We start from the raw sequence: 68,936 nt of genomic DNA on the forward strand, positions 1-68,936 counted from the left end.
TCATGTGGTCCAACAACAACTACAGGTGACATCATTGTGGTCCAACAACAACTACAGGTGACGTCATGTGGTCCAACAACAACTACAGGTGACATCATTGTGGTCCAACAACAACTACAGGTGACATCATTGTGGTCCAACAACAACTACAGGTGACATCATTGTGGTCATGTGGTCCAACAACAACTACAGGTGACATCATTGTGGTCATGTGGTTCAACAACAACTACAGGTGACATCATTGTGGTCATGTGGTCCAACAACAACTACAGGTGACATCATTGTGGTCATGTGGTTCAACAACAACTACAGGTGACATCATTGTGGTCATGTGGTTCAACAACAACTACAGGTGACATCATTGTGGTCATGTGGTCCAACAACAACTACAGGTGACATCATTGTGGTCATGTGGTCCAACAACAACTACAGGTGACATCATTGTGGTCATGTGGTCCAACAACAACTACAGGTGACATCATTGTGGTCATGTGGTCCAGTTTAAACTGTCACTCCAACACTAAACATGTTTAAATGGTTGAGTAGTGTACACATGTAACATAGGCTATGATCCCTTATTGATGTCACCTGTTAAATCCACTTCAATCAGTGTAGTAGATGAAGAGGAGGAGACAGGTTAAAGAAGGATTTTTAAGCCTTGAGATAAGTGACACATTGGCAAGACAAAATATTGAAGTGCCTTTGCAGGGGATATGTAGTAGGTGCCAGGTGCACCGGTTTGAGTGTGTGAAGAACTGCAACGCTGCTGGGTTATTCCACAATCAACAGTTTCCTGTGTGTAACAGGAATGGTCCCCCACCCAAAGGACATCCAGCCAACTTGACACAACTATAGGAAGCATTGGAGTCAACATGAGTCAGCATCCCTGTGGAACGTTTTCAACACCATGTAGAGTCCATGGCCTGACGAATTGAGGCTGTTCTGAGGGCAAAGGGCGCTACTCAATATTAGGAAGGTGTTCTTAATGTTTTGAACACTCAGTGTATATATTTTAACATGGTAGCTATTTACAGGAATAGACTGGCCCAAAGTGGTGTATGTGTGTGTTACTCCATGTATTTCAATCAGTGGTGGTCAGTGCCATTTAAGATTTGGGAGGACACATTTTTGTTTCATGAGCTTGGCCTTATTTCTATTACAGCATATTGGATGACTGTCATTCATATTCCATTCACCCGTTCAATGTAACAGCTATACATTTCAAGTCGGAAGTTTATATGCACTTAGGTTGGAGTCATTAAAACTCGTTTTTTCAACCACTCCACAAATTTCTTGTTAACAAACTATAGTTTTGGCAAGTCGGTCAGGACATCTACTTTGTGCGTGACACAAGTCATTTTTCCAACAATTGTTTACGGACAGATTACTTCCCTTATAATTCACTGTATCACAATTCCAGTGGGTCAGAAGTTTACATACACTAAGTTGACTGTGCCTTTAAACAGCTTGGAAAATTCCAGAAAATGATGTCATGGCTTTAGAAGCTTCTGATAGGCTAATTGACATAATTTGAGTCAATTGGAGGTGTACCTGTGGATGTATTTCAAGGCCTACCTTCAAACTCAGTGCCTCTTTGCTTAACATCATAGGAAAATCAAAAGAAATCAGCCAAGACCTCAGAAAAAAAATTGTAGACCTCCACAAGTCTGGTTCATCCTTGGGAGCAATTTGCAAAAGCCTGAAGGTACCACGTTCATCTGTACAAACAATAGTACGCAATTATAAACACCATGGGACCACGCAGCCGTCATACCCCTCAGGCAGGCGACGAGCTCTGTCTCCTAGAGATGAACGTACTTTGGTGAGAAAAGTACAAATCAATCCCAGAACAACAAGACAACTGTAAACCTAGGACCTTGTGAAGATGCTGGAGGAAACAGATACAAAAGTATCTATATCCACATAACCTCCAAAATCGCTTGCAAGCCGAAGAACACCATCCCAACCGTGAAGCACATGGGGTGGCAGCTTCATGTTGTGAGGGTGCTTTGCTGCAGGAGGGACTGGTGCACTTCACAAAATAGATGGCATCATGAGGGAGTTGAAGCAACATCTCAAGATATCAGTCAGGAAGTTAAAGCTTAGTCGCACATGGGTCTTCCAAATGGACAATGACCCCAAGCATACTTCCAAAGTTGTGGAAAAATGGCTTAAGGACAACAAAGTCAAGGTATTGGAGTAACCATCACAAAGCCCTGACCTCAATCCCATAGAAAATTTGTGGGCAGAACTGAAAAAGTGTGTGCGAGCAAGGAGGCCTACAAACCTGACTCAGTTACACCAGCTCTGTCAGGAGGAACGGGCCAAAATTCACCCAACTTATTGTGGGAAGCTTGTGGAAGGCTACCCGAAACGTATGACCTAAATTAACAATTTAAAGTCAATGCTACCAAATACTAATTGAGTGTATGTAAACTTCTGACCCACTGGGAATGTGATAAAAGAAATAACAGCTGAAATAAATCATTCTCTCAACTATTATTCTGACATTTCACATTCTCTTAAAATAAAGTGGTGATCCTAACTGACCTAAAACAAGGCATTTTTACTAGGATTATATGTCAGGAATTGTGAAAAACGGAGTTTAAATGTATTTGGCTAAGGTGTATGAAAACTTCTAACTTCAACTGTAGGTTTAGGCTAATACATGATACTCAAATTTTCCTTATAACGGGGCTGTACAAATGACCTGGACTAACCTGTACCCCCGCACATTGACTTGGTACCAGTACCCCCTGTATACAGCCTCCACATTGACTTGGTACCGGTACCCCCTGTATACAGCCTCCACATTGACTTGGTACCGGTACCCCCTGTATACAGCCTCGTTATTGTTATTCTATTGTGTTATTTTACTTTATTTGGTAAATAATTTCTTAACTCTTTCTTGAAATGCACTGTTGGTTACGGGCTTGTAAGTAAGCATTTCACGGTAAGGTCAACACATGTTGTATTCGACGCATGTGACAAATAAAGTTTGATTTGATACGCATCATGAGGTTGCTACAACGTAGCCTATGAATGAAGTTTACAATGTAGGTGCACACAGGTTGAGAGAAAAATGAGCTGACAGACAGTGACACATTCAATACTGCCTTGCACACTCTTGCCAGCATTTAGCCGATATAGGGTGTAATCATTAGTCCAACAATTGCAACAAAATAAATATATATTGGACAAATTCAGGTATGTTTATCCCCTATGTTTATCCCCGTTTTATTCCGTTTGCTTCTGTTAAAAAAATGTTTCAACAGAATCGGCGGAATGAATACACCCATGATCACGCGTAAACACAGTTCACTTTCACAGCAGCCATGTTGTATTCCTTCTCGCATCTATGTGCTCCCCTCCTCTCACCTTTTCCCTTTGCTTGTGGACTTCAATGTACAACACATCAGCTGTATGTGACCAGGCAAAAAAAACTTTCCAAGCCAAACCATATCATAAACGCTACACACAGCCGACATCGTTGTCACCATATTAGCTAAAGTAACATCATTGTCAACATAGCGAATAGAACTAACGAGTTAGTAAACCTGCTACAATCATGAAGTAACATTACATTGGACAGTCAGTAAGAGGTTACGCCGGAGGGACCCGATGGCAAAACATTTGTGAAACCAAAAGCTTACCTTGGAAGAGTTCCAGTGCTGTGTTGGATAGTCATAGCCAGCTAGCTAACATAGCATCCCTCTGTTTTAGCAGGGTGTTGTAAGAAATTGTAATAGATATTGGTAACTTGTTTTAACAACTTCTCAACACTAGCTATACTTGACACAACATGCACCCATCCCCCACTATACCCCCACTCTTCGTACCCTTATAATAACCACAGACCCACACACACTCCCCTCCCCCATGAACAGGCCCCTGCTAAAACAACCCCACACACACACAACCCCACACACACTATATTCAAGGTTGGAACTCAAGACAAAGAACTATGTTAAGAACCAATAGAACGTCGACACCAGGCCTGAACAGGACTACCCACGACCCAGATCGACCAATCAGAAGGCCAGACTACCAGATCAACCTACTTCATTCAATGCATATATAAAGCTGTACAATACGTTTAGCGCCCCCTCTTCCGACGATTCCTTATGAGTCAGACAGAAAGGGGCCGTGCTTCACGAATTGCCAGATATCTTTACACTTGAATAAACTGACAATTATACACCTCGTCCTATGTCTCAACTTGATCTCCTGTCTCCAGTAACTGTTTTATCAACAGTGTTTGAGTAGGCTAAACTAGTGTAGCTAGCTGCATTTGCTAGCGAAGTAAGTGAAACTGAAAGTGAAAAAAAAGACAATCTCTCTAGCTTCTCCATCATTTTGGAAGAAATAACATTTGTTCAAAACTGTTTAACTATTGTCTTTCTCTTTGAGTCAACTACTCACCACATTTTATGCACTGTAGTGGTAGCTTGCTGTAGCTTATGCTTTCAGTACTAGATCAATTCTCTGATCCTTTGATTGGGTGGACAACATGTCCATGTTGCAAGAGCTCTGAAAGGTTGGAAGACGTCCTCTGGAAGTTGTCATAATTACTGTGTAAGTCTACTGAAGGCGGTGAGAACCATGAGCCTCCTAGGTTTTGTATTGAAGTCAATGTACCCAGAGGAGGACGGAAGGTAGCTGTCCTCCGGCTACACCATGGTGCCACCCTACAGAGTGCCGTTGAGGCTACTGTTGACCTTCATTGCAAAACAGTGTGTTTTAATATTTTTGGGGGTGACGTGAATATATTTAGTATAGTTTTGCCTAAAAATTATATCATTTAAATGTTTTACCATTTTTATTTGTATGAAGTTCACTGGAGGAGGATGGTCCTCCCCTTCCTCCTCTGAGGAGCCTCCATTGATTTAAATGTGATATTCTTATTAAAAATAAAACATTGAGAACTGCACTTCTTTCATCTGGTTGATTAACTTTATTAGTCTGTCACATGTACATTTCATTCAGTGGAATTGTATTTATACAGAAGCAGGATTGTTTTGTCAACAATTTGACAGACAGGAATATTTACAAACTTGAAAAAGCAATAACAGCACGATCAATGATGTCTAAATGAGAAATTTTAACAACAGTGGTGATACATTCTATTCATTACTATTTTACGTCTATCAACTTCAGTTGTGTATAATCATGAATATTTAGATATAATAATCATCTGTTAACTCATGACTAGAGAGTTCATATCAATTCTTGTTCCAGTGTCTTACTGAACATATCCAGGATTAGAGTGAAACATCATGTGTTTGACACAAGGACCACCTGACACAGGGACCACCTGACACAGAGACACTGAAGAGGAGTCATCCCAAAGCTGAAACCCTGGATAGAGGGGCTCAGTGAATGTGGTGTGGAATGTGTGCAGGTGGGTCAGTGTGTCAGAGGAGGCTCTATAGAAGGACAGAGTGCCGGCTGGCCAGTCCAGATACACTCCTACTCTGTGGGAGCTGGAGGAGGGGACGGCTATGTCAGTGTAATTATCATTGTGCCAGGCAGTGTAACGGTTGTTAAAGCAGCTCAGACTCCAGGACTTGTCATTCTGTCCAAGCACACAGTCCTCATCCCCTCCTTCTCTCCTGCTGATTCCTTTATATGTCACTCCTATATCAGCCCCTATCCCACTCCTCTCTGCCTCCCAGTAACAGAGTCCAGTCAGACCCTCTCTACACAGCACCTGTTCACAGTCCACAAATCTCTCTGGGTGATCAGGATACGGCTGAGCCTCTTCGATACGTGTCACCTTTCTGTTCTCCTCAGACAGAGAGAGCTTTATGTTTACTGTGTTTGGGTCCAGTGTGAGATCACAGGCATCTGATGGAGAAGACCAGGGATATTACAAATCATCTTCATATCACATCAGAATGTTAATGTTTCCAGGTATTAAAGGACCACATCAGAATGTTAATGTTTCCAGGTATTAAAGGACCACATCAGAATGTTAATGTTTCCAGGTATTAAAGGACCAAACAAAGAGTATTTAAGACTTGCTGAATGATATAAAACAGACACACTGCAAAATATAACCACAGAGTGAAGTCCTATTAGGGTAACCACACATGCATACATTACCTATCAATCAAGCTCTGAAAAAATATTTAGTAATTTTCTAACCCCTTACTTGAAATAATACTGAGTAATAACAAGCTAATTCTTCACATCAGTCAACACTCACATTTTCTAGGCCAAGGTTTGATTGTGTACACTCCACCAGGTTCCACACTGTAAGGGGAGCAGGAGAACAGGCAGTAAATCTCTCTGCCTCACACACACAGACGGTCAGCATATCACATTGTCCATGTGGTGGTAAGTAAAGTATGTCTGGCTCACAGTACATGTCAAGTATCATAACTAACCTGATAACTATTAATTATCATACCTAACCTGATAACTATCAATCATTATAACTAACCTGATAACTATCAATTATCATAACTAACCTGATAACTATCAATTATCATAACTAACCTGATAACTATCAATTATCATAACTAACCTGGTAACTATCAATTATCATACCTAACCTGATAACTATTAATTATCATAACCTGATAACTATCAACTTTCATAACTAACCTGATAACTATCAATTATCATAACTAACCTGGTAACTATCAATTATCATAACCTAATACCTATCAATTATCATAACCTGATAACTATCAATTATCATAACTAACCTGGTAACGATCAATTATCATAACCTGATAACTATCAATTATCCTAACTAACCTGGTAACGATCAATTATCATAACCTGATAACTATCAATTATCATAACTAACCTGATAACTATTAATTATCATAACCTGATAACTATCAATTAGCATAACTTGATAACTATCAATTATCATAACTATCCTGATAACTATCAATTATCATAACTAACCTGGTAACGATCAATTTCCATATCCTGATAACTATCAATTATCATAACTAACCTGATAACTATCAATTATCATAACTAACCTGGTAACTATCAATTATCATACCTAACCTGATAACTATTAATTATCATAACCTGATAACTATCAACTTTCATAACTAACCTGATAACTATCAATTATCATAACTAACCTGGTAACGATCAATTATCATAACTAACCTGATAACTATCAAGTATCATAACCTGATAACTATCAAGTATCATAACCTGATAACTATCAAGTATCATAACCTGATAACTATCAAGTATCATAACCTGATAACTATCAAGTATCATAACCTGATAACTATCAAGTATCATAACCTGATAACTATCAAGTATCATAACCTGATAACTATCAAGTATCATAACCTGATAACTATCAAGTATCATAACCTGATAACTATCAAGTATCATAACCTGATAACTATCAATTATCATAGCCAACCCAAACTCAGTATTGTGGTGAAGCTGTGATTACAGCTCGCAAGGAATGATTTCACCAAATCATGAAGTAATTGCTCTCTGCCTGTGCCTCCTTGCCACCTCCGCCTGGGTCTCTGAGAAGCTGTTATAAGGCAGAGAGTTCAGGCAGATGACTGAGGGGAGCTGGTGCTTTGATGAGCGTTGGGTCCCATAACCTACAAGTCTCTGTATTGCACTCACTCTAATGGGGGGAGGTTGTCATTCGCTGCTGGGTAGAGCTGCCAGGGATAAAGGCAGGTAGTGAGGGGGAATTTGGGGGACCAGATCAAATAGTTGGGTTTTAAGAGGTGCTCATCCTCTCCCCTACACCTTCGGAATAGAGCAGGCTGCTTGCTGTAGCATGTTCTTTTGTATCCGACTTAAATAATTAGCCTGAACTAGAGCAAAGCGGTTGCAGACTGTGGGTCTTAAAGTGGGCTGGGTCCTATATGACTGGATCACCATGGTGTGTACTGGGCTAATGGTCCCTGTTAGCAGTGAATTCACATGTTTGCAGAGGATCACGTTTGTGCAACGTATCACCTTCTAGTGCGTAACGATTCTCATAGCCTATCATTATACCACAGAATTTGTTAATCCACACAGCCTATCATTATACCACAGAATTTGTTAATCCACACAGCCTATCATTATACCACAGAATTTGTTAATCCACATAGTCTATCATTATACCAGAGCTTATTTATTCCTGATACATACTGATGCTCAGGTTGAATAACATAGCCTACTGATGCTCAGGTTGAATAACATAGCCTACCGATGCTCAGGTTGAATCACATAGCCTACCGATGCTCAGGTTGAATCACATAGCCTACCGATGCTCAGGTTGAATCACATAGTCTACTGATGCTCAGGTTGAATCCCATAGCCTACTGATGCTCAGGTTGAATCCCATAGCCTACTGATGCTCAGGTTGAATCCCATAGCCTACTGATGCTCAGGTTGAATCCCATAGCCTACTGATGCTCAGGTTGAATCCCATAGCCTACTGATGCTCAGGTTGAATCCCATAGCCTACTGATGCTCAGGTTGAATCCCATAGCCTACTGATGCTCAGGTTGAATCACATAGCCTACTGATGCTCAGGTTGAATCACATAGCCTACTGATGCTCAGGTTGAATCACAGACTACATACACTTTGTAGGCCACCTCACATATTATCCACGTTATCCTATGAACTTAAACTTTGTAATAAACTTTCTAATAAAGTACTGTATCTAAATGTTTTTCTCAGGTTGTGGTTTGTGTGTTGGTGTGTTCAGACCTCTGACGCCGGCCCATACTGTTTAATACAAAGATGGTGATAGTACTATGCTACTCTGATCAACAGTACCTGTCTCTCCACTCAGGTGGTCTCAAGCTCTATTACAGTATGTCAATCATCAACACAGATTAAAACAAACCCTCTACATACTTGAGTTTCTCCAGTCTGCAGTGTGGATCCTCCAGTCCAGCAGAGAGCAGTCTGACTCCTGAGTCTCCTGGGTGATTGTAGCTCAGGTCCAGCTCTCTCAGGTGTGAAGGGTTTGACCTCAGAGCTGAGACCAGAGAAGCACAGCCTTCCTCTTCGACTCCACAGAGCGACAAGCTGCAGAGAGTTAAACATGATTTCAAAATCACACTGCTATTCTTTGAAAATATAAAGTTTCAGCTAAAAAAAATAAAAAAGTATCTTCGGAAAGTATCCAGGCCCCTTGAAGTTTGCCAAAAGGAACCTAAAGGACTCAGACCATGAGAAACAAGATGAAAGCAAGATTGAACTCTTTGGCCTGAATGCCAAGCATCACGTGAAAACCTGCCCCAGAGCGCTCAGGACTTCAGACTGGGGCGACGGTTCATCTTCCAACAGAACAGCGAACCTAAGCACACAGCCAAGACAACGCATGAGCGGCTTTGGGACAAGTCTCTAAATGTCCTTGAGTGGCCCCGCCACCCGGACTTGAACCCGATCAAACATCTCTGGAGAGACCTGAAAATAGCTGTGCAGCGTTGCTCCCCATCCAACCTGAGAAGAATGGGAGAAACTCCCCATATACAGGTGTGCCAAGCTTGTAGCGTCATACCCAAGAAGACTCGAGGCTGTAATCGCTGCCAAAGGTGCTTCAACAAAGTACTGAGTAAAGGGTCTGAATACTTATGTAAATGTGATATTTCAGTTTTTTTTTTTTATACATTTGCAAAAAAAATCGAAACTTGTTTTTGCTTCGTCATTATGGGATATTGTGTGTAGATTGATGAGGGGAAAACACTATTTAATCCATTGTAGATTACGGCTGCAATCTAACAAATTGTGTAAAAAGTTAAGGGGTCTGAATACTTTCCAAATACACTGTAGCTACAGTAAAGTCTTCATCTGTATATATATATATACTGTCAGTCAAAAGTCAGATGGTGAGGTGTCAGATTTACATTGAATTGTGTATTTCAGTCCTTAAAAAACATGTGGATCTGGTGAACAGTTACCACTTGTTGACCAACTACAGGAATACTGACCTCAGAGTCTCCAGTTTACAGTGGGGATTCCCCAGTCCAGCAGAGAGCAGCTTCACTCCTGAATCCTTCAGGTCATTGTTACTCAGGTCCAGCTCTCTCAGGTGTGAGGGGTTTGAACTGAGAACTGAAGCCAACACTTCACAAGATGCTTCTATGAGTTTACAACCACCGAGTCTATGAACACAGAGTAAACATTAAAATATAAAACCATTATATGTGGATCTAATTAAAGGTTATCACTTGTTGACCAAATACAGGAATACTGACCTCAGAGTCTCTAGTTTACAGTGGGGATTCCCCAGTCCAGCAGAGAGCAGCTTCACTCCTGAATCCTTCAGGTCATTGTTACTCAGATCCAGCTCTCTCAGGTGTGAGGGGTTTGAACTGAGAGCTGGGACCAACACTTCACAGGATGTGTCTGTGAGTTCACAGTCAGTGAGTCTGTCAACACAGAGGAAATACAACCTGTCTCTCATTGTATTATAACGGTATATTTAGCTTTCATTCCTTACACATTTACCAGTGCACGACTAATGTTTACAACGTGAATACATGGCTAGATTTTGCAACTGTATTTGATCAGTTTGTATTATCATTTGTTCAAAAGTTTTCAGCTGATAGACAATCTAGTCCGCCAACGAAACTGTTTTTCTTATAAAGATCATCTCGGAACACCAGAACCAGGGTTGAATATTTCCCCTGTATTTTACAAATGTTCCATACCGAAAATATAGACATTCTCTCCCAGGTAACCCAGTCTTTCCCAACAAAACCGGAAGTGTCATTCTAAAGCATATAAAGTGTATAGATATGTCTGGATTTAAGTAGAGCTTTGATCGCCATTAAAATTCTAACCTGATGCAGCCTAAGCCTGATTAACACTAGAGCCGCCAAGACGGTTAATCTTACCATTTTAAATGTCATTTCAATCAAAACACTGAAACACCTGTCCCGGACTTTTCTTAAATATGTGTATTTTACACTCTAGCAGTACGTTCAGACAAATATCAAAGACAAAAGCATTCTGAGCATTTCATCCTCAAAGCACCCTGACAGTAAAAACAACCCTATGGGTTAATATCCGGGTCTCGAGGAGTACCAATAGCCACCAGTCTAATAAATCCATTTAACTACAAAAGCCTCATTGGACCCCCCTTCGTGCCAATGTCATTTGGTTGTGTTTATGAAGGTGTTAGGTAACATTAGAAAACCTACTTTTTCATTAGCTTATGTTACAATATATCACAGAATTGTATGTGTAAAATCTATTTTATTCATAGAGTAGCTTTGTTACAACTATGAAACACAGAAGCATGTGCAGCTAACTTTTATAACGACAAAACAAATAATAATACCCAAAGATAAAGGCATGCGGTCAGTGAAAAAAATGTCTGAAAATATCAGTAGTGTTCAATGTCACGTGTACAAGTACAGGGAGATACCTTTCTGCAAGTCCTAAACCCAACAATGCAGTCATCAATAAACACACGAGAAATTAAAATAAGAGAAGAAGAACACAAGAAAAGAAGAAGCTATGTACAGGGTCAGTTCCATATTTATGAGCAGGGAGACTGGAATGATAGATGTAGATATACACTACCGTTCAACAGTTGTGGGTCACTTAGAAATGTTCTTGTTTTTGAAAGAAAAGCACATTTCTTGTCCATTAAAATAATATTGAATTGATCAGAAATATAGTGTAGACGTTGTCAATATTGTAAATGACTATTGTAGCCAGAGAAACGGCAGATTTCTTATGGAATATCTACATAGGCGTACAGAGGCCCATTATCAGCAACCATCACTCCTGTCTTCCAATGGCACATTGTGTTAGCTAATCCAAGTTTATCATTTTAAAAGGCTAATTGATCATTAGAAAACCCTTTTGCAATTATGTTAGCACAGCTGAAAACTGTTGTGCTCATTAAAGAAGCAATACAACTGTCCTTCTTTAGACTAGTTGAGTATCTGGAGCATCAGCATTTGTGGGTTCAATTACAGGCTCAAAATGGCCAGAAACAAAGACCTTTCTTCTGAAACTCGTCAGTCTATTCTTGTTCTGAGAAATTAATGCTATTCCATTCGAGAAATTGCCAAGAAACTGAAGATTTCGTACAATGCTGTGTACTACTCCCTTCAAGGAACAGTGCAAACTGGCTCTAACCAGAATAGAAAGAGGAGTGGGAGGCCCCGGTGCACAACTGAGCAAGAGGACAAGTACATTAGAGTGTCTAGTTTGAGAAACAGATGTACCACAAGTCCTCAAATGGCAGCTTCAATAAATAGTACCCACAAAACATCAGTGGCAACGTCAACCAAAAAATTTGCTGTCTTTCAAAAACAAGTACGTTTCTAAGATGACCCCAAACTTTTGAACGGTAGTAATATATATACAAATAAACTGGGTGGTTCCAGCCCTGAATGCTGATTGGCTGACCGCTGTGGTATATCAGACTGTATACCACAGGTATTACAAAACATGTATTTTTTCTGCTCTAATTACGTTGGTAACCAGCTTATTATAGCAACGCTACACATGTTATGTTTGTGTGTGTTGGAGTGTCAGTGTGTGTGAGTGTGTCTGAGAGTGTACAAAGAGACAGTGTAAAAATAAATACAAGGGGCATCTCAGATAGTCTGTGTATCCATTTGTTAGCTATTTAGTAGTCTCATAGCTTGGGGATAGAAGCTGTTAAGGAGCTTGTTGGTGTCAGACTTGATGTACCGATAAGACTTGCCATGCGGAAAACAGAGAGAACAGTCCATGGCTTGGGTGGCTGGAGTCTTTCCAGGCCTTCCTTTCACACCGCCTGATATAGAGGTCCTGGATGGCAGAGAGCTCGGCCCCAGTGATGTACTGGGCTGTCCGTACCACCCTCTGTAGCGCCATGTGATTGAGGGCTGCCATAACAGGCAGTGATGCAGCCAGTCAAGATGCTCTCAATGGTGCAGCTGTTTAACGTTTTGAGGATTTGAAGGAACGCAGTGGATTAGGTGAAAAGCTTCAAGTTACTCAGCGTACATATCACTGACAATCTGAACTGGTCCACCCACATAGACGATGTGGTGAAGAACACATAACAGTGCCTCTTCAACCGCACTTGACTAAAATACAGTACATTTATATTAAATGGGTAAAACAGTATGTAAACATAACTAAAGTGACGAGTGTTCCATTATTAAAGTTACGAGTGTTCCATTATTAAAGTGACGAGTGTTCCATTATTAAAGTGACGAGTGTTCCATTATTAAAGTGACGAGTGTTCCATTATTAAAGTGACGAGTGTTCCATATCTATGTACATATGGCAGCACCCTCCAAGGTGCATGGATGAGTAACTGTGTACCCGGCTAGTGACTGACTAAGTTCTGGTTAGGGTACTGGGTGGATGTCAGCTAGTGATGGCTATTTAACAGTCTGATGGCCTTCAGATAGAGAAACTGAAAAACAGCTTCTGTGCTGGCTTTGATGAACCTGTACTGACCTCGCCTTCTGGATGATATCGGAGTGAACAGGCCGTGGCTGAGGTCCTTGATGATCTTCTTTGCCTTCCTGTGACACCGGGTGCTGTAGATGTCCTGGAGGGCAGGCAGTTGGCTCCTGGTGATGCTTTGGGCAGACCACATCACCCTCTGGAGAGCCCTGCCGTTATTGCAGTTGGTGTACCAGGCAGTGATACAGCCCGACAGGATGCTCTCAATGGTGCATCTGTAAAAGTTTGTGAGGGTCTAGGGGCCAAGTCAAATTTCTTCAGCCTCCTGAGGTTGAAGAGGCACTGTTGCGCGTTCTTCACCACACCGTCGATGTGGATGGGGGTGTGCTGTCTCCTGAAGTCCACGAACAGCTCCTTAATTTCTTGACGTTGAGGGAGAGGTTATTTTCCTGCCACCACTCCGCCAAGGCCCTCACCTCCTCCCTGTAGGCTGTCTCGTCATTGTTGGTAATCAGGCCTACCACTGTTGTGTCGTCTGCAAACTTGATTGAGTTGAAGGCGTGCGTGGCCATGCAGTCAAGGGTGAACAGGGAGTACACAAGGGGGCTGAGCATGCACCCTTGTGGAGCCCCTGTGTTGAGCATCAGCGTAGTGGAGGTTTTGTTGCCAACCTTCACCACCTGGGTTCGGCCCGTCAGGAAGTCCAGGACCCAGTTGCACAGAGCGGGGTTCAGACTCAGGGCCCGAGATTAATGAGGCTGGGCTATAGTCAATGAACAGCTTTCTTACATAGGTATTCTTCTTGTCCAGATGGGAAAGGGCAGTGTGCAGTGCAATGGCGATTGCATCGTCTGTGGATCTATTGGGGCGGTAAGCAAATTGAAGTGGGTCTATGGTGTCAGGTAAGGTAAAGGTGATATGATCCTTAACTAGCCTCTCAAAGAACTTCATGGTGAGAGAAGTGAGTGCTATGGGGCAATAGTCATTTAGTTCAGTTACCTTCACTTTCTTGGGTACAGGAACAAAGGTGGACATCTTGAAGCAAGTGGGGACAGTAGACTGGGATAGGGAGAGGGTAAACATGTCCGTAAACAGTCGAGCCAGCTGGTCTGTGCATGCTCTGAAGACGCGACTAGGGATGCCGTCTGGGTCGTCACCCTTGCGAGGGTTAACACGCTTAAAATGTCTTACTCCCGTTGGCCAAAGAGAACGAGAGCTCACAGTCCTTGGGAGCGGCACGTGTTAAAGCCACTGTGTTATCCTCAAAGTGGGAAAAGAAGGTGTTTAGTTTGTCTCGGAGCAAGACGTTGGTGTCCGTGACGTGGCTGGTTTTCCCTTTATAAATCAGTGACTGTCTGGAGATCCTGCCACATACGTCTTGAGTGTGAGCCGTTGAATTGCGACACCACTTTCTCTCTGTACTGATGTTTTGCCTGTTTGATTGCCTTATGGAGGGCCTAATTGGGCTGTTTGCATTCAATCATATTCCCAGTCACCTTGCAGTGGTTAAACGCAGTGGGTCGTGCTTTCAGTTTTGCGCAAATACTGCCATCTGTCCCTGGGTTTTGGTTTGGATAGGTTTTAATCGTCACAGTGGGAACAACATCCCCTATACATTTCCTGATTAACTCAGTCACCGTGTTATTCTCAGAGCCAATCCAGAAAATGTCCCAGTCCACGTGATCAAAACATTCTTGAAGCATGGATTCCGATTGATCAAACCAGCGTTGAATAGACCTTAGCACGGGTACTTCCTGTTTGAGTACCCGTTCTGACTATAGAAAATGGAGTCGTGATCTGATTTTCCCGAAGGGAGGGTTGGGGAGGGCCTTGTAGCCATCCCTGAAGGGAGAGTAACAATGGTTGAAATTTTTACAAGTGCGAGTACTGCTGGCGATGTGTTGATAAAACTTCTGAAGTGTTTTCCAAAGATTTGCTTTATTAAAGTCCCCAGCTACAATAAATGCAGTCTCAGTATCCAGCGTAGTTCCTTGATAGCCGTCGTGGTATCAGCTTGAGGGGGAATATACACGGCTGTGACGATAACCAAAGAAAATTATCTCGTGATGTAATGGGGTTGGCATTTGATTGTGAGGTATTCTAGGTCGGGTGAACAAAATTACTTGAGTTCCTGTACGTTATCACAATCAAACCATGAGTAGTTAATCATGAAACATACACCTCCTCCTTTCTTCTTTTCCCCGGAGAGTTCTTTATTTCTATCTGCACGATATACTGAGAACCCAGCTGGCTGTATGGACGGAGACAGTATATCTGGAGAGAGCCACGATTCTGTGAAACAGAGTATGTTACAGTCCCTGATGTATCTCTGGAAGGAGATTCTCACCCTGAGCTCGTCTTCTTTATTGTCCAGGGACTGAACATTACCGATTAATATACTTGGACGCCGTGGATGGCGTGCACACCTCCTGAGTCGGACTAAAAGTCTACTCCGAATACTTCTCCACCGGCGGCGTCTTGGAGCAGCCTCTGGGATAAGTTCAATAGCCTTGGAAGGTACGAACAAAGGATACATTTCAGGAAAGTCGTATTCCTGGTTGAAATGTTGGTGAGTAACCACCTCTATGATATCCAAAAGTTATTTCCGTCTGTATGTGATGATGCAAAAGAACGTTCTGGGCTAATAATACACAACAAAGTTGCTTAGGAGCCAGAAGCAAGGCAGCCATCTTTGAGACCAGGGAGTACAGGAGCGGGGCTAAGCCCTGTGGGGCCCCGTGTTGAGGGTTGGCGTGGTTGAGGTGATGTGACCTACCATCACTACCTAGGTCGGCCAGTCAGGAAGTCCAGGATCAAGTTGCAGAGGGAGGTGTGCGGTCCCAGGGTTCTTAGCTTGGTGACAGCTTGTGGCTTGGAATATAGGCGCCAAGCGTGCTTGTGAATAGTGAAAATCAACACAAAACCAATAATGGCATAATGAATATGTGTCAATATGACAGCGGTCAAAAATAGTATATTATTGTCAGTTATTGGACACATCATTTGTGGCCTCGCTCGTGCTTACAGAATTGTGTGCATCTTTAAGCAACAGTTGGATCTCATTTAGCTGTTATCCCTTGTCCTAACAGTCACCACAAATCTTTGTCACTTTCACTTGATTGCAACACTTCAAACAAGACGCTTCCAGCAGGGAAGTCTGAACTCGGGAATCTCAGAATTCCGACTTCGGTGCGTTCAAGACAACTGGTAACTCGGGGGACAAAAAAAACTCGCGCCGACAGGGGAAAAGCTATTTGAACGGTCTTTCAACTCAGAATTCCATGTCGGAAACTCCTAGAACTTTCTAGAGCTCTGACTTTCCCGACCTGAACATCACTGACGTCATGATTTGACCTTGTTTTTTTTGAGACCTCAGTTGTCTTGAAAGCACCAACACATGAGTATTTACAGAGCCTTTCTGCAGCACTCTACAACTGGGCCCAGTCTCCAACGTCCCTCCGCTGATTTGGATTTAAAGCTGATAACAGGAGCAGTCAAGGCCGGGGTAAAACATTTATCCATGGACACAATTAATTAGAGCGAGCTACACAACTTCAGGGTAGAAGTAAAATAAAGGATGAAATAATATGAGCAGAGATCTGGCACCTGCAATGTCACCAAACCATAAACTAAACAGGTATCCCAGCAACCTTTGCTGATTAAACCCAAAGCCACAGCAACTGCAATCAAAATAGAAGTCACTAAATGAAGGTCCATTATGATATTAGAAACACATGGATTTTACTGAACAGTTATCACTCACTGATCAAGTAAAGGAACACTGACCTCAGAGTCTCCAGTTTACATTGTGGATTCCCCAGTCCAGCAGAGAGCAGTTTCACTCCTGAATCCGTCAGGCCATAACATTCATTCAGATCCAGCTCTACCAGATGTGAGGAGTTTGAGCTGAGAACTGAAGCCAACACTTCACATAACGTGTCTGAGAAGTGACAGTCAGTGAGTCTGTCAACACAGAGTAAACACCATGACAGACAAGTTATTATAATGTTACGCTTAGCTTGTTACGCTTAGCTTTCCCTGCTAACCCAGTTATCCATGCACAACTAATATGTAGGCCTTGCATACATGCCTCAATTATACTTTTTCTGATCAGTTGGTGTTATAAGTTGTTGAAGAGTTTTCAGCTGATAGAAAGTTTAGTCAGCTAATTAAAATAATGTTGTTCCTACATACGGTGAAGTTTAAACTAAGAAATTGTCACAATAGTACTTACAAATTACATCAGCAAATGAAAATAGTGTTATAACTACAATTTATTATGGTATGCGATATTTCCATTAATACTTACAGAGCTTTCCTGCAGCGCCTCACCGCTGGGAGCAGTCTCCTACGACCCTCCTGTGATGTCTTGTATTCCTTCAGGTCAAACACATCCAGAACCACCTCTGATATCTGCAGCATGTAGGCCAGCGCTGAACAGTGAGCAAGTGTGAGGATTTTAGATGTGTTCTCTGACCTCCAGTATGCTTGGATTTCCTCCTGTACTGAATGGTCTTTCATCTCTATCAGACAGTGGAAGAGATTGATCCACCTCTCAGGGGAGATGTTCTTCTGCATCACCTTAAGGGATCGGATTGTTTTCTGGACGCTCTCTGGACTGCTTTCTGTCTGTGTCACCAGACCTCGTAGGAGTTTCTGATTGGACTCCAGTGACATGCCATGAAGGAAGCGGACAAAAAGGTCCAGGTGTCCATTCTTACTCTTCAAGGCTTTATCCACGGTACTCTTCAGCAGCTCATCCAAGGTTAGCTCTTCAGACGCAGCTCTAGACTTTCTCTTGAGGAAGGGCTTCAGCGCATCCATTTTCTTGGTTGTGTAACAATGGTACATGTAGACAGCTGAGAGAAACTCCTGAATGCTCAGATGAACAAAGCAGTACACCACTCTCTGAAATAACACAGACTCTTCTTTAAAGATTTGTGTGCACACTCCTGAGTACACTGAGGCTTCTTTGACATCAATGCCACACTCTTTCAGGTCTTCTTCATAGAACATGAGATTACCCTTCTCCAGATGTTCAAACGCCAGCTTCCCCAGCTTCAAAAGAATGTCCTTATCTGACTCCATGAGCTCCTCTTGATCCATTTCATCTCGTCCATGATACTTCTGGTTCTTCAGGCTGGTCTGAATGAGCAGGAAGTGTATGGACATCTCAGTCAGAGTCGTGGGCATCTCTCTGCTCTTGTCTGTCCTCAACATGTGTTCAAGGACGGTTGCAGAAATCCAACAGAACACTGGAATGTGGCACATAATGTGGAGGCTCCGTGATGTTTTTGTGTGTGAGATGATTCTGCTGGCCAGGTCCTCATCACTGAATCTCTTCCTGAAGTACTCCTCCTTCTGTGAGTCATTGAACCCTAGTACCTCTGTCACCTGGTCAACACACCCTGAAGGGATCTTATTGGCTGCTGCTTGTCGGGAGGTTATCCAAAGGAGAGCAGAGGGAAGCAGATTCCCCTTGATGAGGTTTGTAAGCAGGACATCGACAGATGATGTCTGTGTGACATCAGACACCTTTTTGTTGCGCTGGAAATCCAATGGAAGTCTGCTTTGATCCAAACCATCCAAGATGAACATAGCTTTACAGGCAGTGAGTTTCTTTGCATTGCCTATGTCTAGTTCTGTGTGGAAATAATTTAGAAGTCCAAGAAGAGTGTACTGTCGATCTTTAATCAAGTTCAGCTCCCAGAAAGGAAGAACAAACATGATATCCACATCTTGGTTTGCCTTCCCTTCAGCCCAATCTAGGATGAACTTCTGCACAGAGACAGTTTTTCCGATGCCAGCGATGCCCTTCATCAGCACGGTTCTGATGCTTCTCTCTTGGCCAGGTAAGGGTTTAAATATGTCATTGCAGTGGATTGCTGTGTCATGTGAGGTTGGTGTCCTGGATGCTGTCTCTAGCTGCCACACCTCATGTTCATTGTTAAACCCTTCACGCTTTCCCTCTGTGATGTAAAGCTCTGTGTAAATCCTGTTGAGGGGACTTTGATTCCCTGCTTTTTCAATGCCTATTACACATTCATTCCTCCTTTTCAGACTGTCTTTGTGGTTTACTATAGCTCTCTGCAGGTTGTCGTCCACTACAAAGGAAAAGTAAAAAATTATGTGAATCAGAAACATTCGTTGACAGGATGAAAAGTGGGCCTTCCACAACTACAGTAATTTATATTATCTCATATTATTGTAGTTAACTACTGTAAATCATATTGAGGTATTGACTTGTGCAAGTTGTCTTACTATTTTCAGAGCCTCTTGCATCATCGGGTTCACTCAGGTGTTGTAGGACAGAATGTGTTCTGGATCTCTTTCTACACTGAGGACAGTCATAGTCTCCTGAAGGAGCAGGTTTCTCCCAGTATCTGGTGATGCACTGTCTGCAGAACCTGTGTCCACAGGTGATAGAGACTGGATCCCTGAGCACCTGGTGACACACTGCACACCTGGACTGATCCTCTGGCAGAGAGCTGAAAGAACATTATTAAAACATAAAGACATTGTGATCCTTCACTACTATTTCTACTACAGAGACAAAGGAGAGAGAGAGACTTGTAGATGTTAATACTGATCCTCTAACAGAGTTGACCATGCACCAATGTTCCCTCTAATGTTTGGGACACTAAGCAAATTCCTGGTCTTGGGAGCAGAAACTTGAACGAGAAAATTCTGTGCAACTTCCGGTGCACATTTACAGTGAACACGGATGCTGTACCCTTACAGTTGTAGACAGTAGCCAATAGGCTGTTGTGGCTATTTGAGCATAATGTAGGCCTCTCAGAATGGCCTCCCATCCACACCAATGCAACAAATACCATTACATTTTTTACATAGAAATAGCTTTAGCCTATATGTGGTGTTCAATGCAGGCCTACATTGCATGAGACTTTAAGTTTTTACATTATGCAGGGATTGCCATTAATCCTTAAGGGTCTATTGATGTCAATATAAGTAAAAAATCCCCATCAAAATCTGTCAGTTTAAGATAGAGATATCAGGGCTGCGTCTCAATCCACCACATCTGCCTCTGTTGGCCTTCCGCATCTGCGGTGGAAGGTGGCCGAGCTACAGAGGTGTTTGTCCAAACTGGGTAAAAAAAAGAAGTGCACCCAAGGGGGGCCCCAGGACCGGGTTTGGGAAACCCTGCAATAGCCTACCACCATCGCGTGTTCGCTCTTCTGTCAAACTACCTGTGAGTTAAAAAAAATTATGTAACCCCATTTACTCCCATTGATAGTTACGACTCCTCAATGGGCTCGTAGAGGCGAAGGTTGGGTCCCGCCTGGCCGCCTACTTCTTAACACTGTTCACTTAAACCAAAAGTCAGCCACACCAATGTGTCAGAGCAAACAACGATCAACTGAAGTCACCTTGCATGCACCTGGCTGGCCCCAATGAGTCGCTAGAGCATGTTGAGCCAAAGATGAGACAAGAGAAGGCCCCGGCCAAACCCTCCCCTACCCTGGATGGCACTGGGACAATTGTACGCTGCCTCATGGGCCCCAAGCTTGGCGCATAGGCACTGGGATGCATTTCCTTACTAAAAGAAAAATCAACCCAAAACCACTCATTCCTATAATTTACAGTATTAAATAACACTAATATGTGAGAACACATGTTTTTGTTAACAAATATTTCATTTTGGCGTTATAATAAGGTTGGTAGCAACATGTGAAAATCGTGGTGGAAATCTGTTGCAGCTCAGGTCGACCACAAAACCCACAATGCAACTCACTCTCTATGGGCGGGGTGGCTGGCTAGCTAGCAAACATACAAACAAACGTAGCTACACACAATAATACCAAAAACAATATCAGTAGGTTAAGTAGCTAGTTTGCTAGTTCGCCTAAACAAGCTGCACTATCAATTTAGGAGTCTACAATCTCACTATGTTCAACCTGCAGATCGATGTGCCTCACAGTGTGGATAAAAACATTCGCAACAGCAGAAAATACTTCTGAGGAGATGGGGGAAACTCCATTAAAATCCTGTTAACGCCCATTGTGTACATTACCCATGCTACGTCAATGGGCCGCGCGGTGCATTCTGGCTCATTATGGGCTGCTCGCTCAAAAACACAACATTAGCATGAATTTCGTGAAGCATGAAGTACAACATTACGAATATTTTCCAAGATATGATATAATTGATATCTTGATATCTGTATTATTGTATAGCTTTGGAATCGTGACATTATGTACTTTCGAGGAAAATAGGCACGTTTCTCGCCTCATTCCCTGAACTTTGAGAAGGGAATGCGCGACGATTAGTTTAGCAACCGCGTGACGCTGCATGACAACGTAAACTGAATTGGGCCACAGTCTGCTGGGTGGGGCGTTGTACGTTCCCTCCATTCATTGCGATTCCTATCTGTTTTCTCCAATATCTCTGGCAACGCCAACATGCAATTAACCCTTAACTGAAGAGGCAGACAAATAGGATAAATGTGCTAGACAGATGTATTTATTCGGTTTTATTTCCTGCAGTGTCTATTAATTGTCCAAATGCACGGCCGCTTTCCCTCTATATATTGTTATAGAGTTTTCACAAACGCCTTAGTATACATAATTCCCAAACATTCTAAGAATTTATTAAAACGTGAAAATTACCATATCTAAGTGGTCGCTTGTCAGGAAATGTTTTAAACGTGTCATATTTTTCCTGCGGGTGTATAATCCAGTTATTTCAATTGACTGATTTCCTTTATATGAACGGTAACGCAGTAAACTCTTTGAAATTGTTGCATTTATATTTTTGTTCAATATATTTTGGATACAATTTGAATGGAATTGATGGAGAGAAAGACTGCGACAGAGTGTTGGCCTGTGCACTGATTCAAATCAGTGATATTTAAGTAATAGGCTGTTTTAAAGCTCTTCAGTTGCAATAAATATAACAAACGTATCTTTACAATACAACATGTGACCCCCGAAAACTAGACGTGTAAATTAGACTCGTTTTCCGTCCTTATATTACTGTAGTATAGGCTACTTGTCACAAGAAAAAAAGTTACCATGACGAGATGATAGGTCTACATGCATTGTGAACTGCGCTCCATGCTGAGATGTGCTGTCTGTCCCCACCCTGAGGGTTGATGATTGATCATGCAGATATCAGAGAGAAGGCCATAGAGAAGCCAGATTTAGACATTGCATATAATTCAACAGTTCCATTTTACATCTTGCTGTTAATATAAATAAGGTATTATAATTAACCGGGTTCTCGCAGTTATTTCTGGAAAAGGGAGTGGTTTTGGCGGTAAACCTCTGTAACCCCGAGTCCACTATTCAGCCCTAGTAACCATGCACTCCTTAAATACCTCAGTGTCAGTGAATAACTTTGTGTGTTAAGTTAAAATCAGGGCTCTAATTGAGGGGGTATTGAGGTTTTCGTTAAAGAACATGGCTGATTATATAAAGCGATCTATAACGACTTCTAGCTGCAATGCTTTACGCAAGAAACAAGCTGTAAAATGCTGGCGAAAGACGTGACCGATGTTTGTAGGATATCTTTGGTTTGTCTATGATATTCAGAGGCTGTCACCATCAACTGATGTTCGACATTTCAACAGGCTATTAAACATCATACTAACTCTAAATCACCCAGGAGCACGCCAGGTTGCTTATGGAACGAAAATGTATTATTTAGACTGTATTGTTATTATTTCAAGGCTACAGCCTGACATTTAAGAAATCAATTGTGAAGCATTTGTGACACGCTACTGGCTGGCAGGAGCGCTAAGCATTGCAACAACACATCAACAACGTGCCTATAAATTGAGCATTTAGGCTGTATAAAATGCCGTATTAGGCTGTACAGTCACTCTACAGAGCCTTTGAATTACTTATAGAAACACGAGTTTGGCCAGTCTTTGGTTTGAGGATCATGTGGTGAGTTATGCATGCCCAGTTTGTTAATTTAGCCCAGCAGAGGCTAGTCTATTATCCCATGCCCTAATCACAGTCAACACAAATCTTTTTTGTAACAACAATATCATGGAATAAAATTGAATAAATTAGACTATTCTCTTTTTTAACAATAGCCTGTATAGATATCAAAATGTATCCGGTGCTGCGGCATGCGGTCATTTGTTGTCATGTTCTGCTTTGGCATTGAAAAGATTCTGCTTGTCACCAGTAATGTAAAATGACGTAGAATTACATGAAATGCCTTAAAAGGCCATTTTTTTCTCGGAAACACAAATAAGATGATAGATTCATGCAGTGCTTTTATTATAATGGACATCTTTGTCCGTGTTGGTCTGCAAATCCACAACTTTCTGGCTACTTTGCCATGCCATGCTTACAAAACGAAGAATAGTTTCTAAAACTGCATATCCAAGGCTCTGGTCTGTCCTAGGAGTCAGGGTAAAAGCACGGTTCTATACTGTGATCGTTTTACTTGGCGGTGCGACACACATTTTTAATTGGACGCAAGGGTTCCAGTGAAAATGTTTAACCTGGTCACGTTAGTTTTTGGTTCACAATTAGCTTTAAAAATATATATATATTATCGTGATTTATTCAAATACCAAAAATGAACGTTTCGACGTTGAAATCAGGTTAATTTTCAGTTCTGAATGAACATAGAAAATACGGACGTTGTAAATGCGGATGTTGAAATCAGGGTTGGACTCAATTCAGGGTACCTCAAATTCCAATTCAATTATTAAATTACATTTGAATGCAAAGTAATATATTTGAATACAGTCAAACTAAATTCAAATGCCTCTTCTATTCCATTTTAGTTGTAGTCTATACAAATATACATCTTGTACATAAAACATCAAACATGTCGTTATATACTGTACATGCATATAACATATTGTTCAAACAAAAGATTTTCAGGACAAACTTAAAATGAATGATCAAGGAAAGCTGCATGTGAATATTTTAAGTTATAAAATGTCCTAAGTCACCCACATTTTGTTCAATATGGGGAAAATACAATATTTCCCAGACTGCATTAGTTTAATGCTGAAGTTGATCCTGAAGCCATACAAATGAAATGGTTGGTGGAAATGTAATTGGTTATTCTAAGCGCTAAGGTTAAAAGAGTATTTGAACATTGTTTCCAGAGAAAAGGGATTCTTTTTTTTTTTGTTCTTTTTTTTGGGGGGAGGGGTGGATCAGCTTAATATTGCGGAAAGAATGTTGCTTCCAATGTAATTGTCTGCATCATTTCCAATCCCCCATATTTTTTTGGGGTAAATATATATATCCATTCACGTATGCATACATATACACATATATACATACACATACCTACATAGACATACATACTTTTTTAAAGAGTATACCTTTATTATTATTCCCCGCAAACCCTACCACCGATCCCCCAATTGGAGTAAACTGATAAACATTTCTGTTTTTACCTTCAATTTATACATCTTATACACATTTTACAGACACAGTCTACTTTATAATAGTTCTCTCTTGTTTGTTCTTAGTCCTTCCTCTATTTCTGTTGTCCATCCAGTTTGATTTCCACTTGTAACTGTGCTATTTCACAATAGCTCCGCACCTATACACATTTCACAGATCCCGTATGCCCTACATTGTTTATCTTGTTATTAGTCCCACCCTTCAGCTCCACTCAACCTTTTCCATCTATCTTCCAACATCATCCATTTCGGATTTTTATTTGCCATATATTTTTCAACTGTGCTGTGATGCTTCACAAAAGATTTGAATCTTCCTATTCTCATAGCTTCCACGGATTGTAAATTAAAAATAAACATTTTTGCTAAAATAATTATTATATTATTGATTGATTGACTATGGCTTTTCAAATCCCCCAGTATTGCTATCTGTAGCGTTAGTTCTACGCAAATGTTGCAATTCTTCAACCATTCCTGGACCTGTGACCAAAAACGAGCTACATGCGGACAATACCAAAATAAATGGTCAAATGACTCTGCCTCCTCACAGCAGAATCTACAGAGCTGGGAAGATTGTATCACCCATATATATAACATTCTATTAGTTGCAAGAATTTTGTACAATAATTTAAATTGAAAAATTCGAAGTTTTGAATCCGGCGTTGTTTTGCGTATCAATTCATACACCATGTGCCATGGAATGGGTACATCGAAAGTCTCTTCCCAACTATTTTGCAATTTATATGGCACAGCTGTAAGTTTTTTGGTCCTTAAATGAAATTAGTATATGTTTTTATTTATCACACTTTTCTTTAACCATTTATGTTCTTTAATATAAGGCCGACATACAAGTTCCTTACTTTTATCCCCTTCCACCTGCCTCTTCCATTTTTGTGGTAATGCTGCAATTAATTGGTTGTAATTTTGGGTAGAGCAGACATTTCCATATGTCTGTGTTAGCTGCATGTGTGACATTATTCCACCAGTCCTATTTATGATATCATTCACAAAAATTATACCTTTTTTAAAAATTTCTTCGATAAATACAGTTTTTTTATCAATTACTATATTTGAATTTAACCACAAGATTTGTTGTACTATTTGTTCCGTCCTTTCAGGTGGATTAAACTGAAATTGCAACCAACTTTCTAAGGCTTGCTTAAAAAATAAAGATATTTTGGAGATTATTTCCTTTTCAAGCAACCGAAAGTGAGCAGGTGTAATCTGAATAAAGGGAAAAAGGCCCTTCTTGAACATAGGATGAGACATTCGTACCAATCTACTAGAGAACCAGTTTGGATTTAAGTATAACTTTTGTATGACTGATGCCTTTAGTGAGAGGTCTAATGCTTTAATATTTAATAATTTCTGCCCTCCGAATTCATATTCGTTATATAAATAGGCCCTTTTAATTTTATCTGGCTTGCCGTTCCAAATAAAATTGAATATTTTTTGTTCATATAATTTAAAAAGCAGGTCACTAGGTGTAGGCAAAACCATAAGCAAATAGGTAAACTGTGATATGATTAAAGAGTTAATCAGGGTGATTTTCCCACAAATAGACAGGTATTTTCCTTTCCATGGTAGCAAGATCTTATCTATTTTGGCTAACTTTCTATAAAAATTTATTGGAGTGAGATCATTTCTTTCTTTTGGGATTTGTATACCGAGTATGTCCACATCACCGTCAGACCATTTAATTGGTAAACTACATGGCAATGTAAAATGTGTATTTTTTAGTGATCCAATACGTAATATGGTACATTTATCATAATTTGGTTTTAATCCAGAGAGGATAGCAAATGTATCTAGATCCTCTAAGAGGCCGTGGAGAGATTCTAGTTGTGGTTTTAAAAGAAAACATGAATCATCAGCGTACAATGACACCTTAGTTTTTAGGCCCTGGATTTCTAATCCCTTAATATTAATGTTTGATCTAATTTTAACAGCTAACATTTCGATGGCAATAATAAATAGATATGCCGATAGTGGACAACCTTGTTTTACTCCTCTAGATAGTTTAAAACTTTCTGAGATGTAGCCATTATTTACTATTTTACACCTAGGGTTACTATACATAATTTTTACCCATTTTATAAGAGATTCCCCAAAATTGAAATATTCTAGGCATTTATATATAAACTCCAGTCGTACTTTATCAAAAGCCTTTTCAAAATCAGCTATGAAAACCAGGCCTGGTGTCCCCGATATTTCATAGTGTTCTATTGTTTCCAGTACTTGCCTTATATTATCTCCAATGTATCGTCCATGTAAAAAACCTGTTTGATTAGGATGAATAATATCTGACAAAACTTTTTTTATTCTATGCGCCAAGCATTTTGCTAGGATTTTTGCATCACAACACTGAAGTGTAAGAGGTCTCCAATTTTTTAAATGGACTGGATCTTTATATATACCACTTGGGTCCTGTTTCAGTAATAATGATATCACACCTTCTTGTTGCGTGTCTGATAATCTATCATTTATATAGGAGTGGTTAAAACAAGCTAATAATGGTCCTTTGAGTATATCAAAAAAATGTTTGTATACTTCCACTGGTATGCCATCCAGTCCTGGAGTTTTCCCATCCTTAAAGGCCCCAATTGCATCAAGTAGTTCCTCCTCTGTAATTAGGCCTTCACATGAGTCTTTCTGTACAGATGTTAATTTTACATTATTATTAGGGAAAAAATCCATACAATTAGTTTCAGTTAGTGGAGATGGAGGAGCCTGAAACGAAAATATATTCTTAAAGTACTTTACTTCCTCTTTCAAAATATCATTTGGTGAATCATGCGTGACTCCATCTTTTGTAACAAGTTTTAATACGTTTTTTTTGGTAGCATTTCTATATTGAAGATTGAAAAAGAATTTGGTGCATTTTTCCCCATATTCCATCCAGTTCGCTTTATTTTTGTAATATATTACACTGGATCCTTCTTGAATAAGTTCCTCCATTTCTTTTTGTTTTTCCTCTAACTTATTCTGTGCCTCTATGGTACCGTTTTTATTGTTATCTAACTGTACTGTTAGTCCTTCAATTTCCTTTGTTAATATGGACTCTTTTGATCGAAATTGCTTTTGTTTTATAGATGAGTACTGAATTGCATGGCCTCTAAAGCCACACTTAAAAGTGTCCCATACAATATGGGGATCTGCTGTACCTATGTTATGTCTAAAAAAGTCAGTTATAAATTCTTCTGTCCTAGTTCTAAACAATTTATCATCTAGTAGGCTTTGATTAAATTTCCAATATCCTCGCCCACGTGGAAATTCTGTAAGAGTAATATATATGCCAATTATGTGATGGTCCGACCGCATTCCGTCCCCTATCAAACACTTTTTAACTTTTGGTGCCAGAGAGAATGATATAAGAAAGTAGTCAAGGCGACTAGCTTGATTAAGCCTCCGCCATGTATATCTCACTAGGTCAGTGTATTTAAGTCTCCATATATCCACTAATTCCAATATATCCATGACATTCCTGATTTCCTTAAGTGCCTGAGGGTGATAGTTTGTAGTGTGATTTCCTTTCCGGTCCATATAGGTATTTAAGACCGTATTAAAATCTCCCACTATAATAATAGAGTCTAGTGTTGCTTGTAGAGTTGATATATTCTTATATATATTGTCAAAGAAGCTTGGATCATCATTATTCGGACCGTATAGGTTAATAAGCCATATATGTTTATTGTCCAATAACATATTTAAAATAATCCATCTACCTTGAGGATCTGTTTGGACAAGTTGCACATTTGGATCAAAGTTATTATTAATTAAAACCATCACCCCTTTTGAATTTCTTTGCCCATGGGAGAAATATATTTCGCCCCCCCAGTTCTTTTTCCACAAAACTTCATCTAAAACTGTCGAATGGGTTTCCTGTAAACAGTAGATATTATAATCCTTCTCTTTTAGCCAGGTAAATACTGATAGTCTTTTCTTATTATCTGCTAAGCCATTACAATTGTAACTGGCTATACTTATTTCACCACTTACCATAATGAGACACACCTTTCAATTATTTTTATCAAAATATATGTTTGTAAACGTCCTATTAAAAAGTAACATAATGATTGAGTGTCTATATAGTTGTACCATGACATTTGCATCTCCACTAAGCAAACCTCCAATTGGTCCCCACTATTCCACCCGCCAAAAGCCCCCATCTCGAGTTGGGTTGTCATCCCAATGACCGGCAGAGCCCCCCCGACCCCCCGCATCGCACAGCCCCGGACCGACTGGGATCCATCCTTCGAAAAGTGCACACAGCGCCATCCACCGAACCGAAGCAGATCCATTGCCAAATGCATTTCCATCGCCCTCACCTCTATTTTTATTACATATTGCTGTGAATCATCCTCTATAGTCCCTAACATCTTTTACTTCTTCCTTCGCAACAGTTGTGGGATACACACATACACCCACACACATTCAGCCCTTACCCCCACACAACCATAAGCTCACCCTCTCAACAATTGCACCATCCCAGAGCCCAACTCAAGATGGATCATGATTTACAAATGTACTTGCAGTTGCAGCTGCATGAGAAGGCCTGCAAGACCGCGCAAAAAATGAGCATAAATGTAGAGATTTATTTACCATTGTCACATCCTAAATGATGGAGGTCAAATGTACACCTTCTTCCTGAAACACCCACAATACGGTCATCCATTTTGACCATGTTCCCAAGCATCTCCATGCAGTCCGACTTGATTTCGTGCCACCAGGGCCACAATAATATACCCCCTCTCTGAATGTCCGAGTGTGACCCCCTCCCCATGGGTTACTGCAGCTAGTGTTGCCAGCACTGCCACTGCCTGGGTGGGGGCACCCCACCGGAATCCCCACCGGCTAGGTACAAGGTCGTCAAGGTTCTCATTAGCAGCTTTGAGAATTTCCTTGTTTATTATGCTCTCCCTTTAGGGGGCTTTGGCTTTGCAGGACCAACCCTGCCAAGCAGGCTCAGAATCTTGAGGGGGCAGTGCTGCTCTTGGTCCCTGACCTCATTTTGGCTGCATTCAGACCACTTACAGCATGCACATAAAACAGTTAGGGACTTCTCCTTAGTATCTGGGCCATTCATGTGGGTGTCTAGGGTATAGGGCCATGGACCGTACCATTAAAATAGGATAATAAATAATTAGATATAATTTATTTTAAAAATGTAGTTCCCCATGATAGGTCAATAAATAAATAAGACGTATAATTCATTATAAAAGTATATCCATCATCTGAACAACATTGAAAGCCCTCTCATACCCGGCCCACAGCAATACACTGGCTCTGGGATATGCAACTATTTCATTACTCACTCACTCAACTTTCCAAACATAACAAATAAAAATAAACACACACCACACCATCCACACATACTGTGCCTTCTGTTTACTTAGTTTTTATCTTCACTATGTAGAAATAGTGCTTGTGTTCAATTAGTTATATATGAAGATTTATAGAAAAGATATATTTTGTATTGTATTGTTACAATCAATAACCGGGCTTGAATTGTGTTTATTTTCCTCATCTATGAGAACTTTGTAATTTAAAAAAAAAAAGGGATTCTTTGTTATCTGCAAGGGTGACCTGTCAGATTCAATGAAACTCATGTTCTATGACTGAGTGGAATTTCTTTGAGATCCACCAGAGAGGAAGAGAGAGGTCCAACTTGGCAGAAAATCTGTCTCCCTCCAGCATGTGGTGTTTTTATAATTATTTTGCCCACCAAGCAAGGAGCTTCTGCATGAAAGTCAATGAGAGAGTGTTGAATTTGGTCAATAAAAAAATGAATGGCTTATTTGCTATGTGAGGTTAATTTGATCTAATAGGAGTTTCGTAATGCTTAAGTTGTTACGGAGTGTTCTGATATAAGTAGGACACGCGACATCTCGGCAACTTTGGAAAAAAAAACTGTTATATCTGAGTTGTCTCGATGGCGATGTATAAGGCTTGTAAGCATAGCATCTCTCTCCACTGAATACAGGCGGTTGACGTCAACAACCCTCATCTAATATTCAAAAAAAGCATTACAATAATGAGCTGCATCCACCAATCCAAAGAAAGGATAGGTGGGAGCTAGACAGCCCGCTGTGCTGATTTGTGGACAACGACACCCATTGTTAAGGCAGAGAGACATGTATCTTGTCACTGTATCCATCATCTAGAATTGCACTGAATGAAATTCGACTTTCTGCCACTGAAACTCAAATTCCTGTGTGATGTGGCCAATTAGAATTTCAACTCATGAGCAATGTTCTCTCCAACTTGATCGTTTCCCCGATTAGTTAACACTATAAACAACATGTGCCTCTACTGTGGGAATTGTGATCGAATCAACGCAATATTAGCCACTTTCAATGCAACATACCGAAATTAAACAAACTATGCAAGACTTAGTATGCAAAACGAACTATGCAAAAGATTTTGTAGGCAGAGTGCATCAGAGTAGGATTCTATAGCATTGACAGGCACAACTCAGGCCCGTACTCTGAGCCATCGTACTCATGCATAAAAATAAAAAAACTAATAATGAAGGATAAGCATTGCAAGTTAGAATTTTGTAATGTTTGTGTGGGAGAGGCAGATTTTTTTTGGTTATCGATCAATAATGACAAACCTCCTGGCATTGACAACTTAGATGGAAAGCTATTGAGGATGGTAGCTGACTATGACCACTCCTATCTATCATATCTTTAACCTGAGCCTAGCGGAGAGTGGTTTTCCTCAGGCCTGGAGGGAAGCCAAAGTCATTCCGCTTCCCAAGAGTGGTAAAGCGGCCATTACTGGTTCTAACAGCAGACCTATCAGCTTGCTGCCAGCTCTAAGTAAACTGTTTTTTGACCAAATACAATGCTTTCGCTGTAAACAAATTAACAACAGACTTTCAGCATTCTTATGTTATGGGATGCATTTTTCCCGTTGTTTTTGATGGTATGCCACCCTGGTAGGCCTACATTATGATCAAATAGCCACAGTAGGCTACTTGGCTACTGTTAAAACTAACTTAAAGCTACTTGGCCACTGTTAATACTGCAACTTAAATCTACTTGGCCACTGTTAAAACTAACTTAAAGCTACTTGGCCACTGTTAAAACTAACTTAAAGCTACTTGGCCACTGTTAAAACTGTAACTTTAATCTACTTGGCCACTGTTAAAACTGTAACTTAAATCTACTTGGCCACTGTTAATACTGCAACTTAAATCTACTTGGCCACTGTTAAAACTGTAACTTAAAGCTACTTGGCCACTGTTAAAACTGCAACTTAAAACTACTTGGCCACTGTTAAAACTGCAACTTAAAACTACTTGGCCACTGTTAAAACTGTAACTTAAAGCTACTTGGCCACTGTTAAAACTGTAACTTAAACCTACTTGGCCACTGTTAAAACTGCAACTTAAATCTACTTGGCCACTGTTAAAACTGTAACTTTTATCTACTTGGCCACTGTTAAAACTGTAACTTAAAGCTACTTGGCCACTGTTAAAACTAACTTAAAGCTACAGTACTAGGCCACTGTTAAAACTAACTTAAAACTACAGTACTAGGCCACTGTTAAAACTGTAACTTAAAGCTACTTGGCCACTGTTAAAACTGTAACTTAAACCTACTTGGCCACTGTTAAAACTGCAACTTAAATCTACTTGGCCACTGTTAAAACTGTAACTTTTATTTACTTGGCCACTGTTAAAACTGTAACTTAAAGCTACTTGGCCACTGTTAAAACTAACTTAAAGCTACTTGGCCACTGTTAAAACTAACTTAAAGCTACTTGGCCACTGTTAAAACTGTAACTTTAATCTACTTGGCCACTGTTAAAACTGTAACTTAAATCTACTTGGCCACTGTTAATACTGCAACTTAAATCTACTTGGCCACTGTTAAAACTGTAACTTAAAGCTACTTGGCCACTGTTAAAACTGCAACTTAAAACTACTTGGCCACTGTTAAAACTGCAACTTAAAACTACTTGGCCACTGTTAAAACTGTAACTTAAAGCTACTTGGCCACTGTTAAAACTGTAACTTAAACCTACTTGGCCACTGTTAAAACTGCAACTTAAATCTACTTGGCCACTGTTAAAACTGTAACTTTTATCTACTTGGCCACTGTTAAAACTGTAACTTAAAGCTACTTGGCCACTGTTAAAACTAACTTAAAGCTACAGTACTAGGCCACTGTTAAAACTAACTTAAAACTACAGTACTAGGCCACTGTTAAAACTGTAACTTAAAGCTACTTGGCCACTGTTAAAACTGTAACTTAAACCTACTTGGCCACTGTTAAAACTGCAACTTAAATCTACTTGGCCACTGTTAAAACTGTAACTTTTATTTACTTGGCCACTGTTAAAACTGTAACTTAAAGCTACTTGGCCACTGTTAAAACTAACTTAAAGCTACAGTACTAGGCCACTGTTAAAACTAACTTAAAACTACAGTACTAGGCCACTGTTAAAACTGTAACTTAAAGCTACAGTACTAGGCCACTGTTAAAACTGTAACTTAAAGCGGGTACAGCCTCAGTGTTCACAATAAACACGTACCGGAAGTTGCACAGAATTTTCATAACATTCAAGTTTGCTCTCAGCACACCAAAAATTTGCTCAATGCTGAAAACAATTAGACGGAACTTTTCTCATTAGTTGAATGGGAGTCAATTCCAAAATTCTGAATTGAGCCCAACCCTGATTGAATTGAGCCCAACCCTGCTAGAATTGAGCCCAACCCTGATTGAATTGAGCCCAACCCTGCTAGAATTGAGCCCAACCCTGATTGAATTGAGCCCAACCCTGATTGAATTGAGCCCAACCCTGATTGAATTGAGCCCAACCCTGATTGAATTGAGCCCAACCCTGATTGCTACAGAAATGTATCTAAACCAAAGCAGTTTGACTTCTTAGCAATGAAGTTGCAACTGTGAGCTGCTGTAAACCTATGTGATTGGATACAAAGGTTGAGTCGCTAGATTCCCTTGCTGCTCTGGAGAAATAATGAAATGGTTCTCATAGTGATTTAAACTGGGACTGTTTATCTCCAAACTCTGAGGCCATGTCATTTGTTACATTTCAGCCAATTGATAAAAGCAGCTTAAAGGCTGAACCCAAAAGTCAACTCTAAATTGACACTTATTTATATTATCCTAAAATAATTTAACTAATTCTATTGTGTCTCTTTGTTCAACAGGTAGCCAATGCTATTAATGTTGTAGCGAACAGCAGGGCAGGGAAGTGAACCTGGGTCGTTGGTGTGAAAGGCAAACACCCTACACATCGCAATAGGGTTAACCCAGATGGTAGGAATTGGAACATGGCTCACTATACTGCCCCCTTTCCAACTGGAAGGCACTACTTAGCCCCCTCACACGTCCAGGCCTTCTGATGGCCTCACGGCCACCATCCACCTTCTGACATCGATGTAGCAAACAGCGGGGCAGGGAAGCATACCCGGGTCGCTGGCATGAAAAGCAAACACCCTACACATCATGCCATTGGCACCAATAGGGTTAACCCACTTGGTGGGAATTGTAACGTGGCTCATATACCAAGGATTGTTATACTATAGTGGAACTAATATGATGCAACTACATCTTTCATACAAAATGTGAAATGTAAAACTATAATATATGAATATGCACTATGTTTTTGAATTTGATTTGCCTAATCCCAGTTAGCGTCTGTCCCAAGAGAAATAGACTGTTAGGTCCGAGTGTTTTACTTCCATTCACTATACTATAGTATACTATTATACTATTACACCATACATTTAATTTCCCTTCACAATAATCTTACCTTGTAGCCTGAATTCACAACCAGAACATGTTAAATCATTGAGATATTTCCCATTCTGCTTAGAGATCACCTTCCTGATGTCTGTATCTATGTTCTAGGTACAGTTGATCTTTGGACTCTGGGTGTGTGTTGTGTATCCTACCTTTGGCTAATCTCTCGTGGACAAATTACAACACGGAAACATAAATGACCAAATGACTGAAGATTTTAGTTCTGGGTTAACCGAGATTAACCTTGAGCTACTCAGCTACCACGTATTGTCATGACTGATCTGTTCAGGATTCAGGATACAGTCTGTGTAGCGCTCCACCACTACAGTTGGAGAACAGATATGGCTCGTTGTTCTAAGGGCTGTATTCTCACCTTGGTCTTCTGGGTGGGTCAATGACAAGGCCATCACGGAACGAGTTGTTCAGCTGTAGAGACACAACACAGTAATTCAGTATGTCTGGTCCTCCATCATGTTGTTCAGCTGTAGAGACACAACACAGTAATTCAGTATGTCTGGTCCTCCATCATGTTGTTCAGCTGTAGAGACACGACAACACAGTAATTCATTATGCCTGGTCCTAGTTGCCATAGTTACAGTAGGGATTTAACATTTTACACAAAAGGGGAAAAAACACAATGCCCATTTCAATGAGGATAAAAGTATCCTGTTTCAGGTTAGCTCTACATTTCTCTCTGAAAATCTAATTGAATGTTCTGAATGCCCTGAAATCATAGCTTCATACCAGACTTGGGTAAAGGTCTCGTCATTTTAATTATTTGAGGTGAACTTTATTTCCACTGATCATTAAACCTTTGGGACTATTCCATTCCATTTCAACAACAACTTGAAGTTGTGGTAATACATCATGGTGTGACAGTGACACTCTGCCTCCACCTAGTGGTATCCACACAGAGTTCTATAGGGGTGCACCTAGTGGTATCCTCACAGAGTTCTATAGGGGTCCACCTAGTGGTATCCTCACAGAGTTCTATAGGGGTCCACCTAGTGGTATCCTCACAGAGTTCTATAGGGGTCCACCTAGTGTTATCCTCACAGAGTTCTATAGGGGTGCACCTAGTGGTATCCTCAGAGTTCTATAGGGGTCCACCTAGTGGTATCCTCACAGAGTTCTATAGGGGTCCACCTAGTGGTATCCTCACAGAGTTCTATAGGGGTCCACCTAGTGGTATCCACACAGAGTTCTATAGGGGTCCACCTAGTGGTATCCTCACAGAGTTCTATTGGGGTCCACCTAGTGGTATCCACACAGAGTTCTATAGGGGTCCACCTAGTGGTATCCACACAGAGTTCTATAGGGGTCCACCTAGTGGTATCCACACAGAGTTCTATAGGGGTCCACCTAGTGGTATCCACACAGAGTTCTATAGGGGTCCACCTAGTGGTATCCACACAGAGTTCTATAGGGGTCCACCTAGTGGTATCCACACAGAGTTCTATAGGGGTCCACCTAGTGGTATCCTCACAGAGTTCTATAGGGGTTTCCCTGCCCACCTGCCCTGTCATATCAACACATATGGTTTAGGGTTTAGATCTGGCATCATTGGGTTCACTCAGGTGCTGTAGTACAGGACGTGTTCTGGAGCTCTTTCTACACTGAGGACAGTCATAGTCTCCTGAAGGAGCAGGTTTCTCCCAGTATCTGGTGATGCACTGTCTGCAGAACCTGTGTCCACAGGTGATAGAGACTGGATTCCTCAGCACCTGCTGACACACTGCACACCTGGACTGGTCCTCTGGCAGAGAGCTGAAAGAACATTATAAAAACATAAAGACATTGTGATCATTCACTGCTATTTCTACTACAGAGATAAAGGAGAGAGAGACTTGTAGATATTAATACTGATCCTCTAACAGAGTAGATCGTGATCCTTCACTGATATTTCTCAATTAATGTGATGTCATGATTAACTTTTTAATATATTCCTAGATTAAAGGGCATTGGTCCACTTTGAATATTTTCAGGAAGATCCATTGACCAGTCAGTCACTCTTCATAGAGACAGCTGGGTACTGGACACTGATCTCAGGGTCTGGTTGGAACCTCAGGAATTATCAAGTAGATTTCCACCCCATAGTATTTCATACAGTAATGATGATCAGTAGTATTATTAAACCCCATAGTATTTCATACAGTAATGATGGTCAGTAGTATTATTAAACACATAGTATTTCATACAGTAATGATGATCAGTAGTATTATTAAACACATAGTATTTCATACAGTAATGATGATCAGTAGTATTATTAAACACATAGTATTTCATACAGTAATGATGATCAGTAGTATTATTAAACCCCATAGTATTTCATACAGTAATGATGGTCAGTAGTATTATTAAACCCCATAGTATTTCATACAATAATGATGGTCAGTAGTATTATTAAACCCCATAGTATTTCATACAGTAATGATGATCAGTAGTATTAGAAAGCATCCTGTTTCATTATTAAACACATAGTATTTCATACAGTAATGATGGTCAGTAGTATTTTAAAAACACATAGTATTTCATAAAGTAATGATGGTCAGTAGTATTAGAAAGCATCCTGTTTCATTATTAAACACATAGTATTTCATAAAGTAATGATGATCAGTAATATTAGAAAGCATCCTGTTTCATTATTAAACTCCATAGTATTTCATACAGTAATGATGGTCAGTAGTATTAGAAAGCATCCTGTTTCATTATTAAACACATAGTATTTCATACAGTAATGATGGTCAGTAGTATTATTAAACACATAGTATTTCATAAAGTAATGATGGTCAGTAGTATTAGAAAGCATCCTGTTTCATTATTAAACACATAGTATTTCATAAAGTAATGATGATCAGTAATATTAGAAAGCATCCTGTTTCATTATTAAACTCCATAGTATTTCATACAGTGATGATGGTCAGTAGTATTATTAAACCCCATAGTATTTCATAAAGTAATGATGGTCAGTAGTATTAGAAAGCATCCTGTATCATTATTAAACTCCATAGTATTTCATACAGTAATGATGGTCAGTAGTATTATTAAACACATAGTATTTCATACAGTAATGATGGTCAGTAGTAGTAGAAAGCATCCTGTATCATTATTAAACTCCATAGTATTTCATACAGTAATGATGGTCAGTAGTATTATTAAACACATAGTATTTCATACAGTAATGATGGTCAGTAGTAGTAGAAAGCATCCTGTATCATTATTAAACACATAGTATTTCATACAGTAATGATGATCACTAATATGAGAGCGCATTGAACTTTGAACTCCCAACCTCCCAACCAGAGTCTGTTACATTCTCACATTCCCCACAAATCTTTGAGGAATTCCCCTTTTATAATGTGTCATGTATAGCAGTAACCTTACTTTGGATCAAATGGCATTGGTCCACTGATAACATTCAGAGGATTGTCCCTGGACCAGTCATAGACAGACAGCTGGGTACTGTTCTCTGGGTCTGGGGGTTGGCAGCGCCCCCCTCCTCTCTCTCCTCAGAGACATTCATCTTAGGGCCATGTTCCAACTTCCAGAAATACAGTGCTATAAAGAGTCACACACACCAATTGGCTGATACACACTTCCTTGATCAAACATGTACTTACAAGTGTTTATAGTCTATATAAATATATGCACTAATACACAGATTGACACATCATACCTCCATCAAACACCCATCTAATAATAACACAAGTTACCCCTTCAGTATTCTCTCTCTATTCTGTCTGTTACATTACTGTTTCTGAAATACAATACTGTAGTCGTCTCTCCATTTCCATTTCACTCCATTCCACTGTCACACATCATGGTGTGACAGTGACACTCTGCCTCCACCTAGTGGTATCCACACAGAGTTCCCCTGTCCAGAGTTCTATAGGGGTCCACCTAGTGGTATCCACACAGAGTTCCCCTGTCCAGAGTTCTATAGGGGTCCACCTAGTGGTATCCACACAGAATTCCCCTGTCCAGAGTTCTATAGGGGTCCACCTAGTGGTATCCACACAGAGTTCCCCTGCCCAGAGTTTTATAGGGGTCCACCTAGTGGTATCCACACAGAGTTCCCCTGTACAGAGTTCTATAGGGGTCCACCTAGTGGTATCCACACAGAGTTCCCCTGCCCAGAGTTCTATAGGGGTCCACCTAGTGGTATCCTCACAGAGTTCTATAGGGGTCCACCTAGTGGTATCCACACAGAGTTCCCCTGTCCAGAGTTCTATAGGGGTCCACCTAGTGGTATCCACACAGAGTTACCCTGTCCAGAGTTCTATAGGGGTCCACCTAGTGGTATCCACACAGAGTTTCCCTGTCTATAGGGGTTACTAGCAGTTTCGCACTAACATTTTTCTTTACTGACAACTGGGGTTAGAGACAGACAGAGACAGAGAGAGCTCCATCAAATACTCATGATCTTTGACCTTCCATCATTTCAGGCTTTTGTCACAGAAATTGCATATTAACACTTTACATGGCATATGATAGGCATTAAAATCCATTCATAAAGCCCTTGACCATTTTAAATAATAGTACTTAAAATGTACAGTGTATGATATGCAGCTTACAACAACTACAGGTGACATCATTGTGGTCATGTGGTTCAACAACAACTACAGGTGACATCATTGTGGTCATGTGGTTCAACAACAACTACAGGTGACATCATTGTAGTCATGTGGTTCAACAACAACTACAGGTGACATCATTGTGGTCATGTGGTTCAACAACAACTACAGGTGACGTCATTGTGGTCATGTGGTCCAACAACAACTACAGGTGACGTCATTGTGGTCATGTATAAACTATCACTCCAACACTAAACATGTTAAAATGGATTGGTAGTGTACAAATGTAACAAATATGCAGTACCAGTCAAAAGTTTTAGAACAGCTAATCATTCAAGGGTTTTTCTTTGATTTTACTATGTTCTACATTGTAGATTAATAGTGAAGACATCAAAACTATCAAAATAACACATATGGTAGTAGTAACCAAAAAAGTGTTAAACAAATTAAAATATATTTAATATTTTAGATTCTTCAAAGTAGCCACCCTTTGCCTTGATTGTGTGAACTAAAGATGTTGACACTGTTCTCAGCTTTGTAAACTCTTGGCATTCTCTCAATGAGGAATGCTTTTCCAACAGTCTTGAGGAGTTCCCACATATGCTGAGCACTTGTTGGCTGCTTTTCCGTCACTCTGCGGTTCAACTCATCCCAAACTTTCTCAACTGGGTTGAGGTCGGGTGATTGTGGAGGCCAGGTCATCTGATGCAGCACTCCATCACTCTCCTTCTTGGTCAAATAGCCCTTACACAGCCTGGAGGTGTGTTGGGTCATTGTCCTGTTGAAAAACAAATGATGGTCCCACTAAGCGCAAACCAGATGGGATGGCGTATCGCTGCAGAATGCTGTGTTAGCCATGCTGGGTAAGTGTGCCTTGAATTCTTAATAAATCAGCAACAGTGTCACCAGCTAAGCAACCCACACCATCACACCTCCTCCATGCTTCAAGGTGGAAACCACACAATGAGGAGATCATTAGTTCACCTACTCTGCGTCTCACAAAGACACGGCGGTTGGAACCAAAAATATCACATTTGGACTCATCAGACCAAAGGACAGAATTCCATTAGTCTAATGTCCATTGCTCGTGTTTCTTTGCCCATGCAAGTGTCTTCTTATTGGTGTCCTTTAGTAGTGGATTCTTTGCAGCAATTCGACCATGAAGACCTGATTCACGCAGTCTCCTCTGAACAGTTGATGTTGAGATGTGTCTGTTACTTGAACTCTGTGAAGCATTTATTTGGGCATTAATTTCTGAGGCTGGTAATTCTAATGAACTTATCCTCTGCAGCAGAGGTAACTTTGGGTCTTCCTTTCCTGTGGCGGTCCTCATGAGAGCCAGTTTCATCATAGTGCTTGATGGTTTTTGCGACTGCAATTGAGGAAACGTTCCCAGTTCTTGAAATGTTCTGAATTGACTGACCTTCGTGTCTTAAAGTAATGATAGACTGTCATTCCTCTTTATTTGAGCTGTTCTTGACGTAATATGGACTTGGTAGTTTACCAAATAGGGCTATCTCATGTATACCACCCTTACCTTGTCACAACACAACTGATTGGCTCAAACGCATTAAGAAGGAAAAAAAATCCACAAATTAACTTTTAACAAGGCACACCTGTTAATTGAAATGCATTCCAGGTGACTACCTCATGAGGCTGGTTGAGAGAATGTGCAAAGCTGTCAAGAGTGTGCAAAGCTGTCAAGGCAAAGGGTGGCTACTTCAAAGAATCTAAAATATATTTTGATTTGTTTAACACTTTTTTGGTTACTACATGATTCCATATGTTTTATTTAATAGTTTTGATGTCTTCACTATTATTCTACAATGTAGAAGATAGTAAAAATAAAGAAAAACCCTTGAATGAGTAGGTGTCCAAACTTTTGACTGGTACTGTATATATATACACTGCTCAAAAAAATAAAGGGAACACAATACAATGTAACTCCAAGTCAATCACACTTCTGTGAAATCAAACTGTCTACTTAGGAAGCAACACTGATTGACAATACATTTCACAAGCTGTTGTGCAAATGGAATAGACAACAGGTGGAAATTATAGGCAATTAGCAAGACACCCCCAATAAAGGAGTGGTTCTGCAGGTGGTGACCACAGACCACTTCTCAGTTCCTATGCTTCCTGGCTGATGTTTTGGTCACTTTTGAATGCTGGCGGTGCTTTCACTCTAGTGGTAGCATGAGACGGAGTCTACAACCCACACAAGTGGCTCAGGTAGTGCAGCTTATCCAGGATGGCACATCAATGCGAGCTGTGGCAAGAAGGTTTGCTGTGTCTGTCAGCGTAGTGTCCAGAGCATGGAGGCGCTACCAGGAGACAGGCCAGTACATCAGGAGACGTGGAGGAGGCCGTAGGAGGGCAACAACCCAGCAGCAGGACCGCTACCTCCGCCTTTGTGCAAGGAGGATCAGGAGGAGCACTGCCACCACCCTGCAAAATGACCTCCAGCAGGCCACAAATGTGCATGTGTCTGCTCAAACGGTCAGAAACAGACTCCATGAGGGTGGTATGAGGGCCCGACGTCCAAAGGTGGGGGTTGTGCTTACAGCCCAACACCGTGCAGGACGTTTGGCATTTGCCAGAGAACACCAAGATTGGCAAATTCGCCACTGGCGCCCTGTGCTCTTCACAGATGAAAGCAGGTTCACACTGAGCACGTGACAGACGTGACAGAGTCTGGAGACGCCGTAGAGAACGTTCTGCTGCCTGCAACATCCTCCAACATGACCGGTTTGGCGATGGGTCAGTCATGGTGTGGGGTGGCATTTCTTTGGGGGGCCGCACAGCCCTCCATGTGCTCGCCAGAGGTAGCCTGACTGCCATTAGGTACCGAGATGAGATCCTCAGACCCCTTGTGAGACCATATGCTGGTGCGGTTGGCCCTGGGTTCCTCCTAATGCAAGACAATGCTAGACCTCATGTGGCTGGAGTGTGTCAGCAGTTCCTGCAAGAGGAAGGCATTGATGCTATGGACTGGCCCGCCCGTTCCCCAGACCTGAATCCAATTGAGCACATCTGGGACATCATGTCTCGCTCCATCCACCAACAGTTGCACCACAGACTGTCCAGGAGTTGGCAGATGCTTTATTCCAGGTCTGGGAGGAGATCCCTCAGGAGACCATCCGCCACCTCATCAGGAGCATGCCCAGGCGTTGTAGGGAGGTCATACAGGCACGTGGAGCCCACACACACTACTGAGCCTCATTTTGACTTGTTTTAAGGACATTACATCAAAGTTGGATCAGCCTGTAGTGTGGTTTTCCACTTTAATTTTGAGTGTGACTCCAAATCCAGACCTCCATGGGTTGATAAATTTGATTTCCATTGATCATTTTTGTGTGATTTTGTTGTCAGCACATTCAACTATGTAAAGAAAAAAGTGTGACTCCAAATCCAGACCTCCATGGGTTGATAAATTTGATTTCCATTGATAATTGTTGTGTGATTTTGTTGTCAGCACATTCAACTATGTAAAGAAAAAAGTATTTAATAAGAATATTTCATTCATTCAGATCTAGGATGTGTTATTTTAGTGTTCCCTTTATTTTTTTGAGCAGTGTATATATACACACTGACTTTCCAAAACATTAGGAATAGTTGCTCTTTCCATGACAAATGTTTATATATTGTTTAACATGGTTATTATTTACAGAAATAAACTGACCCAAACTGTTGTTTGTTAACTCCATGTATTTAAATACCGTATTCTGATCAATATTAAAACATTTCCACCTCTCTTCTTTCATCTGGTTGATTAACCTTTATTAGTCACATCTGTCACATGTACATTTCATTCAGTGGAATTGTGTTTATACAGAAGCAGGATTGTTTTGTCAACAATTTGACAAAAAAACATTCTACAGACAACAATATTTACAAACATGAAAAAGCAATAACAGCAAGATCAATGATTTCTAAGTTTTAACAGTGGTGATACATTTCATTAATGCCTCTATTTTACGTCTATCAACTTCAGTAGTGAATAATCATGAATATTTAGATTTAATAATCAACTGTTAACTCATGACTAGAGAGTTCATATCAATTCTTGTTCCATTGTGTCTTACTGAACATAACCAGGATTAGAGTGAAACATGTTGTGTTTGACACTGAGGAGTCAAACCAATATTTACAATCATGTGTTAACAGCCTAGAGAGCTATTCTACATTATTGCTCCAGATTATTTTACTGAACCAGGATTAGATTGAAACATCATACTGTGTTTGACACAGGGACCACCTGACACAGGGACACTGAGGAGTCACCCCAAAGCCAAAACCCTGGATAGAGGGGCTCAGTGAATGTGGTGTGGAATGTGTGCAGGTGGGTCAGTGAGTCAGAGGAGACTCTGTAGAAGGACAGAGTGCCGGCTGGCCAGTCCAGATACACTCCTACTCTGTGGGATCTGGAGAAGGGGACATCTATGTCAGTGTGATTATTATTATGCCTGGCAGAGTAACTGTTGTCAGAGCAGTCCAGACTCCAGGACTTGTCATTGTATCCAAGCCCACAGTCATTACCCACTCCTCTCCTGCTGATTCCTTTATATGTCACTGCTATATAAGCCCCACACTGACTCCACTCTACCTCCCAGTAACAGAGTCCAGTCAAACCCTCTCTACACAGCACCTGTCTCCAGTTGTAAAATCTATCTGGGTGATCAGGATACGGCTGCTCCTCTCTCCTCCATGTCACCTTTCTGTTCTCCTCAGACAGAGAGAGGTGTTTGTATGCTGTGTTTGGGTCCAGTGTGAGATCACAGGCATCTGATGGGAGAGACCAGGGTATTGCAAATCATTTTCATATCACATCAGAATGTTAATGTTTCCAGGTATTAAAGGACCACATCAGAATGTTTCCAGGTATTAAAGGACCACATCAGAATGTTTCCAGGTATTAAAGGACCACATCAGAATGTTAATGTTTCCAGGTATTAAAGGACCACATCAGAATGTTAATGTTTCTAGGTATTAAAGGACCACATCAGAATATTAATGTTTCTAGGTATTAAAGGACCACATCAGAATGTTTCTAGGTATTAAAGGACCACATCAGAATGTTAATGTTTCTAGTTATTAAAGGACCACATCAGAATGTTAATGTTTCTAGGTATTAAAGGACCACAGCAGAATGTTAATGTTTCCAGGTATTAAAGGACCACATCAGAATGTTAATGTTTCTAGGTATTAAAGGACCACATCAGAATGTTTCTTGTTATTAAAGGACCACATCAGAATATTAATGTTTCCAGGTATTAAAGGACCACATCAGAATGTTTCTTGTTATTAAAGGACCACATCAGAATGTTAATGTTTCCAGGTATTAAAGGACCACATCAGAATATTAATGTTTCTAGGTATTAAAGGACCACATCAGAATGTTAATGTTTCTAGGTATTAAAGGACCACATCAGAATGTTAATGTTTCTAGGTATTAAAGGACCACATCAGAATATTAATGTTTCTAGGTATTAAAGGACCACATCAGAATGTTTCTAGGTATTAGAGGACCACATCAGAATATTAATGTTTCCAGGTATTAAAGGACCACATCAGAATGTTAATGTTTCTAGGTATTAAAGGACCACATCAGAATGTTTCTAGGTATTAAAGGACCACATCAGAATGTTAATGTTTCTAGGTATTAAAGGACCACATCAGAATGTTAATGTTTCCAGGTATTAAAGGACCACATCAGAATGTTAATGTTTCTAGGTATTAAAAGACCACATCAGAATGTTAATGTTTCTAGGTATTAAAAGACCACATCAGAATGTTAATGTTTCTAGGTATTAAAAGACCACATCAGAATGTTAATGTTTCTAGGTATTAAAAGACCACATCAGAATGTTAATGTTTCCAGGTATTAAAGGACCAAGGACAGGTTATCTAAGACTTGCTGAAAGATCATATGTTATACTGTATGGTGACATTGTTAAAGTATTTGGTTTTTCCATTTATGTTTTGAGGTTGGGCTTTAGCACGTTAGTATGTGGGGCGCACCGATTGGTGTCACCTCATGATGTCTAAGAGTGGCTGGCCCAGTGCTCCAGTTGGCTTGAGAGATGTTGAAAGAGTGGCACCTCTTTGTAGCATTGCTTCTTTAAGTTGATAAAGTATTTTGGGTTCATATCTTAGATTTCGTTTGTGCCACTTTTGTATTTACTCCATATTCTAAGTTGTTTTTTGTTTTAGTTTGCCTGGGGCCACTTTAGTGGGCACTCATGGTGGGTGTCTTTGTCACGCCCTGACCATAGAGAGCTTTTTATTCTCTATGTTGGTTTGGTCGGGGTGTGACTAGGGTGGGTCATCTAGGTAATTATATTTCTATGTTGGCCTGGTATGGTTCCCAATCAGAGGCAGCTGTTAATCGTTGTCTCTGGTTGGGGATCATATTTAGGCAGCCATTTCCCCTTTGTGCTTTGTGGGATCTTGACTATGTATAGTTGCCTGTGAGCACTATAGCAGCTTCACGTTTGTTTTGTATTTATTGTTCTTTTTGAGTTTCACTTCATAATAAAGAGGATGGAACCATACCACGCTGCATCTTGGTCCACGTATTATAACGATCGTGACAGTCTTTTAGGTCCCACTTTCTTGTTGCTAGTCAACATTCAGTGGACACCAGTAAGTATCTTTGAGAACCCATTTTAAAACCCAACCTGGTTTGATTTGGTTGTGAGTGATTCCTTTGTTAGTTCCCTTTGTTGTGAGCAACATTTGGGAGTTTGTCTTGGGGGAAGGTAACAATATAAACACACAGCAAAATATAACCCCAAAAGAGTGAAGTCCTATTAGTGTGTAACCACACATGCATAACTCACTTATCAAGCTCTGAAACATTATATTTATTTGAGTCAACTAGAAATAAGACTGAGTAACAGGTTAATTCTTCACAGCAGTCAACACTCACATTTTCTAGGCCAAGGTTTGATTGTGTTCACTCCAACAGGTTCCACACTGTAAGGGGAGCAGGAGAACAGGCAGTAAATGTACACACACACACACACACACGATTAGTATATCACGTTGTCCATGTGGTGATGAGTTAATTATGTCTGGCTTACAGTAAATGTAAATTATCATACCTAACCTGATAACTGTCGATTATCAAACCTAACCTGATAACTGTCAATTATCATACCTAACCTGAAATCATTAACATGGATTAACACAAACCCTCTACATACTTGAGTTTCTCCAGTTGACAGTGTGGATTCCCCAGTTCAGCAGAGAGCAGCTTCACTCCTGAATCCTTCAGGTCATTGTTACTCAGGTCCAGCTCTCTCAGGTGTGAGGGGTTTGACCTCAGAGCTGAGACCAGAGAAGCACAGCCTTCCTCTGTGACTAGACAGCCTGACAGCCTGCAAATAGTAAAATCATATTAAAACCACACTGCTATCCTCTGGTGGTGAAAAGATAAAGTTGCATCTTTTTAAATGTATTTAAATGAATGACTCCATATACTGTCAGACAAAGGTCAGATGGTAAGATATCAGATTTACATTGAATTATGGATTTTCTTGTGTATTTTGGCCTTTGTAAACACATGTGCAGGGATGTAGTGGAGCGCAAATCCATGTAAACGTCATTTGCTCATATTTTTATTGACTTAATTAGCATTTACCCACTTATTACTGTGTGCCCAGTCTTGATCAACAGTCAGAACACTAATGTTATTGATCAGAGTTCTAATCGCGCAGAATCATGTGGAATCATGATTCAAGTATGCTCGTTATGTTCGCCTGGTCCCTCCGTTCGCCTGGTCCCTCCCTCACCACTCTGTCCAACAGCAAACTCTGCACAGGCTGAGACGTGAAACAAATGACCTCAGCCCAGACCAAAGCTGGTAGGTGACAGAGAGACGCTGCTGGCGGTGGCCTTGCGAGATGCAGGACATAAGGCACCTTTTTCTCCCTTTTTACCCCCAATTTATTGATATCCAAGTGGTAGTTACAGTCTTGTCCCATCGCTGAACGGGAGAGGCGAAGGTCGAGAGACATGCATCCCCCGAAACACAACCCAACCAAGCCACACTACTTCTTGAGAAGTCAGCGTGCATGTGCCCATCGTTTGGGTTAGGGGAGAGTTTGGCTGGCTGGGATGTCCTTATCCCATCGCACTGTACGACTCCGTGCGATGGGATAAGGACATCCCAGCCAGCCAAACTCTCCCCTAACCCAAACGATGCTGGGACAATTGTGCGCCACCTCCTGGGTCTCCCGGTCGCGGCCCGCTACGACACAGCCCGGGATCGAACCTGCATCTGTAGTGACGCCTCTAGCACTGCAGTGCCTTAGACCGCTGCGCCACTCCGGAGGCCCCATAAGGATTTTTTTTAAATATCCCTCGAGTCCTGTCGTGTTAACAGACATTCCCCAAACAAAAAAAAATCGGACTCTTGGAGAATGAGTGTACAACTGGTAAAAAGTTGCTAATATTTCAGTCAGATGGCTAGCTAGCTAGCTCAAGGGCTCTAGCTACTACACTGAACAAAAATATAAACACAGCATGTAAAGTGTTGGTCCCATGTTTTCAAATAAAAGATCCCAGAAATGTTCCATATGCACACAAAGCTTATTTCTCTTAAATGTTGTTTACATTCCTGATAGTGAGCGTTTCTCCTTTCCCAAGATAATACTTCCATGAACTGTAACTCAGTAAATTCTTTGAAGTTGTTGCATGTTGCGCTTATATTATTGTTCAGTGTACCTGTAAGTTGAATGGACTCACTCTGTGTGCAACAATAGTTTTTAACATGATTTTGCAATGTTTACCCCATCTAATGTACAGCACACATACTTTTTCTTGCCACTGTAATTGTATGTGAACACTTTGGAATTACCTGGATTTCTGCATAAATTGGTCATACAATTTGATCTGATCTTCATCTAGTTCACAGCAACAGACAAACATAGTGTGCTTAAACTAATAACACACAAATTATCGTATTTTTCTTGTCAATATCATTTAATCATTCACAGTGTAGGTTGGAAAAAGTATGTGAACCCCTAGGCTAATAACTTCTCCAAAAAGCTAATTGGAGTCAGGAGGCAGCTAACCTGGAGTCCAATCAATGAGACGAGATTGGAAGAGTTGGTAAGAGCTGCCTTGCCCTTTAAAAAACACTCACACAATTTGAGTTTGCTATTCACCTGAAGCATTGGCTGATGTGATCCATGCCTCGAACAAAAGAGATCTCAGAAGACCTAAGATTATGAATTGTTGACTTGCATAAAGCTGGAAAGAGTTACAAAAGTATCTCTAAAAGCCCCAATGTGCATCAGTCCACGGTAAGACAAATTGTCTATAAATGGAGAAAGTTCAGCACTGTTGCTACTCTCTCTAGGAGTGGCCGTCCTGCAAAGATGACTGCAAGAGCACAGTGCAGAATGGTCAATGAGGTTAAGAAGAATCCTACAGTGTCAGCTAAAGACTTACAGAAATCTTTGGAACATGCTAACATCTCTGTTGACGAGTCTACGATACGTAGACTCTAAACACTAAACAAGAATGGTGTTCATGGGAGGACACCACGGAAGAAGCCACTGCTGAATGTCTGAAGTTTGCAAAAGTGCACCTGGATGTTCCACAGCGCTATGGGCAAAATATTCTGTGGACAGATGAAACTACAGCTGAGTTGTTTGGAAGGAACACACAACACTATGTGTGGAGAAAAAAAGGCACAGCACACCATCATCAAAATCTCATCCCAACTGTAAAGTATGGTGGAGGGAGCATCATGGTTTGGAGCTGCTTTGCTGCTTCAGGGCCTGGACAGCTTGCTATCATCGACGGAAAAATGAATTCCCAAGTTCGTCAAGACATTTTGCAGGAGTATGTTAGGCTATCTGCCCCCCAATTGAAGCTCAACAGAAGTTTGGTGATGCAACGGGACAACGACCCAAAACACAGAAGTAAATCAACAACACAATGGCTTCAACAGAAGAAAATACGCCTTCTGGAGTGGCCCAGAGTTCTGACCCAATTGAGATGCTGTGGCATGACCACAAGAGCAGTTCACACCAGACATCCCAATAATATTGCAGAACTTAAACAATTTTGTAAAGAGGAATGGTCCAAAATTCCTCCAGACCGTTGCGCAGGTCTGATCCGCAACTACAGAAAACGTTTGGTTGAGGTTATTGTTGCCAAAGGAGGGTCAACCAGTTATTAAATCCAAGGGTTCACATACTTTTTCCACCCTGCACTGGGAATGTTTACACGGTGTGTTCAATAAAGACATGAAAGCGTATAATTGTTTGTGAGTTATTAGTTTAAGCAGACTGTGTTTGTCTATTGTTGTGGCCTAGATGAAGACCAGATGACCAATTTATGCAGAAATCTAGGTAATTCCAAGGGGTTCACATCCTTTTCTTGCCAGTGTATCTGTAAGGTCCCTCAGTCGAGCAGTGAATTTCAAACACAGAGACCAGGGAGGTTTTCCAATGTAGCGAAGCAATTCACTTTTTGTCCTGAATAGAAAGTATTATGTTTGGGGCAAATCCAATACAACACATTATTGAGTACCACTCTCCATATTTTCAAGCATACTGGTGGCCACATCATGTTATGGTTCTGCTTGTAATTGTTAAGGACAGGGGAGTTTCAGGATAAAAAAGAAACGGAATGGAGCTAAGCACAGGCAAAATCCTAGATGAAAACCTGGTTCAGTCTACTTTCCACCAGACACTGGGAGAGGGATTCACCTTTCATCAGGACAATAACCTAAAACACATGGCCAAATCTACACAGGAGTTGCTTATTAAAAAAAAATGTGAATGTTCCTGAGTGGCCGAATTACAGTTTTGACTTAAATCTGCTTGAAAGTCTATGGCGAGACTTGAAAATGTCTGTCTAGCAATGATCTACAACCAATTTGACAAAGATCAAAGAATTTTTTTAAAGAATAATGTAATATATTTTACAATCCAGGTGTGCAAATCTCTTAAAGACTTACCTAAAAAGACTCACAGCTGTAATCGCTGCCAAAGGTGATTCTATCATTTATTGACTCAGGGGGTTGAATACTTATGTAAATGAAATATTTCTGTATTTCATTTTCAATACGTTTTCAAACATTTCTAAAAACATGTTTTCAATTTGTCATTATGGGGTATTGTGTGTAGATACAGTAGGTGAAAAAACAACATTTAATCAAATTTTGAATTCAGGCTGTAACACAACATGTGGACTATGTCAAGGGGTATGCATACTTTCTGAAGGCAATGTAGACCTGCATTAAAATGCAATCCAACAACAGTATTAAAATGTAGTATGTTTTGGTTTATATCTATGGTTGTTCGTCTTATCCTCGATCACCCACTGGAGTTTATAGTTTACACACCTTGTATTACATGTGGATCTGGTGAACAGTTATCACTTGTTGACCAACTACAGGAATACTTACCTCAGAGTCTCCAGTTTACAGTGGGGATTCCCCAGTCTAGCAGAGAGGAGCTTCACTCCTGAATCCTTCAGGTCATTGTTACTCAGATCCAGCTCTCTCAGGTGTGAGGAGTTTGAACTGAGAACTGAAGCCAACACTTCACAAGATGTTTCTCTGAGTTCACAGCCAGCGAGTCTGTGAATACAGAGTAAACATGACAGAGATTTACTGCTTGTGTTTGAAATTAGTCCCACAACAGTTGCTGGTGAGGTTAATGTACATAGATTAAACTGATGTACATGATCAATAGATACAATTATGGTAAATGATCAATAGATAAAATTATGGTAAATGATCAATATATTAAATTGATGTACATGATCAGCTGAAGAACAAACACGTTGGATTATTCAAATTAAATCAAATCAAAGTTTATTTGTCACGTGCGCCGAATACAACAGATGTGGACCTTACAGTGAAATGCTTACTTACAGGCTCTAACCAATAGTGCAAAAAAAAGGTGTGTGTGTGTAAGTAAAGAAATAAAACAACAGTAAAAAGACATTTGAAAATAACAGTAGCAAGGCTATATACAGACACCGGTTAGTCAGGCTTATTAAGGTAGTATGTACATGTAGGTATGGTTAAAGTGACTATGCATATATGATGAACAGAGAGTAGCAGGAGCGTAAAAAGAGGGGTTGGCAGGTGGTGGGACACAATACAGATAGCCCAGTTAGCCAATGTACGGGAGCACTGGTTGGTCGGGCCAATTGAGGTAGTATGTACATGAATGTGACTATGCATATATGATAAACAGAGAGTAGCAGCACCGTAAAAGAGGGGTTGGGGGGGGCACACAATGCAAATAGTCCAGGTAACCATTGGTTACCTGTTCAGGAGTCTTATGGCTTGGGGGTAAAAACTGTTGAGAAGCCTTTTTGTCCTAGACTTGGCACTCCGGTACTGCTTGCTATGCGGTAGTAGAGAGAACAGTCTATGACTGGGGTGGCTGGGGTCTTTGACAATTTTTAGGGCCTTCCTCTGACGCCGCCTGGTGTAGAGGTCCTGGATTACAGGCAGCTTTGCCCCAGTGATGTACTGGGCCGTACACACTACCCTCTGAAGTGCCTTGCGGTCGGAGGCCGAGCAATTGCCGTGCCAGGCAGTGATGCAACCAGTCAGGATGCTCTCGATGTTGCAGCTGTAGAACCTTTTGAGGATCTCAGGACCCATGCCAAATCTTTTTAGTTTCCTGAGGGGGAATAGGCTTTGTTGTGCCCTCTTCATGACTGTCTTGGTGTGCTTGGATCATTCTAGTTTGTTGTTGATGTGGACACCAAGGAACTTGAAGCTCTCAACCTGCTCCAACACAGCCCCGTCGATGAGAATGGGGGCGTGCTCGGTGCTCCTTTTCCTGTAGTCCACAATCATCTCCATAGTCTTGGTTACGTTGAGGGATAGGTTGTTATTCTGGCACCACCCGGCCAGGTCTCTGACCTCCTCCCTATAGGCTGTTTATCAGGCCTACCACTGTCGTCTGCAAACTTAATGATTTTGTTGGAGTCGTGCCTGGCCATGCAGTCGTGGGTGAACAAGGAGTACAGGAGGGGACTGAGCACGCACCCCTGGGGAGCTCCAGTGATGAAGATCAGCATGGCAGATGTGTTGCTACCTACCCTCACCACCTGGGGGCGGCCCGTCATGAAGTCCAGAATCCAGTTGCAGAGGGAGGTGTTTAGTCCCAGGTTCCTTAGCTTAGTGATGAGCTTTGAGGGTACTATGGTGTTGAACGCTGAGCTGTAGTCAATGAATAGCATTCTCACATAGGTGTTCCTTTTGTCCAGGTGGGAAAGGGCAGTGTGGAGTGCAATAGAGATTGTGCATCATCTGTGGATCTGAGTGCTACGGGTCTGTAGTCATTTAGGCAGGTTTCCTTTGTGTTCTTGGGCACAGGGACTATGGTGGTCTACTTGAAACATGTTGGTATTACAGACTCAATCAGGGACATGTTGAAAATGTCAGTGAAGACACCTGCCAGTTGGTCAGCACATGCCCAGAGCACACGTCCTAGTAATCCGTCTGGCCCCGCAGCCTTGTGTATGTTGACCTGTTTAAAGATGTTACTCACGTCGGCTATGGAGAGTCGTCCGGAACAGCTAATGCTCTCATGCATGCCTCAAGTGCTGCTTGCCTCGAAGCGAGCATAGAAGTGATGTAGCTCGTCTGGTAGGCTCGTGTCACTGGGCAGCTCGCGGCTGTGCTTCCCTTTGTAATCTGTAATAGTTTGCAAGCGCTGCCACATCCGACAAGCGTCGGAGCCGGTGTAGTATGATTCAATCTTAGCCCTGTATTGACGCTTTGCCTGTTTGATGGTTCGTCGCAGGGCATAGCAGGATTTCTTGTAAGCTTCCGGGTTAGAGTCCCGAACCTTGAAAGCGGCAGCTCTACCCTTTAGCTCAGTGCGGATGTTGCCTGTAATCCATGGCTTCTGGTTGGGGTACATACGTACAGTCACTGTGGGGAAGACGTCGTCTATGCACTTATTGATAAAGCCCGTGACTGATGTGGTATATTCCTCAATGTCATCGGAAGAATCCCGGAACATGTTCCAGTCTGTGATAGCAAAACAGTCCTGTAGTTTAGCATCTGCTTCATCTGACCACTTTTTTATAGACCAAGTCACTGGTGCTTCCTGCTTTAATTTTGTCTTGTAAGCAGGAATCAGGAGGATAGCGTTGTGGTTGAATTTACCCCCCCAAAAAATTTATTTTTTATTTTTTTATTTCACCTTTATTTAACCAGGTAGGCTAGTTGAGAACAAGTTCTCATTTGCAACTGCGACCTGGCCAAGATAAAGCATAGCAGTGTGAACAGACAACACAGAGTTACACATGGAGTAAACAATAGACAAGTCAATAACATGGTAGAAAAAAAAAGAGAATCTATATACAATGTGTGCAAAAGGCATGAGATAGGCAATAAATCGAATAATTACAATTTAGCAGATTAACACTGGAGTGATAAATCATCAGATGATCATGTGCAAGAAGAGATACTGGTGTGCAAAAGATCAGAAAAGTAAATAAATAAAAGCAGTATGGGGGGTGAGGTAGGTAAATTGGGTGGGTAGTTTACAGATGGACTATGTACAGCTGCAGCGATCGGTTAGCTGCTCGGATAGCAGATTTTTAAAGTTGTTGAGGGAGATAAAAGTCTCCAACTTCAGAGATTTTTGCAATTCGTTCCAGTCGCAGGCAGCAGAGAACTGGAAGGAAAGGCGTCCAAATGAGGTTTTGGCTTTAGGGATGATCAGTGAGATACACCTGCTGGCGTGCTGCGGGTGGGTGTAGCCATCGTGACCAGTGAACTGAGATAAGGCGGCACTTTACCTAGCATAGCCTTGTAGATGACCTGGAGCCAGTGGGTCTGACGACGAACATGTAGCGAGGGCCAGCCGACTAGGGCATACAGGTCGCAGTGGTGGGTCGTATAAGGTGCTTTAGTAACAAAACGAATGGCACTGTGATAAACTGCATCCAGTTTGCTGAGTAGAGTATTGGAAGCTATTTTGTAGATGACATCGCCGAAGTCGAGGATCGGTAGGATAGTCAGTTTTACTAGGGTAAGTTTGGCGGCGTGAGTGAAGGAGGCTTTGTTGCGGAATAGAAAGCCGATTCTTGATTTGATTTTGGATTGGAGATGTTTGATATGAGTCTGGAAGGAGAGTTTGCAGTCTAGCCAGACACCTAGGTACTTATAGATGTCCACATATTCTAGGTCGGAACCGTCCAGGGTGGTGATGCTAGTCGGGCGTGCGGGTGCAGGCAGCGAACGGTTGAAAAGCATGCATTTGGTTTTACTAGCGTTTAAGAGCAGTTGGAGGCCACGGAAGGAGTGTTGTATGGCATTGAAGCTCGTTTGGAGGTTAGATAGCACAGTGTCCAAGGAAGGGCCGGAAGTATATAGAATGGTGTCGTCTGCGTAGAGGTGGATCAGGGAATCGCCCGCAGCAAGAGCAACATCATTGATGTATACAGAGAAAAGAGTCGGCCCGAGAATTGAACCCTGTGGTACCCCCATAGAGACTGCCAGAGGACCGGACAACATGCCCTCCGATTTGACACACTGAACTCTGTCAGCAAAGTAGTTGGTGAACCAGGCAAGGCAGTCATTAGAAAAACCGAGGCTACTGAGTCTGCCGATAAGACTATGGTGATTGACAGAGTCGAAAGCCTTGGCCAGGTCGATGAAGACGGCTGCACAGTAATGTCTTTTATCGATGGCGGTTATGATATCGTTTAGTACCTTGAGCGTGGCTGAGGTGCACCCGTGACCGGCTCGGAAACCGGATTGCACAGCGGAGAAGGTACGGTGGGTTTCGAGATGGTCAGTGATCTGTTTGTTGACTTGGCTTTCGAAGACCTTAGATAGGCAGGGCAGGATGGATATAGGTCTGTAACAGTTTGGGTCCAGGGTGTCTCCCCCTTTGAAGAGGGGGATGACCGCGGCAGCTTTCCAATCCTTGGGGATCTCAGATGATACGAAGGAGAGGTTGAACAGGCTGGTAATAGGGGGTGCGACAATGGCGGCGGACAGTTTCAGAAATAGGGGGTCCAGGTTTTCCAGCTCTTTCAGAACATCTGCTATCTGGATTTGGGTAAAGGAGAAGCTGGGGAGGCTTGGGCGGGTAGCAGCGGGGGGGGCGGGGCTGTTGGCCAAGGTTGGAGTCGCCAGGAGGAAGGCATGGCCAGCCATTGAGAAATGCTTGTTGAAGTCTTCGATTATCACGGATTTATCGGTGGTGACCGTGTTACCTAGCCTCAGTGCAGTGGGCAGCTGGGAGGAGGTGCTCTTGTTCTCCATGGACTTTACAGTATCCCAGAACTTTTTGGAGTTAGAGCTACAGGATGCAAATTTCTGCTTGAAAAAGCTGGCCTTTGCTTTCCTGACTGACTGCGTGTATTGGTTCCTGACTTCCCTGAACAGTTGCATATCGCGGGGGCTCTTCGATGCTATTGCAGTTCGCCACAGGATGTTTTTGTGCTGGTCGAGGGCAGTCAGGTCTGGAGTGAACCAAGGGCTATATCTGTTCTTGGTTCTGCATTTTTTGAACGGAGCATGCTTGTCTAATATGGTGAGGAAGTAACTTTTAAAGAATGACCAGGCATCCTCAACTGACGGGATGAGGTCAATATCCTTCCAGGGTACCCGGGCCAGGTCGATTAGAAAGGCCTGCTCGCAGAAGTGTTTTAGGGAGCGTTTGACAGTGATGAGGGGTGGTCGTTTGACCGCGGACCCGTGGCGGATACAGGCAATGAGGCAGTGATCGCTGAGATCTTGATTGAAGACAGCAGAGGTGTATTTGGAGGGCAGGTTGGTCAGGATAATGTCTATTAGGGTGCCCATGTTTACAGATTTAGGGTAGTACCTGGTGGGTTCCTTGATGATTTGTGTGAGATTGAGGGCATCAAGCTTGGATTGTAGGACTGCCGGGGTGTTAAGCATATCCCAGTTTAGGTCACCTAACAGAACAAACTCTGAAGCTAGATGGGGAGCGATCAATTCACAGATGGTGTCCAGGGCACAGCTGGGAGCTGAGGGGGGTCGGTAGCAGGCGGCAACAGTGAGAGACTTATTTTTGGAGAGATTAATTTTTAAAATTAGAAGTTCGAACTGTTTGGGCATAGACCTGGAAAGTATGACAGAACTTTGCAGGCTATCTCTGCAGTAGATTGCAACTCCTCCCCCTTTGGCAGTTCTATCTTGACGGAAAGTGTTATAGTTGGGTATGGAAATCCCAGAATTTTTGGTGGCCTTCCTAAGCCAGGATTCGGACACGGCAAGGACATCAGGGTTGGCAGAGTGTGCTAAAGCGGTGAGTAAGGCAAACTTAGGGAGGAGGCTTCTGATGTTGACATGCATGAGGCCAAGGCTTTTTCGATCACAGAAGTCAACAAATGAGGGTGACTGGGGACATGCAGGGCCTGGGTTTACCTCCACATCACCCGAGGAACAGAGGAATAGTAGGATGAGGGTGCGGCTAAAGGCTATCAAAACTGGTCGCCTAGAGCGTTGGGGACAAAGAATAAAAGGAGCAGATTTATGGGCGTGGTAGAATAGATTCTGGGCATAATGTGCAGACAGGGGTATGGTGGGGCGCGGGTACAGCGGAGGCAAGCCCAGGCACTGGGTGATGATAAGAGAGGTTGTATCTCTGGACATGCTGGTCTCAATGGGTGAGGTCACCGCATGTGTGGGGGGTGAGACATAGGAGGTATCAGAGGTACGGAGAGTGGAACTACAGGGTCCATTGCAAACCAAAACAATGATAATGATAACTAGCCTGAACAACAGTATGCAAGGCATATTGATATTTGAGAGAGACATACAATAAGGCATAAAGTGATTGCAGGTCTTGATTGGGAGAGCTAGCTAAAACAACAGGTAAGATAACAGCAGCAATAACAGGATGCTAGTCTAACACAGCAACAACAGGTAAAAATGGCGACGACTAGGCAGAGAGGGTCGGATTAACTACACACAGATCCTGAGTTAAAGCACAGAGCCGACAGATAAAACACAAATAAACAGAATGGAGTACCGTGAATTAATGGACAGTCAAGCATGCATCAGTTATGTAGCCAAGTGATCATAGTGTCCAGGGGGCAGCCGTAGATGGAGCAGGGAGGCCTCCACTAAGCTAGCACGCGGCGTTTAAAGGTAGTAGCCCGGGGGGTGGTCTGCTCAGACGGAAGGGGTCTGCTCAGACGTGGTCGTGTCGACAGAGAATCCAAGCCGGATGGCGAAAGAGAGGTTGTGAATTGTAGAATTGTGTTTGCTAACTGGTGCTAGCTTCGTGGCAGTGGCGCTAGCTGCGCTAGCTGCAAGCTAGCTGTGAGGATCAGAAGTAGTGGCTCAGGGATTACGTCAGGAATCCGGCGTTGTTGTCGAGAGACAGTCCGATGCTGGTAAATTGGTGAGTAATATCCAGGCTAATAACAGGGCTGGTGTCTGTGCAGAAGGTAAAAGCTACTAGCAGCGGCAAAAAAATGGCTAAATTAGCTTGTAGCTGATTTAGACCAGTTGTGATGGATTGGCAGGGCTCTGTGTCGGCAAAAAAAGGTCCAGTCCAATTGGCAAAAGAGGTATTGTAGCCCAAGAATTCGCTGGTAGACCTCTTCGGCTAGCCGGCAGATGGGCCTAGCTCGAGGCTAGCTCAAGGCTAACTGGTGCTTGCTTCGGGACAGAGGTGTTAGCCAGTAGTAGCCACTCGGTTGCAGCTCGCTAGCTGTGATGATACGGTGTAATAGTCCAGAGCTTGCGTCAGGAAGGTGATGTGGTAGAGAAAAAGCAGTCCTATATGCTCTGGGTTGATATCGCGCTTGCAGACTGGCAGGTATTGGCCCGAGCTGAAGTTGGCTGTGTCCGAGTTAAGGGTGAAGACCGCAGCAGTGGCTAACTGACTACTAGCTAGTAGCTAGTTATCTGGCTAGCTTCTGATTGGGGTTACGGTTCTAAAGTATAAAAAATAGCAGGTCCGTACCACATTGGGTGAGGCGGAATGTAGGAATGTATATTCAGTTCCTAGATGGAAAGTGAGATTAAAGTATAAACGGAAAAAACGAGGAAAACGATTATTTACACGGGACAAGACAAAAACACACGTCCGACTGCTACGCCATCTTGGATGGAGGGCGAGGGAGAGCTTTGTACACGTCTCGGTGTGTGGAGTACAGGTGATCTAGAATTTATTTTCCCTCTGGTTGCACATTTAACATGTTGATAGAGATTTGGTAGAACTGATTTAAGTTTCCCTGCATTAAAGTCTTCGGCCACTAGGAGCGCCGCCTCTGGGTGAGTGGTTTCCTGTTTGCTTATTTCCTTATACAGCTGCCTGAGTGCGGTCTTAGTGCCAGCATCTGTTTGTGGTGGTAAATAAACAGCCACGAAAAGTATGAGAACTCTCTAGGCAAGTAGTGTGACCTGCAATTTATCACAATATACTCTACTTCAGGCGAGCAAAATCTAGAGACTCCCTTAGATTTTGTGCTGTTCTATCCTGCTGGTGCAGCGTATATCCCGCTAGCTGAATATCCATGTCGTCATTCAGCCACGATTCCGTGAAACGGAATATTACAGTTGTTGATGTCCTGTTGGTAGGATATTCGTGATCGTACCTCATCTAATTTATTGTCCAATGATTGCACGTAGGCGAGTAATATTGACGGTAACGGCAGCTTTCCTACTCGCCTTCTGCGGGTCCTGACGAGGCATCTGGCTCTTCGTCCCCTGTACCTGCGTTGCTTCCTCTTGCAAATAATTGGGATGTCGGCCCTGCCGGGTGTTTGGAGAATATCGTGTGAGTCTTGCTTGTTTTTGAAAAAATCTTTGTCTAATCCGAGGTGAGTGATCGCTGTCCTGATATCCAGAAGCTCTTTTTTGCCGTAAGATACGGTTGCAGAAACATTATGTACAAAATAAGTTACAAATAACTCGAAAAAAACACATAATAACACAATTGGTTGGGCGCCCGTAAAACTTCTGCCATTTCTTCCGGCGCCATTTTCATTAAAGACGAAAACACAGGAACAATCAAACTGTATAACTGACATTAGTTTATCCAGTCTCCAGATTGAATCTTATAGTCTAAAATAAAGATGTTGCACTCCTGAGTCTCCTGGGTGATTGTAGCTCAGGTCCAGCTCTCTCAGGTGTGAGGGGTTTTTCATCAGAGCTGAGACCAGAGAATCACAGCCTTCCTCTGTGACTAGACACCATGACAGCCTGCAGGGTCATTTCCATATGAAAATGTTTGGGTTGGCTGGTCCAAATCGAGGTGGCTCAAAAAAAAGTATCCCCCCATCCCCAACGTTAAAAATATATAAAAACACCCTCCACTTGTATGGTAAAAGAAATTAACACCCTCCCCCTCATAGGGGGAGGGTGTTAATGTTTACGACCACAAATAACAATAATTGTATCGACCCTGTGTTTATAAATGTGTATATTTACTTTGCCACTTCAGCATGCTTTTGAGGCACAGTTGATGCCATGTAGGGCTACGGGCCAGAAGGTTGAGGGCTTGCCGACCACCAAGGATGAGCTAACTCTCCCTGTCTGTGTCGCACCCTGATCTGTTCCACCTGTCTTTTTTTTTAAGGGGTGGATCAGCTTAATATTGCGGAAAGAATGTTGCTTCCATCAATGTAATTGTCTGCATCATTTCCAAATCCCCCATATATTTTTGGTAAATATATATATCCATACACACATGCATACATATATACATATATACATACACATACCTATATAGACATACTTTTTAAAAGAATATACCTTTATTATTATTCCCCGCAAACCCTACCACCGATCCCCCAATTGGAGTAAACTAATAAACACTTCTGCTTTTACCTTCAATTTATACATCTTATACACATCTTACAGACACAGTCTACTTTACAATAGTTCTCTCTTGTTTGTTCTTAGTCCTTCCTCTATTTCTGATGTCCATCCAGTTTGATTTCTATTTGTAACTGTGCTATTTCACAAAAGTTCCGAACCTATATCCATTTTACAGATCCCGTATGTTTTACATTGTTTATCTTGTTATTAGTCCCACCCTTCAGCTCCATTCAACCCCTCCCATCTATCTCTCAACATCATCCATTTCGGATTTCTATTTGCAATGGTCCACCTGTCTTTGTGATTGTCTCCACTCACTTCCAGGTGTCACCCGGTTTCCCCATTAGTTCCTGGGTATTTATTCCGGTGTTGCCTATTTGTCTGTTGCCAGTTCGTCTTGTCAAGTCAACCAGCGTGTTTTTCCGTGCTCCTGTTTTTTCTTATCTGTCTTTTGCTAGTCCTCATGGTTTTCACCCTTTCCTGCCTTGACTCTGTACCCACCTGCCTGACCATTCTGCCTGCCCTGACCTCGAGCCTGCCTGCCACTCTGTACCTCCTGGACTCTGACCTTGTAATGATCTTTTGCCTGTCCACGACCATTCTCTTGCCTGCCCCTTGGATTATAAAAAATATCAGAGACTCAAACCATCTGCCTCCCGTGTCTGCATCTGGGTCTCGCCCTGTGCCCTTATAGTCTGTTCCATTAGACCTATACTACAATCAGAGCCGGCTGAAGACAATGATCAGCTAGGGGGGAATTCGATTTTCAACATTTCAGTGCTATATTCATAATTATAAACTGGGTGGTTCAAATAAAATAAAATGTTACTTGTCACATGAACACAACCTGACCGTGAAATGCCTACTTGCAAGCCCTTAACCAACAATGCATAATTTTAAGAAAATATTTGCTAAATAAACTAAAGTAGTAAAAAGCAACACAATATAACAACAATAACGAGGCTATATACAAGGGGTACCGGTACCGAGTCAATGTACACGGGTACGAGGTAGTCGTGACGTGACTATCATTAAATTGGTGACTGCTATTCATTGAATAATTAACTAATACGTTTAATTATTTGATTAAATTAATCATGTAATAATTAACTCATTATGAATCTTGGGGCACCATGGAAGAAGTTTGTTTAGTGAGTTACCATTTTCCAATTTTCATATCATATAGCCTCGTTATTGTTGATATATTGTGTTGCTTTTTACTACTTTAGTTTGTATGTGTGTGTAAACTTCTGACCCACTGGGAATGTGATGAAAGAAATAAAAGCTGAAATAAATCATTCTCTCAACTATTATTCTGACATTTCACATTCTTAAAATACATTGGTGAACCTAACTAACCTAAGACAGGGAATTTTTACTTGGAATAAATGTCAGAATTGTGAAGAACTGAGTTTAAATGTATTTGGCTAAGGTGTATGTAAACTTCTGACTTCAACTGTACTTGGGTAACCCCTTGTGGGCCGAGGCCTTCATGGGTCTTGTTCTTCAGATGTTATGTTTGTCATAACATCCTCATTTAACTTTTAATGACATCACAAAATCAACATTCATTTTCACAGGCCAACTGTCCTCATTTTCCACATTTTGGCTAATGTCTCGTTTTATTGACATAAAGTTTTGTACTGTTGAAAATCCCTGGAACAAAGGATTGTTTCTACCTCCTTTTTAAAGAGAGAAAAGGAGGACAAACTATCGTAATATCTCAAAACCCCTCAAATCAATACACTAACCCCCTCCCACACACACACACCCTTTTGGGTGGGAGAGGAGCCATGAAGAGACTGGTACCATTCTGACCTCATCTGTGGATACTCAATTTATAACAAGGTAGTTGAGGTAATCAAGGTCATACATACATGTAGGTAGGGGTAAGGTGACTATTGCTAGTCTAGGTAGGATTATTGTATTGTGGTGTTGTAGACTACTATAGTCTAGGTAGGATAACTGTATTGTGGTGTTGATAGTGTAGGTATAATATTTATATTGTTATGATGCTAGTCTAGGTAGGATCATTGTATTGTGGTGTTGTAGGCTAGTCTAGGTAGGATCATTGTATTGTGGTGTTGCTAGTCTAATCTAGGTAGCATTATTGTATGACACACCAGGCCTCTACGCTTATATTGAAAATTGGTATAGCTTTGAATGATTTTATGTGTGGTATGATTGCTAGTTAGCATACTGCAGATCTGGACAAACGATCCACCTACCACTATTGTCACTATAGCCGTAATTACACACATTAAGACAGGCATAAGTAGCATAGGCTACTTTCCAAATAACCTCAACCTGTCCACAGCAGTACAAATAAATATTCAGAGATCTCTCCCATTCCTAAAACAAGTCACCTCACAAACAAGCTGAGTACCCCCCCCCCCCCCCCCTTAGAAGATTTAGATGCACTATTGTAAAGTGGCTGTTCCACTGGATGTCATAAGGTGAATGCACCAATTTGTAAGTCGCTCTGGATAAGAGCGTCTGCTAAATGACTTAAATGTAATGTAAATGAGTATCTGGATGTGTACAAATACAATGAATGCCCAGTATGGCATTACTTAAGCCCTAACACACACAGTAGAAACAGAAACAAGTTCAGAGCTTGCTACAAAGTGCATCTCCGAATGGCAGAACGCAGTATCAGGTCTGGACAAGGTTGCTATCTACTCATGGATGTTTACATATGTTGTCCTTATATTATTGTAATCTTCTATTGTAAATAACCTTTAGTATAGACCTAAACAGTACTAAAGGGGGACAAAAGCAACATGCTGGGAAAACGACCATGGTCTAGTCTCCTCAAAATCATTAATCAGTGATAATTCCCTCAATATGATGACCTATAGTAAGACGTGTGATCAAATTATGAAAGTGGATAAAAGCAGCATTTGATAAAGTGCAAAGGAGAACTCATGTACAGTAAAGCAAATGAAGGAATAAATTGTCAATCTAAAAGTAGTCTAAAGAGGCTGTCATATTGAAGCCTACATTAGCCTGTATTGGAGAGTGTCTCACTCATGCTTCCAGAAAGATATGTGCCTTTATGCATCAGTTTCGACATCTGCACTTTATGGATAGCTGGAAAATATAAGATTCACAGAATATAATTGAATAAAATCTAAAATAATTGCATCATGGTCCGTCCCATGCATACTCAATACATTTGGGATTCAGTTTAAATTTTGCTGTTAGATGTTTTCAAATATTAGATTTTGTGCTGGCATTGGATGTGGGAAAGGAAAACCCTTTTCTTGAGAGGGCTGGACAAACATGATTTTGGCCAAATGTATAAGCTTTCATTGTCCGGATTAGTTTACACTTCAAGGATATCCGTACAAGACGCATCTACCTCCAGAGGTGGTCAGGAAGCTCTAATCACAATCAGATGAAAATGTGTATTTTGATTGTCTACAACTGTCTAAAAAACCCACTACCCTCCCTGTGTCCAATATAAACCCACTACCCTCCCTGTGTCCAATATAAACACACTACCCTCCCTGTGTCCAATATAAACCCACTACCCTCCCCTGTGTCCAATATAAACCCACTACCCTCCCCTGTGTCCAATATAAACCCACTACCCTCCCTGTGTCCAATATAAACACACTACACTCCCCTGTGTCCAATATAAACCCACTACCCTCCCCTGTGCCCAATATAAACCCACTACCCTCCCCTGTGTCCAATATAAACCCACTACACTCCCCTGTGTCCAATATAAACACACTACCCTCCCTGTGTCCAATATAAACCCACTACCCTCCCCTGTGTCCAATATAAACACACTACCCTCCCCTGTGTCCAATATAAACCCACTACCCTCCCCTGTGTCCAATATAAACCCACTACCCTCCCCTGTGTCCAATATAAACCCACTACACTCCCCTGTGTCCAATATAAACACACTACCCTCCCCTGTGTCCAATATAAACCCACTACACTCCCCTGTGTCCAATATAAACCCACTACACTCCCCTGTGTTCAATATAAACCCACTACACTCCCCTGTGTCCAATATAAACCCACTACACTCCCCTGTGTCCAATATAAACCCACTACCCTCCCCTGTGTCCAATATAAACCCACTACACTCCCCTGTGTCCAATATAAACCCACTACACTCCCCTGTGTCCAATATAAACCCACTACCCTCCCCTGTGTCCAATATAAACCCACTACCCTCCCCTGTGTCTAATATAAACCCACTACACTCCCCTGTGTTCAATATAAACCCACTCCCCTCCCCTGTGTCCAATATAAACCCACTACACTCCCCTGTGTTCAATATAAACCCACTACCCTCCCCTGTGCCCAATATAAACCCACTACACTCCCCTGTGTCCAATATAAACCCACTACCCTCCCCTGTGTCCAATATAAACCACACTAGCCTCCCCTGTGTCCAATATAAACCCACTACACTCCCCTGTGCCCAATATAAACCACACTAGCCTCCCCTGTGTCCAATATAAACCCACTACACTCCCCTGTGTCCAATATAAACCACACTAGCCTCCCCTGTGTCCAATATAAACCCACTACACTCCCCTGTGTCCAATATAAACCCACTACCCTCCCCTGTGTCCAATATAAACCACACTAGCCTCCCCTGTGTCCAATATAAACCCACTACACTCCCCTGTGTCCAATATAAACCACACTAGCCTCCCCTGTGTCCAATATAAACCCACTACACTCCCCTGTGCCCAATATAAACCACACTAGCCTCCCCTGTGTCCAATATAAACCCACTACACTCCCCTGTGTCCAATATAAACCACACTAGCCTCCCCTGTGTCCAATATAAACCCACTACACTCCCCTGTGTCCAATATAAACCACACTAGCCTCCCCTGTGTCCAATATAAACCCACTACACTCCCCTGTGTCCAATATAAACCACACTAGCCTCCCTTGTGTCCAATATAAACCCACTACCCTCCCCTGTGTCCAATATAAACCACACTAGCCTCACCAAAGCAAAATAAAAAGTTAGACAACCCCTAAACTGGATGCCCCCCTCCCACAGCCATATCCTCATAACTACTAAAGATGGACAGTTGGTTTAGATATCATCTCAAATCTGACATACATGATTTTCAAATTAAATAATAATGTATTTTTCTAATATAGGCCTATTCTAGTATAAGCCATAACATGTGGATCTGGTGAACAGTTACCACTTGTTGACCAACTACAGGAACACTAACCTCAGAGTCTCCAGTTTACAGTGGGGATTCCCCAGTACAGCAGAGAGCAGCTTCACTCCTGAATCCTTCAGGTCATTGTTACTCAGGTCCAGCTCTCTCAGGTGTGAGGGGTTTGAGCTGAGAACTGAGGCCAACACTTCACAAGACGCTTCTGTGAGCTGACAGCCAGCGAGTCTGTGAACACAGAGTAAACACCATGACAGACAGGTTGTATATAATCAGTGTAGTGGTAAAAAAAAATAAGTGGGTAAAGACTAATCACCGTTCACAGAGAATAAAGTAACACTCCCTACACTTAAAATGCCTTTTCACGCAAAGTGTGGGTAATGAAATAGGTGCCTAGACAGAGTTTACTTGCGTTTATCCTCCACTACACCATTGATTATAATGTTAAGCTTTGCTAATGTGACTCAATATGTTTTCAAATCGGTTTGTGTAAAAGATTCTTCAAGAGTTTTCAGCTGATAGAACATCTAGTCAGCCAATAACCTTATTTCCATCCAGCCATTTGTATTCAAGTAAAGTACATTTCTGATAAAACATTCACGACGGGCCAGATGGAAACAGCATAATTGTCTGTAAACTTTCGACAAAACAAATTACAGAAACATGAAACAGTGAAACAGAACATGCGATAAATAGCAGTGGAAACGCTTTGTTGCGAGAATAACCATAATGTTGAAGAAACTGTAATCTTTTTGCTGTTAATACATGCTTTTAAATATCATTTCTGGTTTGAAACGGAATCTCGGGATACCCAGGAAGGACTTGCAATTTTCTTGGGAAGGAAAATTGGTAAACTAGATTTTCGGTAAAATATTCATCTCTACTGCAATGGCACCACATTCTAAACCGAAGAGCTATACCTGCAACGTCTGCTGTTTAAACCCAGAGCCATAGCTCTGGGTTTAGAAGTAACTTCATTAAGGTCCATTATTATATTACACTATATTAGAAACACATGGATTTGTTGACCAACTACAGGAATACTGACCTCAGAGTCTCAAGTTGACAGTGTGGATTCCCCAGTACAGCAGAGAGCAGCTTCACTCCTGAATCCTTCAGGTCATTGTTACTCAGATCCAACTCTCTCAGGTGTGAGGGGTTTGAACTGAGAACTGAAGCCAACACTTCAAAGGATGTGTCTGTGAGGTTACAGCCAGTAAGTCTGCCAACACAGAGGAAATACCATGACAGACAGGTTGTATGATAATGTTACATTTAGGTTTTCTTTCTTACACTGTTGCCTGTCTGTGCACAAGTATTGTGTACGCCGTGCATACATGGCTCAATGCTTAACCTTTTATGATCCGTTTCTATTATAATATGTTCAAGAGTTTCAGCTGATAGAAAGTTTAGTCAGCCAATGAAAACACTGTTGTTCCTACATACAGTAAAGTTTGGTCTGAGGGATAGTCACATGAGTACTTACAGAGCCAGTCAGCCAAAGAAAAAATACTGCTACAATTAATTTTGTTATGCAATATTTCAATTAATACTTACAGAGCTTTCCTGCAGCACCTCACAGCTGGGAGCAGTCTCCTACGACCCTCCTGTGATGTCTTGTATTCCTTTGGGTCAAACACATCCAGAACCTCCTCTGATATCTGCAGCATGTAGGCCAGCGCTGAACAGTGAGCAAGGGAAAGGTTTTTGGATCTGTCCTCTGAGCTCAAGTACTCTTGGATTTCCTCCTGTACTGAATGGTCTTTCATCTCTATCAGACAGTGGAAGAGATTTATGCACCTCTCAGGGGAGATGTTCTCCTTCTGCATCACCTTAAGGGATCGGATCGTTTTCTGGACGCTCTCTGGACTGCTTTCTGTCTGTGTCACCAGACCTCGTAGGAGTTTCTGATTGGATTCCAGTGACATGCCATGAAGGAAGCGGACAAAAAGGTCCAGGTGTCCATTCTTACTCTCCAAGGCTTTATCCACAGCGCTCTTCAGCAGCTCATCCAAGGTTAGCTCTTCAGACGCAGCTCTAGACTTTCTCTTGAGGAAGGGCTTCAGTGCATCCATGTTCTTGGTTGTGGTACAATTGTAAATGTAGACAGCCGAGAGAAACTCCTGAATGCTCAGATGAACAAAGCAGTACACCACTCTCTGAAATAACACAGACTCTTCTTTAAAGATTTGTGTGCACACTCCTGAGTACACTGAGGCTTCTTTGACATCAATGCCAGCCTCTTTCAGGTCTTCTTCATAGAACATGAGATTACCCTTCTCCAGATTTTCAAACGCCAGCTTCCCCAGCTTCATAAGAATTTCCTCATCTGACTCCATGAGCTCCTCTTGATCCATCTCCTCTCTTCCATGATACTTCTGGTTCTTCAGGCTGGTCTGAATGAGCAGGAAGTGTATGGACATCTCAGTCAGAGTCGTGGGCATCTCTCTGCTCTTGTCTATACTCAACATGTGTTCAAGGACTGTTGCAGAAATCCAACAGAACACTGGCATGTGGCACATGATGTGGAGGCTCCTTGATGTCTTTATGTGTGAGATGATTCTGCTGGCCAGGTCCTCATCACTGAATCTTTTCCTGAAGTACTCCTCCTTCTGTGGGTCATTGAACCCTCGTACCTCTGTCACCTGGTCAACATACTCAGGGGGGATCTGATTGGCTGCTGCAGGTCGAGTAGTTATCCAAAGGAGAGCAGAGGGAAGCAGATTCCCCTTGATGAGGTTTGTCAGCAGAACATCGACAGATGATGTCTGTGTGACATCAGACACCTTTTCATTGTGTTGGAAATCCAATGGAAGTCTGGTTTCATCCAAACCATCAAAGATGAACATAGCTTTACAGGCAGTGAGTTTCTTTGCATTGCCTATGTCTAGTTCTGTGTGGAAGTCATTTAAAAGTCTGAGAAGACTGTACAGCCGATCTTTAATCAAGTTCAGCTCCCGGAAAGGAAGCATAAATATGATATCCACATCTTGGTTTGCCTTCCCTTCAGCCCAATCTAGGATGAACTTCTGCACAGAGACTGTTTTTCCGATGCCAGCGATGCCCTTCGTCAGCACAGTTCTGATGCTTCTCTCTTGCCCAGGTAAGGGTTTAAAGATGTCATTGCAGTGGATTGCTGTGTCATGTGAGGTTGGTGTCCTGGAGACTGTCTCTAGCTGCCACACCTCATGTTCATTGTTAACCCCTTCACTCTCTCCTTCTGTGATGTAGAGCTCTGTGTAAATCCTGTTGAGGGGAGTTTGATGCCCTGCTTTTTCCTTGCCTTCTTTCACACATTCATACCTCCTTTTCAGACTGTCTTTATGGTTTACTATGGCTCTCTGCAGGCTGTCATCCACTAAGAGGGAAGAGTAAAAAGGACGTGTATCAGACACATTCATTGACAGGATGAAACATTGATCTTCCACAACTACAGTAACTTATATTATCTCAAATGATTGTAGTTAACTACTGTAAATCATATTGAGGTATTGACTTAGCACACATGTGCAAGTGGTATTACTGTTTTCAGAGCCTCTGGCATCATTGGGTTCACTCAGGTGCTGTAGTACAGGACGTGTTCTGGATCTCCTTCTACACTGAGGACAGTCATAGTCTCCTGAAGGAGCAGGTTTCTCCCAGTATCTGGTGATGCACTGTCTGCAGAACCTGTGTCCACAGGTGATAGAGACTGGATCCCTCTGCACCTGGTGACACACTGCACACCTGGACTGATCCTCTAACAGTGTAGAACATCCACTACAGAGATAAAGGAGAGAGAGAGATACTGATCCTCTAACAGAGTAGACCATCCACTACAGAGATAAAGGAG

General features: G+C 41.7%; 2 protein-coding genes and 1 long non-coding RNA gene across 7 annotated transcripts in view; 1 reads left to right on the forward strand and 2 right to left on the reverse strand.

Annotated features, from left to right (window-relative positions):
• Positions 1-4,931: 4,931 nt before the first annotated feature.
• LOC129867639 (NACHT, LRR and PYD domains-containing protein 12-like) lies at positions 4,932-34,249 on the reverse strand. Its single transcript, XM_055941184.1, has 9 exons — positions 34,131-34,249; positions 19,632-19,858; positions 17,680-19,474; positions 17,157-17,333; positions 10,205-10,378; positions 9,938-10,111; positions 8,859-9,032; positions 6,209-6,255; positions 4,932-5,847 (listed from the first exon to the last, which is right to left on the reverse strand). The coding sequence occupies exons 1-9, from the start codon at positions 34,247-34,249 to the stop codon at positions 5,243-5,245; spliced, it is 3,492 nt and encodes a 1,163-aa protein (XP_055797159.1). The 3' UTR covers positions 4,932-5,242.
• Positions 34,250-42,811: 8,562 nt separating this feature from the next.
• The window catches only part of LOC129831849 (NACHT, LRR and PYD domains-containing protein 3-like), a 40,317-nt gene continuing 14,192 nt past the window's right edge, over positions 42,812-68,936 (reverse strand). For all 5 annotated transcript variants that reach the window (XM_055895358.1, XM_055895388.1, XM_055895379.1 and 2 more), the window contains 8 exons: positions 68,628-68,863; positions 66,662-68,462; positions 66,153-66,326; positions 65,159-65,332; positions 50,550-50,723; positions 46,330-46,503; positions 46,053-46,099; positions 42,812-43,906 (listed from right to left, as the gene is read on the reverse strand). In XM_055895358.1, the coding sequence (XP_055751333.1) occupies positions 43,353-43,906; positions 46,053-46,099; positions 46,330-46,503; positions 50,550-50,723; positions 65,159-65,332; positions 66,153-66,326; positions 66,662-68,462; positions 68,628-68,863 (3,334 nt within the window). In that variant the 3' untranslated portion in view covers positions 42,812-43,352. The remainder of the gene's footprint in view (positions 43,907-46,052; positions 46,100-46,329; positions 46,504-50,549; positions 50,724-65,158; positions 65,333-66,152; positions 66,327-66,661; positions 68,463-68,627; positions 68,864-68,936) is intronic.
• On the forward strand, positions 43,906-45,675 carry LOC129832037 (uncharacterized). Its single transcript, XR_008755856.1, has 2 exons — positions 43,906-43,971; positions 44,003-45,675. It is a non-coding gene; the product is annotated as an uncharacterized LOC129832037 (long non-coding RNA).

This window comes from Salvelinus fontinalis, chromosome 2, assembly GCF_029448725.1.
Source record: "Salvelinus fontinalis isolate EN_2023a chromosome 2, ASM2944872v1, whole genome shotgun sequence".
In the NCBI taxonomy this organism is placed as follows: domain Eukaryota; kingdom Metazoa; phylum Chordata; class Actinopteri; order Salmoniformes; family Salmonidae; genus Salvelinus; species Salvelinus fontinalis.

Bases quoted from the DNA above. Each gene is read 5' to 3' on its own strand.
- LOC129867639 (XM_055941184.1), bottom strand. From the start codon at position 34,249: ATGTGTAGGGTGTTTGCTTTTCATGCCAGCGACCCGGGTATGCTTCCC. The intron at 19,859-34,130 runs GTGAGGGGGCTA...ATGTTCTTTCAG, and splicing joins CCATCAGAAGGCCTGGACGT to CTCTCTGCCAGAGGATCAGT. The intron at 9,033-9,937 runs GTCAGTATTCCT...AACTCTCTGCAG, and splicing joins TGTAAACTGGAGACTCTGAG to CTTGTCGCTCTGTGGAGTCG.